Raw genomic sequence first — 72,089 nt, forward strand, 5'->3', positions numbered from 1 at the left:
CATAAGTATTTGAAATGAACATGATTTTTAAATGTCTGTTGACATATCGGGGTCATTTTATGATTCGTTTTATTATTGCTCTTACATACAGCTCCTTTAACTTAAACTGTGAGGCTGAAAATGACTTTACAGACATTCTGATCAAATCTGTCTGAACATCCTCGTGGAAAATGTCACTAATGAAATGTCTGAAACCACGACCAGCGGAACTGAAACCACGACTAGCAGAACTGAAACCAGGACCAGCGGAACTGAAACCACGACTAGCAGAACTGAAACCACGACTAGCAGAACTGAAACCAGGACCAGCGGAACTGAAACCAGGAATAGTGGAACTGGCGTGTCCCCCTCCTCAACCACCACAGTCTGACCTCCATCAGGAGCGTCTGCCCTTATAATCCAGGTCCTGGTCCAGGTTTCTTCCCTCCTAAAGGGGAGTTTTTCTTGCCACTTAAGGTTAAGGTTAAGGTTAAGGTTTTTTCTCCCACTAAGGGAGTTTCTACCGGCCATTGTTTATGTTATGTTTATGTAATAATTGCTCGGAGTTCATGTTCTGGGTCTCTGGAAAGATCCTAGAGACAACTTGTGTTGTAATAGATGCTATATAAATAAAATTGAATTGAAATTGAAAATTGAACTGACACCAGGGCTAGTGGAACTGAAACTAGGACTAGCAGAACTAAAACCAGGACTAGAAGAACTGAATCCAGGCCCTGCAGAACTCCTCTGGGACTTTAGAGTGCTTGTTTCAGCCCATCTGTTGTTAGACATGCCATGGTCAGGTACTCTCGTATGGGTTATTGTAGTGTGACTGATCGCAGGTCCCAGACTCCCACTGGATGGATCCTGAAAACATTTGCAACAAGACATCAACTCTTCCTTCAGTGATAAAATCTGACACAACTGCTGCATTTAGCCAGTGTTCAGTTAGCACAAGCTGTCTACTCTTAGCTACGCTTCGTCTTCAGATCCTTCCAGACCAATCTACAACCAGTCACTGTGGTCTGTTAGTACAATTAAGACACAATAAACGTGTTGTTTAAAATTTTAATGATTATGTTCTGTAACGTCTTTCTTCACAGCTCACAATTCAAAACAGCGCTAAGATGCTAACGTGATGACAGCTAAACATTAGCTGTACCAATCACCAATCAATCACAACACCCCTAATTAAATGATCATTTGTTGCTTTATATGATTTTATGTGATGAGGTTCATAAAATTCTACCTGTACAGTTGTCAGGGATTTAAATGTAGTAGTCAGTATAAGAACTGAAACTTTTCCTACTTTCTGTAATCTTGGACGTTGGAATCTTGGCGCTGGGTGTAAACCATTTTGCCACATGTGTTGATTGCATGCGATCAATCTAGCGTGGATATGAGTCACATTCATGCATGCGTGGGCTGCAGAGAATCCAAATGAAGCGTTGCATATTTGTAGTAATATACTGCCAAAGCTCCAGAAAACCATAAAATGGTACTGGGGAGACTTGTTTTATTGAATTGCAGGTTTTGTACCATAACATGTACGGTGACCCAGATGGGGCGTCACGCGTACTGTTCTCCATGGCAGAGTTGATGCTGGTGTTGGAGGATAAGTTGGCAGACAAGCTCACCAACGTTACGCCTAGTTGGTTGTTTAAAGGGAGGGAGGTTGTATTTGTCTCTGTTTAACGGGAAGGGGGAGGGGTGCCGCTGATACCATTCCTGGAAAAAGAAAAAAAAACCCTGACGACCAAATCTAGGAAAGACTGAAAAGCTACATTCTGAGATCTACATCATGTTTTTATTGCTTTTTTGTGACAATTTTTAAGAAAGTGGTTCAATTTAAATTTCACCTTTCACCTTTTCAGCATAATTATCATCTGCAGGTCTGCAGCTCTTCCAATGTACCAAAGCAAAGCTGTCTTGTGCAACATACAGCAACACGAGTGAATGGACAAAAATGTTGTGGAGTGTTGCAGAAACACATCAGAGTTCAAATGCGGAGGATGTTGGGAGCGATGGGAAGCCATTTCCTGAATCCGTCACAAAGTAAACCTCCTTGTTGTATGACTAAAGTCAGAGGATGTCGGTGTTACTAACCTCAGGAACAGATCCATCAGTGCAGAAAACCATCCGAAAAATCAAAAATGAGGCTTCACGTCACAATACACAAACATTTGCCCATAAAATGTTATTTTTCTGTTAATAACTTGATCTGAAATCACGCCACCTCCTCCCGTCGCTCCAGAGAGGCCGGTTGCTTCCGGGTCTCTGGACCACTGGGGGGCTCTCCTCGGGCCTTAAGAAGCTGTTCTCGTCCCCAGGGAGGGCAGAGGGAACAGAGGCAGGAGGCAGGGTGGTGCAGGATGCTGGCGGGGGAATACAGGGGAACTGCTGCTGAAGCCAGCTCCCCCGCCCTGCTGTGGTACTGGGAGAGCTGGAGGGGGTCCAGAGACCTCACTGGTCCAGTGTAGGGACTCTGGGCTGAGGATGCTGGAGAGGATAGGGCCAGGGGAGAGTAGTGGTGGAGAGGAAGGTGTGGGGGGATAAAGGGGTACATCAAGGGGGAGGATGGAGAAGGACGGCTCATAAGAAGCACCCCCAGTGGGTCGATGAGTGGATGAGGCCACGGCAGTGAGTGTCTTTGACGTTTATCCTTCATTCTCCGGTTCTGAAACCACACCTGGGAAAGGTAAGGGAGGAGGAAAAAGGAGTGACACATGGAAGGAAAGGAAACATGAAGGTGGAGAGAAGAAAACATGAGAGATGGGTAAGAGAATGACGAATTGGTTGAAAAACGACGCAAAAACTTTATCACACAAACACATCTTGACCTTATTATTCTCAGCAGCGAAAACAGTTTCTGTGGGAGTTCACGGTTTAACAACAAAACTCTGCAAGAACAAGTTTAGAAGTGAACTGGACAAAAACTCCTGTGACATCTCCACAGGTTCCTGAGGCGTGTTGGGGGAATCTGTCCTTATACCGCACCATGATGACAGAACCTGACTCCGCCCAACCCTGCTTAATCCAAAAATGGACGAATGAGCAGAACAGGTCTTGAAGTTGACTGGAACACACCCACTTATGGCGCTTTTACACTAGTACCTACTCAGCCGACTCAACTCGCCTCGTCCCGGTTTTGCGCTTCTCCACTAGGGGTCTAACGTGCCGAGTAGATACTTTTTCTGTATCTATTCGGCCTAGGTTCTAAGCGGTTGAGTCGGCTGTATCTGACGTCATCACACTACAGGCCACCGATTGGTCGGGGGGTTGGAGTCAGACTTCTGAGTCAGGAGGAGGAAATCAGAGAAAGAGAGACTTGCGGCTTCTTGTTCATTTTATTCAACCAGCAATGGCAGCGCAAAAGTCTGTTTCATGATCCAACTCTGAGGTGCAGATGTTCATAAACCTGGTGGCTTAGGAGAAAATCAAAAAGGGATCTAGACGGGCGATAAGGAACGACCAGATCTACCAGGAGCTCTGCTTCTTCATAGCTGCTCGCGGTTACCAGCTTTTCAGACTTTTCAGCAGCCCCGAGACAAACAAAATTTTAAAAAAAGCGACGCTGCTTGAAGCTTCTCTCGCAGCACGGTGGCTTAGTGGTTAGCACTGTTGCCTCACAGCAAGCAGGACCTTTCTGTGTGGAGTTTGCATGTTCTCCCCGTGCTTGCGTGGGTTTCCTCCGGGTACTCCGGTTTCCTCCCATAGTCCAAAAACATGCATGCTAGGTTAATTGATGATTCTAAATTGCCCGTGGGTGTGAGTGTGAGTGTGTCTGGTTGTTTGTGGGGACTGTGGGTGGAAACTAGCAATTCTGCTAAAACCTGGTGTATTTACACTGCTTAATGTAGTGTTCATGAATATGCATTGTCCCGTCTAAATAAACTTTGAAACTTTGAAACTCTTAGGCCCCGTTTACACGGAGCAAAAACGGAGGCGTTTTCATGCGTTTTGGCCGTTCGTTTACACGAGAACGCAGCTCAAAGCCCCCAAAAACGATCATTTCTGAAAACTCCGGCCAAAGTGGAGATTTTCAAAAACTCTGTTTTCACGTTTCAAAAACAGAGGAAAACGGAGGAAAACGGAGGTAAACGGAGGAAAACAGAGAAAACGGAGATTTAAGCTTCAGAACGTCACATATGCACCAGAAACTCCCCAGCGTCATGTGTGCGACCTGTGTTTGCAATTAGTTTGGCTAAAACTAACTCCACTTCTCTGTCACTCCAAACGAAAGACTGTCGTTCGGTCTTGGAAGTAAAGCCTGAATTATGGTGCCGCGTTAAATCGACGCAGAGCCTACGGCGTAGGGTACGCAGCGATGCGTGCCGTACGGTGTGCGTCGCCGCGTACCCTACGCCGTAGGCTCTGCGTTGGTGTAACGCGGAACCATAAATCAGCCTTAACTGGAAGTTACACGTGTCATTTGTTGATGTATTTTCCAGGATTCTGATTGGCTGGCATGACGTTAACAGCGTTTTCATGCGGGTCCGTGTAAACGAGGATATTTTTGAAAACGTAGAGGGGAAAATATCAGTTTTTGTAAATACCCGGCTACGTGTGAACGTGGCCTCACTCTCATTTTTTAACTTGATATCAAACACAAGCCACAGATCCAGCAGCACATCTATCATCTCCTCCAGGTTCTACATCTTTAATGTTGTTGTCTTCTTCGTTTAGATCACACAATCAAATATGTCACAGCAGCTTTGCTCCACCCCGCCTAGTTCCCACCTGGGTGTCTAAAAACAAACGAGGACAAGACGAGTTGAGGCAAGTCGAAGCGTGGTGAGTCAAGTCGCGCTGAGTAGGCACTAGTATAAAAGCGCCATTAAGGTCCGATACCACAAACTAGCTGTTTTAAACTCTGCTAACTAATTCTAACTAATCTTAGTTTATATTTGTTTTACTGAAATCCGTCCAAACATCTTGCAAGTGGTGGACGAGGAGACATTACTGGCGTTACTGTGGAGACTGACGCACTTCCAAGGGACTACATCCAATTTGCTAAACTGACCTGATAATCCAAGAAAACTCCAGTTCCTTGACTGACCACTAGGTTTGTTTGTTTTTTTGTCTCAAAAAAGTTAATAAAGGATATCATACATTAAATAAAATGGTAAAAAAGGTAGAATAAAATCAATAAAATAAAGCTTAACTAAAGAAACACCTTTTTAAAAAGTCTAACCTGGATAATCTCTGATCCTCAGATGACACTGCATCAAGAATGATCATCCGTCAACAGCTGATGGAACCAGATAGACAAGGAAAACCTTTGTCAACGTTACAATACAGATACATGCACTAATGATTTAAAAACTTCACTGTGGAAATTAAAAGTCTTATGTTAAACCTTGTCCGGGTGAGATATCTCTGTACTTGGAGGCATCTGGTGTAAAACATCACCATGGAAACATGGATTGTTCTGACTGAGGAGTACCACAAGGCTCTGTATGAAAACCTCTGCTTTTTAAATACTATGTGATAATGTTCACCAACATCTGGCCATTAAGAATGCTCATGCCAATTTAAATTCAGATGTATGCACTAAATCAGTGTTCAAGAAATATTTTGGAAGAAATGGATGCCAAAAAGGATTATCCAGAAAGCGGTCAGTAGAGGGAATTCAACTTGTTTAAGCATTGGTTGTAGTCTGGAAGTTAGATGGCTGCCTCTTGGTGACATATAGCAGGTCCATCTGCGTTAAAAGTGGGCTAATGGGAACCATGGCTATTAAGACATGTAGGTCTTAAAAGATAAATGTTGGTATCAATTATAACAATGTGATATAAAAAACCTTTTTGATGTCTTCGTTTTTATAAAATTTGAAAATATAATTTAACTCGTAGGTCGCCATTGTTGTTTACACCGCAATGCATTCTGGGTAGTGACGTCAGACGGTGGCACCTGCTGGCCCCCGAACAGTTTTGACACCCAGAAACAGATGAAAACACAGCTAAACAGGTGACGGCGCAACAGAAACACAGATGAAAATGCAGCTAAAAACATTAAGGTGACGGCGCACCTACAAAAAAGTAAAAAAAAAAAAAAAAGTAAAGCACCATAAAGCATGAACTATAAAAACACCATAAAACTCAGATAGACTAACCGACCACACGTTTCAACTAGCAGATAGCCGATGCTACAATAATATATATACATATATATATATATATATATATATATATATATATATATATATATATATATATATATATATATATATATATATATATATATATATATATATATATTACCGCTTAGAAACTAGTAAATTCCAGGAAATTAGGATTAGTCTGGATAAAGATCTTCAGAGTATTTGGGGATTAGCAGCAGACATGTTTCCGTATATATTCAGACTGTGCAGCTGAACCAATGGGGGTCGAAGCTACAAGGCCAGGCTCAATATTTACTATTCAGGGAGACAATCTACTTTCTGTCATTTGTCGCTATGGAGGAGAAATGTCTGGTTTTCAAGGCTAAAGCCACTCTGGCAGCAGCTCTGCAGTCCATCAAATGCCTGCAAGATACTGGCTCCAGAAGTGAATTTAGTTTCAACGGGGTGCAACAAGCTTGCTTCACTTATACAGTGATGGAACCTGCTACTGACCACTAGGGTCTGGACCCAGACCTGCAGTTCCTCTACTGACTGCTACAGTTTGGATACAACAATTACTTAATCCCCACTGACCTCTCATTTAAAATGTCAAACCTTGCCACAAATATTAACATATTTACAGCCTGGTACAAAAACAGTTTTGTCTGCATAGTTAAGAGTTCACATCCATGACAACTGTACGGGGGGATTTTTAAAAACGCGTCAGAAGAGCCACATTCCAGGTTGGCCTGCACCCCTTCGGACTGACCAACCTCACTCAGACCTCCAGCAGGACCCAGCTCTGATCCAGTTCGTGGAACCCCAGAAGGAAGCCAGTTATGGCCCTTTTCCACTAGTACCTACTCAGCGCGCTTCTACCCGTCACGCCCCCGTCTTGCGCTTTTCCACTACGGGCCGAGGCGGGTGGAGCCGTGCCAAGCAGATACCTTTTCTGTAACCATTCTGTCGAGGTTCTAAGTGGCTGACTCGGCCCTGGATCTGACGTCATCAACCTCCACGACACTGATTGGTCGGGGGGCGGGGCCGTCAAACGTTTGAATCAGGAAGCGGAAGTCAGTGCGAGAGCGACTTGCGGCTCGCAGCGATTTTATTATACAGTGAAAACATCTGTTTGGTGATCCAACTCTGAGGTGCAGATGTTCATAAACCTGAGTGGCTGAGGAGAGAATTAAAAAAGGATGTAGACGGGCGATAAGGAACGATCAGATCCACCAGGAACTCTGTTTTACTCTCAGCCGCTCGCGGCTCCAGCTGATTTTCTCATCTGCGCCGACACAAACAAAGGGGTTGCGCAATCGAGTACGTCACAGCAGCTTCACCCCAACCCGCCAACTTCTCACCTGGCTGTGGAAAAAACAAACGAGGACAAAGCGGGTGGAGCCGGGACGAGGCGTGACGAGCCGAGTCGGGCTGAGTAGGTACTAGTGGAAAAGCGCCATTAGTGGAGCATGGACCCGTCGAGGGTCCCGCTGGAGTCAACTGGGACTCTGCCGGTCCTCACATCGGCTATGACTATCCTAGATTCAGATGTTATTTTGGAACCGAATGCAGAAACAAGAAATGGGTCAGTATTGGTTATCTGACCAAACATGAGACAGCTTTACTTTAAAGCAGCACAATGTAACTTTCAGCATTTGTTGAGTTTGGCGGCTCCTTTGGACAAAAGTGGTAGTGCTTTACCAGTAGTGTGGATGGGTTCCTACCATGCTCCTCAAAGTTACATAGTGCCAGTGAAGGCGATACAGACCCCTCAGACCATGACAGAGGTTCATTAAACCTGTTGGAAGTTGATGTTCCATCACAATGATGATGATGAAATATTAGATTAAGGTGGAAAAGTTACATTGTGCTGCTTTAACTAAGCACGAGCTAACACATGCTAGAATGGCTAACTTGCGTTGAAGTGGGCATGACCCGAGGTCTCCCGGCATGTTTGCTCTGCCCACTCACCAATCTTTGGATTAACCGAGGTTTGACATTTTTTAAATCCTAAATAAAAGCTTTTTACTCTGTGATTTTTTAATCCACCGTTCCTGACATTTTGTTCCTGAATCCTGAGAAACTGGGTTAACTTTTCCAATATAATATCCAACTTTTGATAATGAGGTACTGTGCTGATTGGCTGCCTGAATGACGCGCTACACCGCTACGAAAAAATGGCGGAAGCTCCGGCCGGCGGAGTTAGTTGTGTGTGGGGTTTCACGCATCGGAGGCCAACCTATGTAAATTGCGCCTGTCGTTACGTAACGACGGGAGCAGAATCTGAACGGCTCGTAGAAGTCACGTCAGACTGGACGGCTCAGCCGGGCGGTTGTACAAGAAAAAAGAAAGAAAAAACATGTTTTTCATAATAGGTCCCCTCGTATAAAAAAAAAAGTAAAAGTCGTTAAAATAAAGCTTTAAATGAACGAATGCACCAGCATGTGCGCATGTCCACCTGGACATGTAGGTCTTAAAAGATAAATGTTGGTATCAATTATAACAATGTGATATAAAAAACCTTTTTGATGTCTTCGTTTTTATAAAATTTGAAAATATAATTTAACTCGTAGGTCGCCATTGTTGTTTACACCGCAATGCATTCTGGGTAGTGACGTCAGACGGTGGCACCTGCTGGCCCCCGAACAGTTTTGACACCCAGAAACAGATGAAAACACAGCTAAACAGGTGACGGCGCAACAGAAACACAGATGAAAATGCAGCTAAAAACATTAAGGTGACGGCGCACCTACAAAAAAGTAAAAAAAAAAAAAAAAGTAAAGCACCATAAAGCATGAACTATAAAAACACCATAAAACTCAGATAGACTAACCGACCACACGTTTCAACTAGCAGATAGCCGATGCTACAATAATATATATACATATATATATATATATATATATATATATATATATATATATATATATATATATATATATATATATATATGTATATATATATATATATATATATATATATATATATATATATATATATATATATATATATATATATATATTACCGCTTAGAAACTAGTAAATTCCAGGAAATTAGGATTAGTCTGGATAAAGATCTTCAGAGTATTTGGGGATTAGCAGCAGACATGTTTCCGTATATATTCAGACTGTGCAGCTGAACCAATGGGGGTCGAAGCTACAAGGCCAGGCTCAATATTTACTATTCAGGGAGACAATCTACTTTCTGTCATTTGTCGCTATGGAGGAGAAATGTCTGGTTTTCAAGGCTAAAGCCACTCTGGCAGCAGCTCTGCAGTCCATCAAATGCCTGCAAGATACTGGCTCCAGAAGTGAATTTAGTTTCAACGGGGTGCAACAAGCTTGCTTCACTTATACAGTGATGGAACCTGCTACTGACCACTAGGGTCTGGACCCAGACCTGCAGTTCCTCTACTGACTGCTACAGTTTGGATACAACAATTACTTAATCCCCACTGACCTCTCATTTAAAATGTCAAACCTTGCCACAAATATTAACATATTTACAGCCTGGTACAAAAACAGTTTTGTCTGCATAGTTAAGAGTTCACATCCATGACAACTGTACGGGGGGATTTTTAAAAACGCGTCAGAAGAGCCACATTCCAGGTTGGCCTGCACCCCTTCGGACTGACCAACCTCACTCAGACCTCCAGCAGGACCCAGCTCTGATCCAGTTCGTGGAACCCCAGAAGGAAGCCAGTTATGGCCCTTTTCCACTAGTACCTACTCAGCGCGCTTCTACCCGTCACGCCCCCGTCTTGCGCTTTTCCACTACGGGCCGAGGCGGGTGGAGCCGTGCCAAGCAGATACCTTTTCTGTAACCATTCTGTCGAGGTTCTAAGTGGCTGACTCGGCCCTGGATCTGACGTCATCAACCTCCACGACACTGATTGGTCGGGGGGCGGGGCCGTCAGACGTTTGAATCAGGAAGCGGAAGTCAGTGCGAGAGCGACTTGCGGCTCGCAGCGATTTTATTATACAGTGAAAACATCTGTTTGGTGATCCAACTCTGAGGTGCAGATGTTCATAAACCTGAGTGGCTGAGGAGAGAATTAAAAAAGGATGTAGACGGGCGATAAGGAACGATCAGATCCACCAGGAACTCTGTTTTACTCTCAGCCGCTCGCGGCTCCAGCTGATTTTCTCATCTGCGCCGACACAAACAAAGGGGTTGCGCAATCGAGTACGTCACAGCAGCTTCACCCCAACCCGCCAACTTCTCACCTGGCTGTGGAAAAAACAAACGAGGACAAAGCGGGTGGAGCCGGGACGAGGCGTGACGGGCCGAGTCGGGCTGAGTAGGTACTAGTGGAAAAGCGCCATTAGTGGAGCATGGACCCGTCGAGGGTCCCGCTGGAGTCAACTGGGACTCTGCCGGTCCTCACATCGGCTATGACTATCCTAGATTCAGATGTTATTTTGGAACCGAATGCAGAAACAAGAAATGGGTCAGTATTGGTTATCTGACCAAACATGAGACAGCTTTACTTTAAAGCAGCACAATGTAACTTTCAGCATTTGTTGAGTTTGGCGGCTCCTTTGGACAAAAGTGGTAGTGCTTTACCAGTAGTGTGGATGGGTTCCTACCATGCTCCTCAAAGTTACATAGTGCCAGTGAAGGCGATACAGACCCCTCAGACCATGACAGAGGTTCATTAAACCTGTTGGAAGTTGATGTTCCATCACAATGATGATGATGAAATATTAGATTAAGGTGGAAAAGTTACATTGTGCTGCTTTAACTAAGCACGAGCTAACACATGCTAGAATGGCTAACTTGCGTTGAAGTGGGCATGACCCGAGGTCTCCCGGCATGTTTGCTCTGCCCACTCACCAATCTTTGGATTAACCGAGGTTTGACATTTTTTAAATCCTAAATAAAAGCTTTTTACTCTGTGATTTTTTAATCCACCGTTCCTGACATTTTGTTCCTGAATCCTGAGAAACTGGGTTAACTTTTCCAATATAATATCCAACTTTTGATAATGAGGTACTGTGCTGATTGGCTGCCTGAATGACGCGCTACACCGCTACGAAAAAATGGCGGAAGCTCCGGCCGGCGGAGTTAGTTGTGTGTGGGGTTTCACGCATCGGAGGCCAACCTATGTAAATTGCGCCTGTCGTTACGTAACGACGGGAGCAGAATCTGAACGGCTCGTAGAAGTCACGTCAGACTGGACGGCTCAGCCGGGCGGTTGTACAAGAAAAAAGAAAGAAAAAACATGTTTTTCATAATAGGTCCCCTCGTATAAAAAAAAAAGTAAAAGTCGTTAAAATAAAGCTTTAAATGAACGAATGCACCAGCATGTGCGCATGTCCACCTGGCGTCAGATTGGGTGTGTGCGCATGCTCGTACCTTGATCGTGGTTTCCGGTAGGCTGAGTGCGGCCGCGAGCTCGCAGCGGCGCGCCCGCGACACGTAGCTCTCCCTGCCGTACTCGTGCTCCAGCCGGGACAGCTGCTCACGCGTGAACGCGGTCCGGTGCCGCCTGCTCGGGTCCAGGAGCGTGCTGCGAGGGCACGAGCCCGGCTGCTCACCCCCGGGTTCGTGCACCACGGCGGCGGCGCGTGTAGGTGTCTGCCTGCCTTCATCCACTGAAATGACAGAATCAGAACCGCAGACTGAGTCAAACCTGAACCTGGAGGCCCGAGTTGAAGAGCCGGGCTGTGTCCGAAATTGCATACTTCCACCCTAATGAGTATGCAAAAACAGTATGTGAGATTTTTTAGTGCGTCATTACATAAACATTAGCACGTACTCAATAGTATGTACTATCCATACTCATTCTGGAGAAATGTATTAGTGTGGATTGATGGACACTAGCGGTGCGTCCGAAATGCCATACTAAACAGTATATAATAAAAAGTAAAGGCTACTTAAGTTCGGCACACTTTTGAGTAAAATCAGTAGTATGCATTAATTTGCACGTACTACTCAGAGCCACATGGCACTTCCTGCCGTTGGGAGGGGGAGTTGTTACCATGGTAACCACTCCTGTCACAGCAGCAGTAGCAGCACCGCTCCGCTCTTTCCTGTTTATCCTGGCCAAAACAAGATGACATTATATAATATTATTATATACGAATATTATAATATGAATATTATATGATAAAATTATTACACTTAATATTATACTTATGACATATACGTATCTGCGCAGCACTTAGCAACCAAACACTGCTGCATTGCATTGTGAGAAGTTTCTGCGTAGCTAGTGTCCATGAATGAGTATGGATAGTACATACTATTGAGTACGTACTAATGTTTCGGACGCATTAAAAAATCTCACATACTGTTTTTCCTACTCATTAGGGTGGAAGGATGGGATTTCGGACGCAGCTTAGCTAAGCAGAAACTTCCCACAATGCAATGCAGCAGTGTTTGGTTGCTAAGTGCTGCGCTGATACGTATATGTCATAAGTATAATATTAAGTATAATAATATTATTACTGTATATAATATCAATATTATAATATTCATATATAATAATATTATATAATGTCATCTTGTTTGGGCCAGGATAAACAGGAAAGAGCGGAGCGGTGCTGCTACTGCTGCTGTGACAAGAGTGGTTACCATGGTAACAACTCCCCCTCCCAATGGCAGGAAGTGACATGTAGCTCTGAATAGTAGATCCGAATTAATGCATACTACTGATATTTACTCAAAAGTGTGCCGAACTTAAGTATACTTTTTGAGTATATACTGTTTAGTATGGCATTTCGGACGCACCGCTGACAGACATCATGTTAGACCCAGCCCCTCCCGGGTATTGCTGTAGTAGATTCTCAAAAGTCAGAAGAGACCTAAACCTAAACTGAGTTTTAATAATTACATTTGTATTCCTTAACTGGGATTTCCAAGTTTTCAGTGGGAAGGTTCAACAGGAAGGCTCACTGAAGCTGGATTCCAGCTCAGTCATAGAAATCTCACCAACCCTGACTTTACCAAACTATCATCAAAGTAAATACAACTAATTGTACTTGTGTCTCATTCATTCACATTCAAGCAGATAAAGATTTATGGATTTATAGTCATTTTTATGTACCGTATATAATTGGAGGTAAATATATGAACCAATGTATACATAGCATATCTACTCTTATATAGTTATTCAAGTATATTGTTATACCATTGCTGTATATTGTTCTCTATTATATTGTGGTATTATAGTAAAGTAATGATAATGTAATAGTATGCATTATAATTACTTCTACTAGTACATACATACATAATATCACAACTAACTGCTGGGCGTTTGTTTTGTTTTCTTTTGTTTGACTTGATTTGTTTGATTTTGACTATATTTATATATACATATAATTGAGTATTATATCACTGTATAGAACAGTTATTAAAGTAGGTATGGGTGTTTTATAAGTAAGCTTATTGAAACTCGTCTCATTATATGTAAGAATGTATTTAATATTCAGGAGTAGGACTTGATAAGTGGCTACTTCATTCCTACTCCGTTTCAAGCATGTTGGTGGATCCGTGAGGTCTGCCCAAGTGCTTTTTTTAATTCTGTTTTTTACTTTTTTGTACCCTTTTTTTATCATGCATGTTCAAAATAAAATCTTCAAAAAATTAAAAACACCTGTTTCAATTTCATTGGTGTAACTACGATGTTTGTAAGAGTTAAATACCACGTTCATCTGCATAACGTTTATAAAACGTTGGGTAGCAGTAGCTGCTGTTAGTCTGAGGTTGCAAAGGATCATTTTTGGATCAAGGTCAACTCGGGTTTTAAACAGTTCCCAGGTTCAACTAATGAGGTAAACGGAACGTCATTAGAACCATGTTCAGTGTCGTTACGAGAAAACAGATAGTCCCAGGTTTGGGATGGCTGGTGCCCGAACATACGATGAAACAACTCTTTTATTGTATCTGCAGGATTCCTCGATTTTATGTTGATGGGAAAAAAGGTTTATTTTCTTCCTTCAGTAGATTCTAGCAACTCCAGACTCGGGTCAAACTGCGTGGAGGTGATTCCTCTCCGTGGTCACCTGGAGCCGCAGGATGGAGGGCTGAACCGGCCTCAGGATTTGGTGTCACCTGCTGGTTGCCCAAGGATCGTTTTAATCATTAGCATTTTATTAACTTTGAATCTGGACTTCATTAGACTGAACTGGGTATTAATGTCTTTAATAGGCTCCTTTGTTTATCTGGGACTTTCAAGGATTTTTATTTTTGTGGATTTTCATCTTTTTTCCCCTCACTAACACCCATATCATGTAACCCAGTGACCCTAAACTGAAGATGAAAAGAATTGGCACATGTTTTGATTTGAAGAGCCTATAAATAAAAAAAGAAGCCCTAAAGTGCATTAAAATATGATTGTGTATTGATTGCTCATAGAATCAGAATTTGATGTAGCCTACTAGGTCAGATAGTGGGGTCTGCATTAAAAAAATCTAGGCTTTTCCATAAAATATCAATATAAAATAGATATAAACTTCATTTCAAAATATATAATTTCTTAATGTATCTCTTTTGGCACTTTTAGCACAGCAATTCGGCTTAGGTTTGGCGTCACTGAGTCACGTGGTGTGGAAGCTATGGAAAAAAAATAGCGCAAACAGTTGATACCTGCACAGGCTGAAGCTCTGACCCCGCTGACGTCTAAACGCTGATTTATGGTTCCGCGTTACACCAACGCAGAGCGTACGGTGCCCGTCTCCGCGTACCCTACGCCGTCGATTTAACGCAGAACCATAATTCAGACTTAAATGTCTGCAACTAAAACTGGTAAAGTGAGTACAGAAAGAAGTAGGCCTACGCCTGAGAAAAAAGCTTCCACCGACAATCACTGAAGTCTGGGGACGTTTCAGAAATCCTCTCAAAAGTTTTAACGCGCAAGCATCTCCTCCATGAAGCCTATAGGCTACTTACGCATCGGGACGTCCCTGGAGTCTGGAGGGGTTCGAATAAAATCAAAAAAAGTAAATCCGATTCTTTTTTATTTTATTGGAGTCCTGCTGCAGACGAGCTGCTGCTGAAGATGCGTCCTGCAGAACAAGTAAACCTGCAGGCTCTTTTAACCCCCCAGGTGTCCCCCCCCCCCCCCCCCCAGACCTCCGCCTCCCTCCCGGCTGCAGACGCAGCGCACTGGGCGCCGCGGCAGGCGCGCGGAGGTGTTAACGGCGTTAGATGTGCGGGTCTGGTCTGCGTCTGCGCCTTTGTACTTTTGTTATGGAGAATTAAGGAGGGCGGCCGCGGAGTCTCATTGTTCTCAGCTGTTTGATGTCTGCAACTCTGGAAGCAAATCATCACCTACCTGATGACCACAAACAGGAGCAGGAGCGCATGCACGGGGGGAGATCACACCGGCTCTCTGCGATCACGTGACTCTAGGGAGTTCAGGACCTGAATATTAGGGTTGATTTAATGTTTCCTCCTTGCTAAATTGGGGACGTTTGTCCTCTTTTATCAGACTTTGCAGAAATAAGCGGTTCTGCTGCAGATAAAACCAGGCCAGGCAGAGCAGGACCATATCCAGCTCACGCTGACCCTTGAAGCTGTGTTTTCCGAGTTGATGATGGCTATAATCTGCTCTGATTGTTAATCCGGGAGGACAGACAGACGCCAGGTAGGGTGGGGTCACTTTACCTGGAGGAAATTTATCTCTATGAATGAAACCATCCGCACAAGAGTTCAACTCCGACACAAATGTGAACATCTGGGAATTCACATACACTGAGACAATAGTGACAGAAAACTAGCAGTTGTGATTAAAATGGAAATATACATACATATATATCTGACTGTCTCAGAAAATTAGAATATTGTGATAAAGTTCTTTATTTTCTGTAATGCAATTAAAAAAACAAAAATGTCATACATCCTGGATTCATTACAAATCAACTGAAATATTGCAAGCCTTTTAGCCGATTATTTTAATATTTAATATTGCTGATTATGGTTTACAGTTTAAGATTAAGATTCCCAGAATATTCTAATTTTTTGAGATAGGATATTTGAGTTTTCTTAAGCTGTAAGCCATGATCAGCAATATTAAAATAATGAAAGGCTTGCAATATTTCAGTTGATTTGTAATTGCATTACAGAAAATCACAATATTCTAATTTTCTATATATTTATATATATATATATATATATATATATATATATATATATATATATATATATATATATATATATATATATATATACAAAAAGCACGGTTCTAAAACCTTTAGGAAAACAACTGTACATTCTACTTTTTATTTTACTTTTTCTTTTATTAAATAGAAGGGCAATTGCTGAGAATTAATAGGATTATTTTATGATATTAGAAATCTACCCCATTTTTTTGCATTTTGTGTGTGACTGGTTTTGAGATGTGAGTCATTTCTACATTTTCTTTAACTTTGTGCATGAACATGTTCGTGTAACTTTGTGCTGCTTGTCTCAAACTCTTTGTTTTGATCCAAGTCCTTCCATCTGTCATCAATGTTGAAGGGTAAACAGGACCCAAAAGCCACGTTTAAAACGTGTGTAGACCGATATGTTCATCAATCCTGTGTTCACTACTTATGCAAACGTTTTACTTGCACTGTCAATGAATGGAAATCACCTTACTGCAGAGTTTCTGCTGCTGTTCCCTGTCCTTTGTTATTTACGAGGACAGAGTTTTCCAAAAACAATTTTGAAAAAAGAAAATCAGTGTTAGTTCCGAATTTTTCAATATAGAAACTTATATGTAATATGAAAAGTCTTCAAACAGAAAATAAAGACCATATTTCTGTGTGACTCCTCCAGTTGGGCATACATTTGAAATGTATTGGCCCCATGCTGTTTTGAATAGAAGTCTTGCATGAGGAGCGATAATAATAATAATAACTTATACTTATATAGCGCCTTTCAAGGTACCCAAGGTCGCTTTACAAAAGGGGGGGCAAACAAACAAAACAAAACCAGGGAGGGGACCTTAGCAATGGAGAGTTACGGAAATACGGAGAGGGAATGAGGAGAGTAACGCTCATAAAAAGAAAAACACCATTCATTGGAAACACAGCAGTGTCATGGATACACGACTAGTGTTGACGCTGCTGAAGGATGAAGGAGGTGCTGGATTGGGGGGTTCTTGGTAATGACCAAGTAAAGCTTTTCTATTTTGCTTTATTCAGTTTTTTAGGAGAAAACTGTTGTAGCGCTGTGAATCTGAGGTAATATGTACCCGAGACTCTCTACAATTAAATTTGAAGGATTTTTCCACTTATTATTCTTATTCTGTTGATCTTATTCAACTTTTACTTGAGCACAGAACAGCTGGGTTCATGAGGTCTCTAAATGTTTCATCATCTCCTTTCCTGAAGTCCTCACAGAAGTCAGATAGCAGCAGCTTGTTCCTCTTTTATCTTACAGCCACGATAATGAACCTCAGATAAAGGTATAGGTGTAATTTCCTCTAGAGACAGTCCCCCCCACTTTTCTAAATCCCTATCTTCGCGATTGAAACCATAAGTCAGAATGACCTACAGGACGGAAACAGACTACCCATGTAAACTGTATTCTGCTCAATCTTGCAGTGAATACTGACCTTGGTTAGTCAGGTTTTATCTTGGTTATTCAACAGATTATTCACTACTTGTCCACCACTGTATCATTTAGGGACCTTTTTAAAAATAATTTTTATGAGGTTAAATCTCATTTTTCTTTTTAACAACCTCCAAACCATCAGACCAATCTCTCTAAACCCAAACCGAATTACTGCAATAAAGGAGTCAAATAAAACACATTGAAAAAAAAGTGTTTATTATTGATTTTCCTTCTTTTCCACTTTAAAAGAAGAAGATCTTGACTTTGAAAAAGATAGACAAAAACCTCTTTAGTCTTCAAAAAAATGATTGTTTTTATTGCTGCTACGCGGTTGATAAAGTATCCAACAGAAGAAGAAGAAGGCAGCAGATGATCATTCAAATGATTATTCAGACGCAGAGCCCTGATGTAAGGCAGTAATACATAGTGATTAAGTAGTCCAGCACAACTACTATATATTAATGACCCTAAAACAGCTTGAAACTAGTTTGTGATGACTTTAAATTTGACTGGCAACACCACATCCAGCTTTTTTCCTTGTCAAATTAGAGGCATTTCTATTACAGGTTCTCCAGAGTTAGGGGGTCTTAAATATCCACCAAGATCAGTTCAAGTGTGACAAATCATCCTGCCACACTCCCAGTCATTTCCCTGTCAGGAATGACTGGAGATCCGCAGACAGAGTGGCAGCAACTGTCACAAAACTTCTCAAACTCTGCTTTTATAAAGATACACTGACGATCCATCCATCAAGACCTGGGGCCAGATTCACCAATATGTTCTTAAGAACGATCTTAAGAAATGTCTTAAGATCTAAAATTAAGAAGTTCATAAGAAAGTTCTTAAGTGCAATTCCATTTTCTTAAGAACCATCTTAAGAACTGTCATTTCTTACGAATTTCTTATTTTTCCTACTTAAGAACTTCTTAAATATGTAATTGCATTGCACGCGCCAACAAACAACATTTATACAGATAGTTTGGTCTTAACCGTCAGTCACTCACTAAACATGGAGAAGGAGAAAAAGATGCAGGGACTTTTCAAGGTTATGGTGGATGAGATTAATGTGCGAAAAAAATACTATTGGGGAAAATTAATAATAATTAACTACCATGCTAACTAACATGCTAACAAACAGTTAACAGGCTCTTTGTGTAATTAATTACAAAGTATATCCTCAAACTATGACCTACTAGTCTAAACTTGTCTAAAATGTGTTGAAAAAGGTGATATTCACAGAAGACATTTTAAGACAGGTCAAGGTTGTCTTAAAGTTAAGAAAAAAGTCAAGAACAAATTTGAGAACTTTTATTTCAAGAATACCATTTATTATTAAGTTTTTTCTTAAGAAGAAACTAAGAAAATACTTAAGAACTTTTTTGGAGAATATGACTTCCTCTCTTTTTTCTTCTTAAGACTGAACTTAAGAAAAAAATGACGCTTAAGAAGATTTTTTTTCTTAAGAATGTTTTGTGAATCCGGCCCCTAGTGATTAGCAGCATTTGGCTGAAATGTACCCCCTTAAATCCTAGGATAAGGGGGTACTCTGGATTGCTCACATGATTCTTCAACCCTGGCGTTGATTGGTTTCGGTTGTTGGCAGGTGTTTGAAACGCTCTGATCCAGTTTGAGGTCACGAGAATAAACGTTAGAAAGCCGTCACTTCCAGAGATCTTCTTCAGATCTTCTTCATCTTATCCACATTTGAGCAACATGCACTTAGCGCATTCATGATTCTCAACACGTGGTAAACATATTCCATGTAAGTATGCGGCACATGCTGCTAAAATGTTTTGCAGAAAAGCTGCGTGTTGTCCCTGAGTCCACTCTCCAACTGAATGTGCTAAGAATTTGTGAAACACATGCTCAGCTATTTTTATAGTGGTGGCCTGAACCTTAAACGGGATTGTCTGAGTGGAGTGAAAGGAATGAGAGGCATCCTTTAAAAACCCTTTTACCATCTTTAAAGAAAATGGGTTACAGTCCCACAATGCTTTGCAAAAGTATTCACCCTTTGGCATTTCTCCTACTCTGTTACCTTATAGCTAAGGGTCGTCTTCATTCTGGACGTGACATCCATCAAAAAAAGCTTTTTGTCAGGAATTTTCATCTGTTCCTTCAGTTCTGTTTTCCAGGTTCTGCCAGGACCAATTACCTCCAAAACAAGATGCTTCCGCCACCTTGCTTCAATATGGGGGGTTGTTGTTTGACCAGTAATGGATTTATGCCACAAATCAATGCACGTCAGTTTATTGGTAGAAGCCCAGCTAACAGGAGCTCACCTCAAGACCCCCTTTACTGTCTCTCGCAGGAAAAAGAAACAGTTACAAAAACGGAATGAGAATAGACCCTGGTGCATCATGGGATGTCTCCCAGAAATCTGCCTATAGGTGTAACTTAAGGGATGGTTCAGTAAGAAGCCTAATCTAGGGTTAGGGTTAGTCTGCAGTGGGAGGAAGATTCCTTGTCTGAAAGAACAAAAGGATGATCAGATAAATCTGACTCAAACCAGTTTAAGGTGGTTCCTTTAATCTCAATAACACATTCTCAGTCAAACAATACTTTCATATAACCATTTCTGGGAAAAAAAGAAAAAAAAAGTTGGTAAAGAATCTTAAAGGGGGAGACTGGAAATGATGTTCCAGTTTGGACACCTAGACTAGACATGAAAACAACCAGTTATTGGTGTGTGGCGTATGTGAGGTATAGGTCGGGGTATGTAGGAGAAGGTAGGGGTTTATGCTGGTATGTGGGGATAGGAGGGGGTATGTGGGGATGGGGATCACTGACATTTAACCAACTAGTCAGTAAGCCCCTCCCCTTGGTTACTGTTGCTATCTCAGACAATCTATTAGTATTGTTTGCAGTTTTACAGTGGAGACTGCGTGAAAACCTCATTCTGGGATGTTTTAAACTAATTTTGAACACAAAACGACCATCTTTCATGGATAAACTTTCAAATGGACTAAAATGTGACATGAGATGTGGACGTTCAGGAAAAAAAACATATAAATCATAAAGTTAAATTGGACGTGAGGGTTTACATAAGCTTCATCTTACTGTTGTCATAGTTACAAATGACCACATTTCAATTCAGTTTTTTTATATTGCATCTATTTCAATACAATTTGTCTCAAAGCACATGGCCTCTGAACAATTATTACATCACAATGACAGGTAAAAACTCCTAGGGGAAGAAAAACCTTTAGCCAAACAGTGATAAGAAAAACTCCACTTTAAGAGAGAAGAAACAGTAAACGTCAGTCTGCCCCAGGGTAGCTGTGGCTACAAAACGTAACTACCCCCACCAGTGAGGATATGTATGAATGAATAGTGATATCTGTGAAGCGCTCTGGGTGCCTTGAAGGGCGCTATATAAATCCAAGTCATTATTATTATTATTATTAAACAGGAACTGGATCATAAGGGGGGACCCTCCTGCTGCAGACCAGTTGAGTAGAGCTGGAAAATGGAGATAGGGAAGAGATGATGAAGAACAGGAAAAGGAAGTGCACAGATATATCATCAAATGTACAAAAGACAAGTTATATCAATATTAATTATCTGTTAACTGGAGAACTAAGAGTTCTATGAATGTATGACTGATAGATGTTTAGGTGGTGAACCACAGAGACCACTATAGAAACAGGTGTAGGGGGGGGAGTGAATGAGTGTCCTTGTCGGTGAGAATGTGGTATGAAAGGGTCCTGCGATGGAGGACGCACACATTTTGGGCTTCCATCGGCAGGACAAAACTTTTTTTTTTTAAATAATTTATTATTATTATTATTATTATTATTATTATAACAAGGGTGGTTATTAATATTATTATTATTATTATTATTATTATTATTATTATTATTATTATTATTATTATTATTATTATTATTATTATTATTATTATTATTATTGTTATTATTATTATTGTTAGTATACTAATTATTATCATTATTATAGAATATGAATGGGATGCCTGGGTTTGGGGCCCTCCGTTGTCGACTCCGCACGGGTGTCGCCCTGTTGGGGGGGTTCCCTCTCTCCGGGCCCATCTCCGGTCCCCCCCTTTCCCTGTTGGGGGGTTCTCTCTCTCCGGGCCCGTCTCCGGTCCCCCCCGCTGCCTCCGCGGCGGGGCACCCCTCTGGTCCTGGAGGGCCGCTTTCGTGGGGGCGGTTGCACCTGCCCGCGTCGGCGGAAGGGGCGGCTCTGTCTCTCGGAGCGTGTAGAAACGTATAGGTCTGAGAGCCTCCTGACTAATGGAATGGGGCCTATTTTGTGTCTTTTTTTGCATAGTTCACTAACGCTTTTAGCTAGGAGTCTGAATTTTGTATATGTTGTTTGGGGCCATCCCTTAAACAGACAGACGTTGGTTTGGTGCAGATCGGACCTGTACTTTTTGATGGGCGGGGCTTTGAAACTTCACCTTTTCCAACATCGAACGGACGCCGTTGCCACAACATTTGACCAAACCAAGTAAAACTTGACCTATGGCCTCCATATGGGGCCTATATTGGGCTTACCAAGTCTCAACTCTGTGAACCCTCTGCAACGCCAACTACCTCTGTGGAAGTCGTACAGCCACGGGACTAAAAGATCCTAGCAAAGGGCCTTCTGCATTGCAACATAGTCAAAAATCAGCCTCCCAGCTCAAAGCGTTAGTGAATTATTCAAAAAACACACAAAAAAGGCCCGAAAAAGGCACCACACACGGTGACCTTTGGCACTTCCGAAGGTCGCACGGGTCTGGACCTCGGCACAGTGGATGAGAGTCACCTCCTGATACAGAGTCTAGAATTTCAGCCTCCTAGCTCAAAGCGTTAGTGAACTATGCAAAAAAAGACACGAAATAGGCTTTGCAGGGCCGAAACGCAACACACGCAGTGACCTTTGACACTTCCGAAGGTCACACAGATCTGAAACTCGTCATAGTGGATGAGAGTCACCTCCTGATACAGAGTCTAGAATTACAGCTTCCTAGCTCAAAGCGTTAGTGAACTGTGCAAAAAAAGACACGAAATAGGCTTCGCAGGGCCGAAACGCAACACACGCGGTGACCTTTGACACTTCCGAAGGTCACACAGATCTGATACTCGGCTCAGTGGATGAGAGTCACCTCCTGATACAGAGTCTAGAATTTCAGCCTCCTAGCTTAAAGCGTTAGTGAACTGTGCAAAAATAGACACGAAATAGGCCTCATAGGCAAACCTATAACAATACATAACAAACCTCCTGTGCCTACTGAGCATTAATAACATGTCATAATCGAAGGAGAACTAATTAAAACAGATGTCCTTAACATGAACCTATTGTATTATTGAATTATCAAGGACACTTTCGTGTTTTTGTGTTTAGAAATGTTAAAGATATTAAAAGAAAACCATAACAGAATGAGGAAAATACTGTGGCGAACAAGTCGTGCCCAGAGTGTGTCTCGAACCCCAGTTTCCCAGACCACAGTCAACTGCACTAACCAGTCGGCCAAATGCTGATGTGTTGTCCAGGCGGGCAAGGCCTTATCTTATCTGTGGCCGTTACACTATGTTCCAAAAAGTATCGTTTTTAATGGACAAGATCCGGCATTTTACGTTGAATTCTATTGTTCAGGTTTTAAAATTCTAGCTAAATAAATAAAAAAGGGAGGTGAGGTGTGAGCTTCATAACAAAACTTCTGTGCCTACTGAGCATTAATAACATGGGGTTAGCCATAGAAAGGGGCGATAATGAGGTGTGAGCTCCATAGCAAGCATTAATAACACGGGGTTAGCCATAGAAAGGGGCGATAACAGCCTCCTGCGCCTACTAGTAGGTAGAGTAGGGCCCTACTGGCCCATATCTATGGGATGATTGTTATCGTTTTGTCCTTCATTCAATGGTATGACAGCAGTCAAATCAGGTGGGAGAACAATGATGGTGATGAAATACTTCTAATTAATAACTGAGGGTTGATCTGATGAAAAGGAAAGAGAAGAAGAAGAGAGAAAAAGGGTGATGGGCACCGCTCACTCAGTGTGGTTGCATGCACATCTACATCAAGCTATTGGCAACAATCCAGCTAAGGATGAAACTGGAGGTTCAGAGAAATCCAAGTAAACATGCATGAGAAGACAATCGATTATTGAGTGAGATGCATTCAACCCCACGACGCTATGAGTTATTTTTTATCTTTTATGAATGACTAACAATAAGCTGCTCTAACTTTACGAATGGCTTTTTCACGTACTAATATAGTATATTTCCATTTACAATCATCAGCAAGGTACTGCCTTAAAATGAAATCTACTATAAGTGTACCAAATTTAAGATTTTTATCTTAAACAATTTGAGAGATATTGATATATATGGCCTGCAGCGCCCCCTATGATCAAAATTTCACAAAGGTCGGTGTATTTCTGAAGAATCATCCCCTCTGTCATTGATCTGGAGACACACTGAAGCAACTGTGCACACCGTGCTGACATTTTCCATGTGGGATTGGTGGAAGGATGTTATGAATTAGTGCTCCCTCATAGTTCTGGCTTTCAGAAGCCTCAATCTTGAGAAGGCTATTTATTAAATACATTTATGTTCTCAAGCCGTGAAATGGCCCAGTCGTCTGTGTAGTTCTGTAAAACCCAGAGAAAACAATTGTTTCTGACTTGTGTTGAACACATGACTCACCCTGGTTTGGAACTGAAGTCCTTTCTCAAAGTTCATCAGAGCGGCTACCAACAGACTTTTCAGCAGCATTGAGACAAGATAAAAACTAAAAATGTAAGCCTTGCCGGTGAAGCTTCTCTCACTCTCATGTTTTAGCTTGATATTGAACACAAGCCACAGACCCAGCAGCACATATATCATCTCCTCAGATTCTACATCTTTGGTGTTGTTTTGTTCTTCTTTGTTTGTGTCACACAATCAAATACGTCACAGCAGCTTCACTCAACTCTGCTTACTTCTGTTCCGGGTGCTGAATTGTTTTGGAAAAGAAACCAGGCCGAGTCAAGTCGAGCCAAGTTGAGATGACTTGAGCCGAATTGAGATAAGTCGAGCCGAATACTAGTGGAAAAGAGCCATAAGTGACTTTGTAGCTATATTTAACAACTTTTCAGACCTAGTGACTAGTGACCTTTGCAGGTCTCATTGGAGACTTTTGGCGGCTCACGTATTGCTTTTTTACTCGTGTCTCACATACCCCTTTTACACCAAGCTGGTTCCAGGGCTGGTGCTAGTGCTGGTGCTAGAGCCGGTTCGCGGTTGGTTCTAAGTAAGAACCGTTTGCTTTTACACAAGCTGGTGCTGGCCAGCAGCTGGCCAGAGAGCCACGTCATCACGTTACTGTATACGTCACCACCACTACCCCTCATTTTCATCCCTACCCTGATCAGGAAGCTGAGAGCAAAAAGCTGTTTTAATTTCAGCTGTAGCGCTGTTAATATGGCACTTTATTAAGTTTTAATATTTTTTCAGGTAAAGTAACCTTTAAGATCCCCTACCTGGGCTCAGTTTATCCAAATAACGCCTGTTAAGAAATTTGCTCTGAAAATTTCGGAATTTCTGGCTGACTGCCGGCTCCGGAGCTGATTTATGGTTCCGCGTTAAATCGATGCAGAGCCTACGGCGTAGGGTACGGCGTAGGGTACGGCGTAGGGTACGGCGTAGGGGGTACGGCGTAGGGTACGGCGTAGGGTACGGCGTAGGGTACGGCGTAGGGTACGGCGTAGGGTACGGCGTAGGGTACGGCGTACGGTGCCCGTCGCCGCATAACCTATGCCGTAGGCTCTGCGTCGATCGTCACACCATATGAGGAAGCCGACAGTTAAAAGCTGTTTTAATTCCTGCTGTAGCGCTGTTAATATTGGCCTTTATTAAGTTTTTACATTTTTTTAAGAAGTAAAAGTAACCTTTAAGATCCCCAACCTGGGCTCAGTTTATCCAAATAACGCCTGTTAAGAAATTTGACTCGAGAGCCGGCAGCCCCGGGGCACAGCAGCTCCTCACACAGCCGGCTCAACCTGCGCCGTCAGAAACCTGCAGCTCTGTTGAGAATTACGCTGGAGGAAAAAAATCATTTAGGAAGATAAATGTTGGTTTAATAGATGAAATCTATCAGTTGTAGCTACGCCTGTTAAGAAATGACGTGTCGCTGCGTACATCAACGCAGAGCCTAGGGCGAGGGGGAGTATTGGGACGCACCCCAAGTGTTGCTGCTGGCTTCTCAAGCCTTTCTTGGACAGCAAAAGTTTGCGATCCAGCAAGTTGACCATTGCTGCTTCTGCTTTACATCCATTTTAACGTTAGATTTTAACAGTCTGTTAAGTTAACGGCCGTCTTCAACGCTCCGTTGTTTAAAAATGCCGCTCTTCAGTGTTTACTCCTGCTTTGGTTGTTCAGTAACCCCGCCCCCAGCCCTACGTAAGCACGTAGCCCCCAACGTAAGGCGGTTCTTACGCCTCGCCCAGCAAAGAGTTGGGGCTGGTGTAGCACCAGTTTTGAGAGCCAGGAGCCGGTGCTTAGGCTGTGTAAAACCAAAGAACTGGTGCTAAGTCTGGCTCTAGCCCAGAACCAGCCCTGGAACCAGCTTGGTGTAAAAGGGGTAACAGAGACCCTGGAGTGTCTGCAGACACCTCTCAAATACCAACACAGTAAAGGCCGCCCAGCACTCCCACCGCCCCCCAGCAGCCCTTCCCTGCATCCTGCTAATGGATGGTGCATGTGCGAAGCCACCACTGGCAGACCCTGCTGAATAATAATAATACTGAATAACGATTTATTCATTTATTCATTTATACACACAGATTAGTCTCATAGACACACATGGTCTTATTATACCTGTTTTTATAAAAATATGCAAAGTTGTTTATTATCAATATTTTGAATAAAAGCATATATTAATTTAGAAAAGGAGATTATTAATGTATTATTCTATTTCATGTAATTATTTTAATAATTATTCGCTGACACTGACTGGACAAGAGGATAAAGGAAGAAGGTTAAGAAGGTGACATTAAAAAAAAGAATTGTGTAGTTCTAGACGTGCTGCTTTTTTAACTTCTGTTTTTACCTCATCCACCACTCTTACAACATCCATAAACCAAATTAGGCGATTTAGCGACTTCAAAGACAGCCAGTAGCTGCTCTCCTTGCTGAAGAGTTGGAAACACTGGCTGGGGCCTCATGTTCAAAAGTTGTGTGGATTTTATCATAAATTCACTAGCAAGGACCACGCCATCAACGAGATACGTTTAATAGATTTATTGATGAAGATGATGACGATGACGATGACGATGACAATGACGATGGCGATGACGGTGGCGATGATGAAGGCGATGGCGATGACGATGACGATGACAATGATGATGACGATGACGATTATGATCTATGGTTCGGTCGATGCGTTGTGGGGAAGCTGGTAGGGAATCCGCCGCAGCGCTGGGCAACGACGGACCCCAAAAACCGTGGATTATTTAAGAAGATGAGACTGAGCGGATCTGAGGTCGCTAAGATCTGAGCGAATGTAGCGATGATAAGTTTGGGAGGACCCACGGCCCATGAGCTGTATGAGGTGCGGGAAGCTGAAGTGGCGGCTCCGATCCTAAGGAGTGACCGGAGTAGTGCGTGGGAGAGATGCCAGATAAGGAGAGTATATGACGGAAGTGATGGTGAAACCAGAATCTGGTGACGACATGTCCTGACTCGGACACAAAAGAGGATCTGTCGAAGATGTGCTCTGTGTTTTCCGGAATGACAAGTAGTTGGCCGGGGTCTCGAAAGTATTCAGTGGTGATTGGTCTTCGGGGATGAGAAACGAGAAAGAGAGTCATCGATGGTGTTGAAGTGACCAGGGACGTGTGCTGCACGGAGGATATATTGATGTATGACTGGGTGCCAGACTAGGCGGCGCATGAACGGCATGATGGATGTGGAGTTGGAGCGTCCTTTATTGATTATGTCGATACTTATCGATATGAAGATGATGGCGATGACGGTGTCGATGACGATAGCGATGATGATGGCGATGACGATGACGATGACGATGGGGATGATGATGGAGATGACGATGGCGATGACGATGGGGATGATGATGGCGATGATGATGGCGATGACGATGAAGATGACGATGGCGATGACGATGGCGATGATGATGGCGGTGATGATGACGATGGCGATGGCGATGACGATGGCAATGACGATGGCGATGATGATGGCGATGATGATGATGATGATGATGATGGCGATGATGATGGCGATGGCGATGGCGATGACGATGGCGATGACGATGGCGATGATGATGACGATGATGATGACGATGGCGATGACGATGGCGATGACGATGGCGATGATGATGGCGATGATGATGACGATGGCGATGATGATGATGATGATGGCGATGATGATGACGATGGCGATGATGATGACGATGGCGATGATGATGGCGATGACGAAGGCGATGATGATGGCGATGATGATGACGATGGCGATGGTGATGATGATGGCGATGACGGAGGCAATGACGATGGCGATGATGATGGTGATGACGATGGCGATGATGATGGCGATGACGATGGGGATGACGATGATGACGATGATGATGGTGATGACGATGCCGATGGCGATGACGATGGCGATGATGATGGCGATGACGATGACAATAGCGATGATGATGACGATGACGATGGCGATGACAATGCCGATGATGATCTATGGTTCGGTCGATGCGTTGTGGTATTCGTTTGCACGCTCTGAGGGCCACCCTGCTGCGAACCATCTGCCATTGTAAAAGCCCCCAAAACCGATTGAAGGAGCAGCATCGGTGTATAGATTGATGTCGTGGGGGTAAGCCAGTTGGTCATCATACGAGAAAGTGATCCCGTTTGGTGCGGCCTGGGGCTAAGAGGAAATTGGAAATGAGAAGACTGATTCGGTTGGGCTTTTCGGTTGGAAGAGAAGCCTGAAACAGATCCGTATCGAGAGTGATACCGAGGAATTCGAGGGAAGTGGAGGGGCCCTCCGTTTTCTCAGCGGACAATGGAACCCCGAGTTCGGAGAAAACGGAAGTCAGAGTGACCAGGCCGGAAGCAGGTGGCGATGAGAGAGGGGTAACGATGAGGAAATCATTCAAGAGATGGACGAGGAAGGAATGCCGTGGTTGTTGGAGAGGATCCAGCAGAGGGCCTCTGATAAGGTGTCGAAAAGTTAGGGGCTGCTGTTGCAGCCGATGGTGAGCCTGACTGCAAGTAGTATGCACCTCGCCAGCGGACGCCGAAGTATTGCCAGAAGTCTGGGTGAATGGGGAGAACCTTGAAAGCGCTGGTGATATCCGCTTGAGAGCCACCTCCAGCAAGTAGTCAATTAATGTCTGTTCAGCCACAGTTATGGGATTTTTTATGGGATCTGGATTTGATCTCATCCGGCCGGCATGGCACTGCTTAATGTTCGACCTGTCAGCAGCTCCCCCTGAAAAGTTCATGTTGGTTGGTACCATGGCGTGGCTGGGTCTAGTTCAGCAGAGATCCAGAAGGATCCTCTTAGTAACCTAAATCAGCTGGTGATACAGTTGACATCCTGGACCAGCAGGTCAGCATGGTCCCTTAAGATGCACCCCTGTTTATGTTAATGACTCATTAACATAAACAGGTGTATAAAAGGTGTATAAAAGCGAGTTTCACTACTTTATAGTTGGGTACCGTCGACCAAAAGAATTGCGTGGTGTTGTGCACATTTTCAGGCCAGGTCAGAGATGTGCATAGCAGTACGCACAAATCAAGTTTTTTGCCTCACTTTTTCTCGACGAGGCCCCTACGGCTTCCCCCGCCCCTGGTTCCTCTGGATATGGAAGCCTGAACGACTTCTCCAACCTCTGAGGAAAGTCCAGCCATCCTGCAGAGGAAACTCATTTCGGTCCCTTGTTTCCTTCATCTGATTCTTTCAGTCTCTAACCACAGTTCCACAGGCCTGACTTGCAAGATTAGTGCATGTGAATATTGCACAGGTATGCGCAAGTAAAGTGTGGTACATACAGTAGGAGGACTGGAATAGATCAGAAAGTCTGGGGTGTTAGAATACTCCAAGTGGTCCAGAACGTGCACGAGGACGTCTATGAGACAGCTGGACAGCAGTGAGGTTTTCACTGGCAGGGGGACTGAATCAAGGATCACTCTGAGCTCCTTCTGTTTGGCATGGTGATGGACAGGTTGACAGATGAGGTATGCAGGAGTCTCCATGGACTATGATGTTTGTGGTTGTGATGATATTCAGCAGTGACAGTCGTGGGCAAGTTGGAAAAATGCTTGGAGACATGGAGGTGCGAGCTCGAAAGAAGAGGAGGAAGAGATGGAGATATGTGCTGGAAAGAAAAGGAAGGAAGCTCAGTCTTGAGTTGAAAACATTCAAGACTTCTCCCAGTCATGGATGGAGCTCTGGGGTCATCTTCCCTGGAGTCCCAGCAGGTTAATCCCCATCGAACCCCAGAGCTCCATCTCAGAGCCTGCAGACCTCCCGTGAAAGTCCATGATGGCACAGTCAGAAGATGACTGAACGAGTACAACACCTTTGGGAATTGTTGGTGAAAAGCTGCTGGTTTGGGGTTTTCTTGGACTTTGATCTCCCAGATCGGATTACCACCAGCTGTTACTGCTGTTTTAGTTTCAGCATCTGCTTACTAACACAAAACCCCGGGATAAGCAGAGCTGGTCTGTAACGGAGCTACAGTGGCAGAGCTTGCTCTGAGTGATGGGACTGTATCAGAAACACATGTCATGTGGAGTTGGGAATAACTTCAAATACATTACTGAGCATTTATTTTTCTAATTTATTTATTTGTGCTTGTGCATGTCTATGAGATCCTTTTACCGCCTTTGATTTCAGCCTCAACGTCGAGGTTTTTCAGAAGTGTAATGCTCTTCATTGTTTGTTTGCACACTCTGCCAACGCCTTTATCCCCAAGGATTGATATTTTGATCAAATGATCAGAGAACACAATTGAATCTGTCAAACACATGGTCATTGAATCACGATCCTGTTGGATTTTCTTTTTTATAATTGTGCTGACTGCACTCCTTTCTCAGTTTTACTGATACTGTGAAATAATTTTTATTGACTTAGTTGGTTGCTTTTCTTAAATAAATGATCAACTTGATTGAACAACAACATGTTTACATAGTTCCTTCCTAGTCAAAGGGTCCCTCAAGATGCTTCTACAACGCAAGCACCCTTCTCTCACTGCTACACACATTAATTACATAGATTTATTTACTGGACCAATTTATTCCTATAATGACCCCCATGAATCAAATTATCTGAAGCATAGGTGAGATTAAGTATTACCAACTAGCCTAAACAACATGTTTTCAGGCTGGGAGGACCCAGATACAACCCACACAGGCAAACTCCACACACAAAGACCCAGCTACACCAAGATCCATCTGAACCCTCCTGTTGTGTATTGTCACAGCTAACCACTACAATACCACTAACCCCCAGCACCGCCATTGACGGATGGGGGATTCTTGAAAATGTTGGACTGCAATTAAACTGACCAAGTTACAACATCCAAATTGCTGCCAAATCCGTCCGTCCGTCCGTCCGTCCGTCCGTCCGTCCGTCCGTCCGTCCATCTATCCATCCATCCATCTATCTATCTATCTATCTATCTATCTATCTATCTATCTATCTATCTATCTATCTATCTATCTATCTATCTATCTATCTATCTATCTATCTATCTATCTATCTATCTATCTATCTATCTATCTATCTATCTATCTATCTATCTATCTATCTATCTATTTATCTATCCATCTATCTATCTATCTATCTATCTATCTATCTATCTATCTATCTATCTATCTATCTATCTATCTATCTATCTATCTATCTATCTATCTATCTATCTATCTATCTATCTATTGGTGGATTTGAAGGAACACCTTCAAGCACAATGGCCTCCTTGCAGGGACAATAAAAGTAAAATCAGGAAAAGAACGATGGACATCCTTAGGTCAAACTTCCAGATGTCTGAAGGTCCAGTGTGCAGATGTTAAACAGACAGTCACCATAGTGCTGAAACCAGGAGGAGAAGATCTTCATCTTCGGTAAAATCTTCTGACATAAGCTGAAAGACTTCACAGAGAGGGAAGACACTGTCCAAAACCGGCAGGACAAATCCAGAGTACGGGTTACAGCTGCACCTGGACACTCAACTATTCTTCGTTTCAGAGCTGTCTCATGTATTCTGATGGTCCCAAAAGCTACAGACTGAGCTCCAAATTCACAGTCATCAAAGCTGCACAAAAGAAAAAATCCCAAATACAAGGCTGCCTGCCCTTGATGAGATATCTTCACCTTACATTGCCTCAAAAAAGTGAGGAAGATCCTGGAGGACTCCTTTCATCCAGCACGCCATCTGCCTGAACGTCGACAGCCCTCAGGCAGATGTTCCCCAAATATCAGAACCAGGACCACCAGACTCTCAAGCAGCTTCTATACAACAGTCATAAGTTTTGAGAGTTTTGAACTCTCAGTAGAACTATCCTACATATGTGTGTGTAATATGGACCAGAACATTCCTCACACACATGTCACAGTTCATCTACAATATCACCAGGTCATGTCATCCATCAATCAAGGTCAGGGGTGATTGAATGTTGTGATTACATACACTGGGATTGATGATATGTATGAGTGTGTGTGTGTGTGTGTGTATGTGGGAGTGTCTATAGAACAGTACTATCTTGTTATAGTTTTTCTTTTTCTCATTTATGCTCATTTTATTTAATATTTCTGTTCTATCTAATATTTAAAAGTGGAAATGCCAGCTGCCGGGTGCTAATCTAATTTTGTTATTCTCACTTACAATGACAAATAAAGACAATATTCAATTCAATTCAATTCAATTCAATTTTATTTATATAGCGTCTTATACAACAAAAGTTGTCTTTAGGTGCTTTCCAGAGACCCAGCTCCGGCCTGGAAACATACACAAAAGAGAAAAAAGGGGGTGCCAACACAAGAAACTACAGGAACGATGGACAAAAATGATGGCTATGAGATACTTATAATAAATAAAAAATGGAAAAGGAGAAGAGAAGAAGGGTAGAGGAGAAGAGAAGAAGGGTGACAGGCACCGCCCAGTGGATCAGCATAGGCCTATAGCAGCATATCTACCATGAAGCTATGTTTGAGACTAACTATTATAGTCTTGTCCTGTAGCCAGTGCTTTAAGTGGGCCGGTACGGAGCGGTACGCAGTACCGGCACTTCTAAATTGTACCCATCAGCCTACCGGAAATTATTTACTGTGTGCGGCGCGTACCGGTACTGTTCTTCCCAGATTCCCCATCAGTCAGTAACTCCTCCCGATCTCCCCAAAGTCTACAGGTTGGATTTGTTGATTAAAGTGTTTTGATGCTCAAAGCTTGCCGTACGGACGTAAAGGCGCGCTTGGCCAACCCGCGGCTCGCGAGCCGCATGCGGCTCTTTGGCCGGTGTCATGCGGCTCTTGCAACTTTACTTGATAGATGCAGTGAAAGACAGACTCGTAGGAAGTGGGTGCAAAATATGCCGCGACTGGAATCGCGGCATATTTGTCATGCGGCTCTTGCAACTTTATTTGATAGGTGCAGTGAAAGACAGACTCGTAGGAAGTGGGTGCAAAATATGCCGCGACTGGAATCGAACCCCCGTTCGCTGTACGCAAGTCGCCTGCTCATCCCGTTGAGCAAAACGGCTGCACTCGTGGTTGTTACGGAAATAACTTGGAGGGACAAAATGCACGGCCAAACGGAAATATGAAGGTAAACACAGGAGGTTTTTAACAGAGTGGGAGAGTTTAATTAATATATATATATATATATATATATATATATATATATATATATATATATATATATATATATATATACAAATTTACATAGTCCCATATTTGTATGGTACTTAAAGCACTGCCTGTAGCTGCAGCTATGACTACTGACTAACACACTAGAGTTTACACTAACTACAGGTTTACTGACACCAACAATATCAATTCTCGGGGCAGTTACTAGCTCGGTTCAGCGTGGGTTGGTATACATGCTGGAATAACTCGAATTAGGACGGATTATTTGGCGCTAAAAGCTCGATCTCAAAAGATTCAGTTCGGTTCTACTACAGCCTGGCTAAGGTGTATACATGGCTTTTAAAAATTCATTATCGGTATCCATTAAGGCAACAATTCGACTTTCTGTTAGCATGTAAATGTATTGACTGCTGCTGCATCTGGCTAATTGAGAATTCTCATCCTCCTGGATGTCCCAGACTTCAACACCATCTCCCACTCTATCCCTCCTTAGCTTCCTCAACTTCATCTTCTTCAGTGGATCAGGATCTTCAGTGGACCCTCCTGGTTGTGCTGTATCTAGCCCACTGTGAACAGCTGATCACTGTGGATGGCACCCCTGCCCAGGCAAAACCACAGTGTGAGGACCTCTCATTCATAAAAAGAGGAGTGGATAAGTCTTCTCAGTTGCAGTGCCTCAGAGATAGGCGATCTGAAGCCTTTCCTCGAACATCTGGTCAGCACTAGAGTTAGGAACCGACACCACCCAGTCCTGTGGAATAAAAAAATGTGCAGGTCAGTGGAACGAGAAGATCTGGAAACCAGAACACGGCCACCTTAGCTCAGTTTCCACATGTTAGTGACTTTAGCTTCTTAGCTCATGCTAACCTATGATGCTGGTAATATTGTGTGCTAAATATCCTAATGTCAGATGTCCCTACTCAAACAAGAATTTAAAATTAAAACGAGGGAATAACTCTGAATAGAGTTAACCCTTTAAACCCAGCCTAATCCTAGGATTTTCTTCTTATATGACATTTTCTCCCTGTACCGGGGACTCCAGGGCTTAAAGAGATTTAAACAATGCTAAACTGTTTTTCAGTCCCCTGGACTTCATCACAACTGGGTTCTGGGTCCCCTCCAGGTTAGCCTGCACACTTATGGCGCTTTTCCACTAGTACCTACTCAGTCCGGCTCGAGTTGCTTGGCCTCGATTTGATTCTTTTCCACTAGGGGTCTAACGTATTGAGTAGATACTTTTTCTGTAACTCTGCCGAGTTTCTAAGCGGCTGAGTCGGCTGTATCTGACATCATCACCCTCCAGGCCACCGATTGGTCGGGGGGTTGGAGTCAGACGTCTGAGTCAGGAGGAGGAAATCAGAGAAAGAGCGACTCTGACGGCAAAAGTCTGTTTCATGATCCAACTCTGAGGTGCAGATGTTCATAAACCTGGTGCTTAGGAGAGAATTAAAAAGGGATCTAGACGGCGATAAGGAACAACCAGATCTACCAGGAGCTCTGTCACTTCATATCTGCTCGCGGCTCCAGCTGACTTTTCAGCAGCGCTGAGACGAACTAAAAAAAATTAAAAAGCATCACCGCTTGAAGCTTCTCTCACTCTCATTTTTTAACTTGATATCAAACACAAGCCACAGACCCAGCAGCACATCTATCATCTCCTCCAGGTTCTACATCTTTAGTGTTGTTGTCTTCTTCGTTTAGATACACAATCAAATACGTCACAGCAGCTTCTCCAACCTCCTACTTCTGCTCCAGGTGCTGAATTATAGTAGAAAGGAAACCAGGCCAAGTTGAGTCGAGCCGAGCTGAGATGAGTAGAGCCGAGTAGGTGCAAATGGTGCCATTAGTTCACTTGACCTGAACCTAAAGAACCAGCTGTAATGAAGCTAAGGATAACGCGGCTGTGGCCACTTAGATGACGCCCAGTTGACCCAGGCTGCTTGCTGCTTAGCTGAAGTTCATCCTCCGACCAGGCCAATCCATAGCCAGCCACCTCAATCTGTCAGATTGAACTCAACAGAGATTCTTCTCTGTTAGGTTTAGCATTCTCAGCACTACCACTGCTCACCGCTAAGTAACTAAAGTGACAGCCACAAGCCAGTAACCACAGCCAGCGGTCTATATAAAAGAAAAACAACAACAACACACTCCTAAACATACACAAAGTATTGTTTTCCCTCGTGTATAAGTCACAGATATGAAATCTAACTGTGGAGACCAAAACTGTTTTTGTATCAAACTGTAAATATGTTTACTTCTGCTGTAAAGTTGCACATTGGAACATGGAGGTCAATGGAGATGAACTCACTGTTGGATCCAGACCCTGGTGGTCAGCAGGTGTGGATCCAGACCCTGGTGCTTGTTTTTTGGTCTGCCTTGATTCATTGGTTTCTTCTTTGGGATGCTCCAGATATTTAGCTTCTTCAATACCTGCCAGCCATCATTGGTGGCTCTGTGGCTCTTTGATAAGTATTTAAATAGTTTATCCCTCAGGCTCAACTGCCAGGTTCACAATCTCAGTGTAATCTTGAAGTCCAACTTCTCTTTTCAGTCCCACATCAAATTTATCACCAAAAATCTGCTCCTGCCACCTCAAATTCGTCTCCCGACTGAGCTGCAGAGGCCCCTCATCAACATCCATCTGGACTCCTGCCATCAAGTCTTGTTCAGGATTTCCTTCAAAGTCCTGGAGAAGTTCCAGTGCAGTCAGAACTCAGGTGCCAGGTTTCTTAACTGTATAAAACCCTAGCAGCACATCACCTCCATGCTCATCCACCTCATCCTTTGTATCATTTTTTAACAAAATGATCTTTCTGTTCATATCTGCTCTTCATTTGTCACATCAATCCACAGCTTTGGGGGCGAAGCCTTTAGTGTGAACGCCTCTACAGTCTGGAGCTGATTCTAAAAGCATATTGTGCAGTTTTGATCTCTGATCAGATTGATCAGAACCACAATAGAGTCCATTTACTTACATCACGACCTTGTTGGTCCTCTGCCCTGCTCCTGCTCACTTTGCTGTTATTGTTCACCTTCCTAAACCAATCAGACATCTGACTGCCAGTCACATCTCCATGGGGACAGAGACTTATTTGAACTGAATCCGGCCCTGCTGGCAACAGATGCATGGGTTGATCTGTGATTGGACATTAGTTGATGTAATTTGAGCTCCTATTGAGCATTTTCCAAACGTTTTGATACTGCTTAGTCAATTGTGCATCTCCAGACAGCCTGAAAACTGGGTATCTGACAGTATTAGACCTTTTTAAGCCTTTGAAAGTCAGGAGAACCAGAATTTATTTGATCTTTTCGTGGCTGTTAGGCTTTATTTTTATTATGCCCTTTATTTTCTTGACATTAAAAAAAGCACAGCAGGACACTAGTCTTAAACTCTACCAGAAACAGAAAATGTCAATGCCAGTGTAGCCACATCTGTAAATATCCAGCTGTTTCTGGAAACCATTCAGCATAAATATTTGTTGTATAATTTTTGTAAATGAATGTTGGTATTATCATATTGTGTAAATTTTCTCAGCCTAGTCGATGTCAGTCGGGTTATTACATGAAAGATCTTTGAGCGTGTTGCGTTTGGAGGTCTGCAGGAGTACCTGAGTCTCCAGCAGAAAGACAAGCCTCCCTCCTGTTGGCCACAGAGGGAACACAGAGCTGCCAGCACACACATCCTGTTTACTAATGAAATGCTCCCCGCCGCTCCAGAGATCCCATTTTCATTCCAGAGTTCTTACTGAGTCGTTGCTGGTGGAGCAGATGATTTAACTCTGTCCAGACTTGCAGACCAGCTCACAGGATCTCCCTTATTCTCTGACAATATTTTTTAGTTTTTTATTTGGATCCCCATTAGCTACAGCAAAACTGGAGCTATTCTTCCTGGGGTCGGACACATAATACACAGTACATTACAACAAAAAATTAAAAGCAAACCTAAAGAGGTAGGATATAAAAAAGGAGAGGAAAAACAGAAAATAAAGAAAAAAGAAAATGTAATTCCGTTTAACATTTAGATATAAATAAAACAATACATATTCATACATTTTATAACATCAACAAATTCAAACAATGACTAGTTATAATCGTTTGCACAATTTTTAATAAATATTCATGTATTTATTTTATATATATATATATATATATATATATATATATATATATATATATATATATATATATATACATACCCATACATTATTTATTTATTTTATATGTTTTATATGTATCTATTCAAGAGATGTTTCTTTACTAACAAGACAGACACATCACAGCAGCTACCAAGCATCCAAGGATCAACCCTTTCTATGGTTGTTCCCTCTTATGCCTAACCCTAATCTTAACCCTCCTGGGTGTTTGGTCAAGTTTTCACGTCTGTGAGCAGGATGTTATACCTTAGGCCTCCAGTTGGAGGCAGAATACAGAAAATACAACCTCATGCACCACAGTAACACTGTTGGCAGAGAAAGTTGGTAATACAAAAGTATTCTGCTTTTGTTGCAGACAGAGAAAACAACACCGGGGAAGTCAGAGATGGTGAGTTACACCAGTAAACCGTGGATCTGGGATCCACTTGAGAGCCAGTGTAATAAATTGACAAAAGTGCAAAGCAGCACCTGAGGCAACTAAGGGAAATGCGGGGTCTCTTCCGTGGTCATGCAGACTTTCTAAGTAGGTGGTGTAGAGAGCATCCTAACACTGATGATAATGACCTGGTTGGGTAACAGCTTTGTGCAGGGAAACAAAGCCCATCACAGGGGGTCTTGTGCAGCAGAACACTGCTGCAGATCAACAGCTCCATCTCTGCAGGACATATACCAGGGGAGGCAGGTCCAGGGACAGAAGACTCATTCTAGACGCAACCCACCCAAGAAACAGCCTCTTTCAACCACAGACATGTGGTTCTAGTGTAGTAGCATCACACGTTGGCCTTGTAAATAACAGGGGAACACACACACACACACAAACACGCTCACAGCTGGGCTCATTTTGTTTAACAAGGTCAAGTTCAAGGACACAAGACACAATGAATGCTGGGTAACGCTCTGTGTTAGCGTTTACGTGAATAATTAACATATTTAACATCGAGCTTACAAACTGTTTAGGACTGAAAACAGGATAAAAGTTCTCTTTCTGTCATGATGCTGTATAGGATGTTTTACTTCGATAGATGGAGGTCTTCTGATGTTTCTGCTGTCACAACCAGGCTTATACACAGGACGCAGATGCAGGGTATCAGAGTCTTTAATAGTAATTCCGGTTTAATTCCAAGGCAGAGAAAAAAAGCACGCTATGAAATATTATCTATAACGTGCCTCTTCACGAAGAAGCAGGGTTAATCAATACCAAAAATAAAAATCACTCTACACGGAGGAAACAAAAGGCTATGCAAACATTAACTACAAAATTCAACTAAGATAAAAAAACTTACAACAAAAAATCTCTCACTTGGAGGAAACCGACAAGAACTGTGGCAATGACTGTGATCTGAAACTGTGAAGACGGCTGGGGTGAAGCACATGAACCAAGACGAACACACAAGACCAGGGGAGACGCAGACTATTTGAACACATGAGGGTGATGAGGAGCAGGTGAACACAATCGTGAATCAGGGAAGACAATCAGACCGGTGACACATGAGGAAGGGCAAGAGACCTGAAATGAGAGGAGAGTTACTTCTTTCAAAATAAAACAGGAAATGACAAGACAAAAAAGTGTCAGACTCCGCCCCTCTCCTTTAGGGGCTGTGCATCTTTTGAAGTAGTTGCAGGTTTGTGCTCTCAACTTCCTAGGTACAGAAAATGCATCATAACTGGGTGGACTTAAAGATAGTGAAGCTGGGTAATTCTGATCTGATCTGGATCTGTGATGTCACAGAATCCTAAAAAATGTGAACACATCACAGAATGACAGATCTACAGAAAAAATAGCAGAGTGACTATTTGCACCGGGGTACAAATAGCAAGCCCCGACCAGCTGAGCTATTCACACCCTGTTGACATATTAAAACAAATGCGTTGCCCATGTGCATGTGCACCAACGTGTCTGCAACAGAAGGCGCCTTTTCACTTGCCCATGCACCACTCTAAAATTGGAACCATGTCAAACAATAGAGCCAGGCAAACTGCTGCTCTCACACTTTTGTATCAACAATTTTTACTCTTGTGTCATTGTAAGATATTTTGAAGAGATTAAATGTGGTTTGTCAAAAGTGGCGTGAATACCTGTCAATCACTGTTGAGCTGATGGATTTTCTTTTATAAATAATTTTTTTTACATTTTTTTTTCTAATAATACATGGGTGCAAATAGCATACATTGATATTGGTACCAGGGTGTAAATAGCCCACGCATCAGTACTTGCACCCGGGTGTAAATAGCCTAAGCCAAAAGTAGACAAGCCAATACATTTCATAACTTGTTGTTTATTCTAGTCTACTATGTTATTTCTGCTGATGTAAAATCAAGTTCAGTCAAGTAAACCACAGACGGTAGCATGAAGTCTGAAGACTGAAAGTCCCGTCCAGGGGTGTGCGGTGACCTGGTGGGCAGTGAGACCGGTTGGTGGGCAGTACCTGTCCAGATGTGACCCTGTCTTCGCCCAAAGACAGCAGGGATAGACTCCAGATGTGACTGTGACTGAGAAGAAGCAAGTGTAGATGATGGAGGGATCTGTCAACCTTCACCACTTCTCATGGTTCTGTCATAAACTTTACCTCGGATATCTTGGAGCTGTATTAAATAACAATTCATCTTTTCCACCTCAACTCATTAATTACAATGAACACTGAAGCTCAAATTATGGTTTTATTACAGAATTCAATCTTTTTTTTTATTCAAGGACAAGACAAAGCTGCGGCTGCCACTTTGGGTGGCAGCCGCACTGGTGCCTAACCCTAACCCTAACCCTAACCCTAAACCTAACCCTAACCCAACCCTAACCCTAACCCTAACCCAACCCTAACCCTAAGTGATTTTTTTTTATATTTAAGGTACTGCTGTCTTTTGGCAAAAACTTTCAAGGGAAAGATCCCTGATCTCAATGAAATTTACCGGGTTGAATAAAGATTTAATTAAGAAGAAAAAAAAAGGTTTTCTCCATGAAGGTGACTTTTAAACAAACAAACCAGCTGTTCGGCTGCAGCGCTGTGGCCTGGAGCCAAACAGATGTCACCAGAGTGTGTGTGTGTGTGTGTGTGTGTGTGTGTGTGTGTGTGTGTGTGTGTGTGTGTGTGTGTGTGTGTGTGTGTGTGTGTGTGTGTGTGTGTGTGTGTGTGTGTGTGTGTGTGTGTGTGTGTGTGTGTGTGTGGCTGTGTGTGTGTGCAGATTAATATTCTTCTCTAAACAATGACGTATCACTCTTTAACCGATGTGAAAACAAATAAACAGTTCTCTACTTTCACTCACATTATTATCTTCCTGAAACATTTGTTTTTTTTCTGTTTTCAGTGGTGTGTTAATGACTTTCATTAGCAACTCAGATCCTCGTTTCTGTGACTATACGGAGACACTGAGGTGAAATCCATGTTAAACCGCTGTGGAAGAGACATCCAGCTGTGGAGGAGACATGCAGCTGTGGAGGAGACATGCAGCTGTGGAGGAGACATGCAGCTGTGGAGGTGACATGCAGCTGTGGAGGAGACATGCAGCTGTGGAGGAGACATCCAGCTGTGGAGGAGACATGCAGCTGTGGAGGAGACATGCAGCTGTGGAGGAGACATGCAGCTGTGGAGGAAACATGCAGCTGTGGAGGAGACATGCAGCTGTGGAGGAGACATCCAGCTGTGGAGTAGACATGCAGCTGTGGAGGAGACATGCAGCTGTGGAGGAGACATCCAGCTGTGGAGTAGACATGCAGCTGTGGAGGAGACATGCAGCTGTGGAGGAGACATGCAGCTGTGGAGAGACATCCATGATCTGAACATAAATTTTATTTATATATATATATATATATATATATATATATATATATATATATATATATATATATATATATATATATATATATATATATATATATATTTGAGGACAAATACATGTTGGGAGCTGCAGGCTAAATTCCAGGGTTTGGTTTTTTTTGTTGGTTTTTATCTCAGACTTTAATATATTATCCAAAGTTAACTATCCTCACATGTGTCTTCTGTCCAGGTTTGTCTCCGAGTGACAGTTGGGGAGGTTTTGGTGAACAAGACAAATTCAAATGAGTTCAATAGAAAGAAGAAAAGGAGCAGATTTTGATCTTGTTTGAAATTTAAATCTATTAGTTGTCAACGCTTAAAAAAAATCAATAAATAGCTGTCCCTTTCCTCCCTTATTTCTTTTTAAAACTACTTTTGATTTGAAATTATTTTCTGGAAAAGTGGACCCATGAAGGAAAAGCAGCAATGTGTCAACCCGGATCTTTTCATTTAACCGTTTTTATGTTTGAAAAGAGAAAACAAAACCTGACTTTGAGCTTTCACACATGAAAACATTGTGAAACGTTCCGCTTTTATTATATTTAATTTTTTAAAACACTTAAATTTCATATTTTTAAACACCAGATCCCCTGTATTTTGTTTTTTGTTGTTTCTTTTAGGAACATTTGAGAAAATAAAGAAAAACATACTTGCCTTTTCCTGCAGCGGCGTTTCTGAACATTTGTTTTTTTGCACGAGCCTTCTCCCTGCAGGAGAGAGTTAAGTTTGAGTTCCTTCTGCAGTGATTTAAGACTTTTCATCGCCTTCGCTGTCTGAAAACAAAGACTCAGACTGTCCCACCTCCAGGCGCGTCGGCCTGCGCCCTCGTCCCGGTGTCGTGCCAAAAAGTGATTGCCTGCCAGAATCTGATTTCTCCCCTGAAAATGGGTCTTTTTACCTGCCAAAAATTGATTGAAAGCCAAATACAGTTAATGAAAAGTTGTTTCTGCCTAAATATGACTTGATCTCATTCTTGAGCTTCATAATCTGAAAATCTGACGTTTCAGCGCTATCGCTCGACGGGCTGCTGTGCGCGCTCCTGCGGCCAGAAATCAGATTCTGGCAGGCAATCACGTTTTGGCACGACAGGAACCATCGCGCCTCCTGCTCGCCGGTGTTTCTGCCTCACTGATCTCACGTTAACGGCCCTCAGGAATCTGTCCACGCACGTCTCCACCCCTGCACACCCGCGGGTTATGCGTGGACAGTTTCCACGTAGGTCAAATCAGATCGTAACCAATAAAAGACAAGGCAAGGCAGGCTCGGTTGTGGAGTCTGATGGCAGCGGGGAGGAAGTGGACATGGCATGCTTTTTCAAGGTTTTAGGCCTATCTGTAGTAACAGTGAATATCGTCTCATCTTAGGTCTGGGATATTCTCAAAAAAATGAACACTCCATATGCAAAATTCACTGCGGCAGTTAAGCAGCTTTATAGGGTGAAGTGTTGAACCGTCATCATAAGAAAAAAAACAACAACAATTGCTTACTCTTCCAACAATGTCAGTATTTTTTATTAAAGTTTGTGTTACAAGTCTGGCTCTGCTTTCCACCCCCAAGCCAAGTCTGCCGGTATCTTACTTCTCAGGTAGAACTGAAGGGAGAAATTTCAAAATGCAGCTGATTGTGTCAAGAAATGGATGTGTCAAACTGCAGATATATCTCAGGCCTTAGATGTCGTCAGACACTCAAAAGAAGGGGGGGAAAAATGGATGCAAAATAAAACATAAGTCTTTATATGGACTTCAGCTTGACTGTCATAGGATGATTCTTATGATTCTGAGAAGAGCACGTTTAACTGGTCCAGCCGATGGAAAACAACAACATGGCACAGTGTTATGCTATATATGCACACCTTATTCATTTTGAAAGTAAAACTTCTGACACAGCATCTTGGAGGCCCTGACCAGTGCTGGATACAAACGGTTTGGTTTTGGCAAGGCTAGTTTATCTGTATATCACAGTTCATTAACAAGGAGATTCAAAGTGCTTTACAGACATTAAAACATAAATAAAAGCATGATTTAAATTGTAAACCAAAAAGGGAGGAACAATAAATACAAATCCTAAAATCAGTATAAAACATGATTGAAGTTTTGGGACTGCAGGTTCCAGAGCTTTACTCAAATGCAGCTGAGAACAGGTGTCTTCCACCTGGACTTAAACAAACAGAGTTTTCTGGGAGTTTGTTCCAGAAATGTGGAGCATAGAAGCTGACCGCAGCTTCTCCATGTCTGGTTCTGACTCTGGGAACTGATAAAAACCCAGATCCAGATGACCTGAGATGTCCTGTCCTCTGATGGACAGGCAGCCGGGGTAAAGACCTCAGAGCTGGACTGATGCGTCCATTCAGTCAACGCTAAGGTATGGCAAGTTTACGAGTCACAGAACTTAACTATCAACCAACATGCCCAGAAAATCACAGAATTCTGCTATGTAGCTTATCTGTGTGGTCAAGAAAATTTGAACTTTTTCAATTGCAGTCTCCCTCACATCCTGCTAACTATGAACACTACACTTTAACAACGTGTTGATCAATTCAGTCAATGCGCCTTTACTCAAATACGCATCCGTTTTCTGCACCATGGACAGCAAGCGGCAGAGGTAGAGAGCAGAAAAAGCTTATCTGACAAACGCAATTTAACTCATTCTGTTCACTTCATCCACTATGTCAGTGCAACAATATCACGTGGACATCCCAGTTTAACCTAAAACAGTTAAAGTCCAAATACAAAAAGGAGAGGGAGAAGCAGAAGAGAGAAAGAGAGAGAGAGAGTAAGAAAAGGTTGAATATTTCCCTTAAACAGGTTTATAAGAGGGTAGGATGATTTGATATCTTACCTTAAAATGAACTTGCATAATTAATCCATCAGTGGCTAACAGCCTCGTTAATAGCCTGACTCCCTCCGCTGTTGGGGCAACATTGGACCCATCACTTGCAGTCTTTTTTTGAAGAAATTGCAGGGTTTCCTGCTTCCTTTTCATTTTTGTAAATTAGTAACACTGCAGAGCGCGAGATAAAAATGAGGTTGATAGTGACCACTGTTGTCAGGGACCCTGGGACCTCACATTTCAACATATAAAGGGGGGTACAAGTGTTGGGAAAGATAATACCTAGTGAAATCCATCATGTTGTTCTGATATGCATTTGTAGTTATTTTATATGTATTAAATAATAGAATAATCAATACAAATAGACACAGAGTAATTCCATGAATGTATTTAAAAAAAAACATTTACATTTTCCCCTGAAGCCGAGGTGTGGCGGCTGCCGTACCTTGCCATACCCAATTGAAGCCCCTGTGATGTGGTCCACTTGGTTGGTCTTAGTGAGATCTGGACTGATGTGGACTGATGTGGACTGATGTGGACTGATGTGGTCCACTTGGTTGGTCTTAGTGAGAACTGGACTGATGTGGACTGATGTGGTCCACTTTGTTGGTCTTAGTGGGGACTCGAGCTGCAGGGATCTGGATGAGCTGCAGTTGTCTAACTGACTTTTAAGGTGGACTGTAAAGATGCTGTTACAATGATCCCGCTCCTATAGATGGATGCTAGTGTCTCCAGGTCCTGCTGAGACATCAGATCTTTTAACTTTGATATAATCTTAAAATGATAGTAGGTTGACTTTGTTATTGCCTCAATGTGTTTTTCTAAATGTAGGTCTGAGTCCATCACCACACCCAGATTTTTGGCCTAATTGGTGGTTTTTAGGTGTTTAGATTGAAGTTCTGTGGTGACCTGTAATCGTTTCTCTTTGGCTCCAAAGACAATTACCTCAATTAAAATTAATCTGTGGTTAGTTTGAATTGAAAGTGAAGTAATGTTCAGAGTCCAATGATCTATTTATAGATGAAAGTGGCTAAAGATGCGAGTCTGCAGTGGACACGTGATCACTGGACCTACGGAAACTGAAATTGTCATGGAATTTAAATGATTCTGTCCGATAATAATTTCTAATGATTCCACTTTTTTTTTTAAACCCAGCAAACAATCCAACAAACCAGCGGAAGATCATCCACCTGCCGTGTGACTTTGTAGATGAAAATGAGAAGTTGGTATTTCTGGATTGATCCATGTTCTTAAAATAACCAATTTCCTCGATTATCGGCTTTAATTAATGGTGGAAAGAAAGATGAAAACTAAATGGGTTTTTAATATTTACTATTGAAATAACACATCCACGCTGCTCGGTTATTTGGAGAAACGGTGGGATGACAGACGTATCCATCCCTCCATCATCAGCGCACTTCAATCCGGCAGGGTCTCGGGGTTTGCTGGACTCACGTGATCACGTCGGTGTCCAGGTGAAAGGAAAAGTAGTGTGATGTGTAAATTACATGCATTTAAACAAAAATGTAATTAAGGTGTTGGTAGCAATTGTGACATTTATCCACATTTAAACGGACGCGTCACCTCCACCCGTCTCCCCACCAGGAGCGGAGCCTTCAGCCTTTTCAGCCTCTGAGCTCAGAAATATCAACCCGCTCTTCAACTCTTCATCTTCTTAATAATAGGGTTTTATTTAAACTTTATTGGTTTCATACTTTCATTGTTTTCTTTTTCACCTGATGGACGTCTTATTGGGTTCAATGAATGAATTCAAATATCTATCTATCTATCTATCTATCTATCTATCTATCTATCTATCTATCTATCTATCTATCTATCTATCTATCTATCTATCTATCTATCTATCTATCTATCTATCTATCTATCTATCTATCTATCTATCTATCTATCTATCTATCTATCTATCTATCTATCTATCTATCTATCTATCTATCTATCTATCTATCTATCTATCTTTGAGATAAATAATGTAATGTTTTCAAGAGAAAATGGCTACATGAGAATAAACTTCCCCGTGAAGTGTTTGAGGACAGATTTGGTGAACTTGTAGAAGTTTTCTCCTTTTTGTCAGGAATATTCATTCAGGAAAATGAAAGATAAACTAATTTATTTTGTCGTGAGGGTGAAGGAAGCGCTGAGCGCTCGGACGGGATTTGCTGCAGCAGCAGCTCGTTAAAGACGCGGATCCTGTTGTTTTTCTGTCCAGACCTATGCGTTTCTCAGTGAGAGTCACCCCCGCGGGCCTGGAACCCGGTTCTGTTGCTGGAACCCGGTTCTGTTGCTGGAACCCGGTTCTGTTGCTGGAACCCGGTTCTGCTGCTGGAACCCGGTTCTGTTGCTCGGGCCCTACTGGACCGGCCAGGCCCGCGTGCTTGCAGGTGTTCCGCGGCCTTGAACTTGATCCCTCCCGTCTGTCCGTCTGCGCGTCTGTCTGGCCCTCCCCGTCTGTCTCCTGCATTAACCCTGACCTTGACCCCCGGGGCGGTCGGACCACACCAGCGCGACGCCCTGTCTGTCTGGGTGGTTTCTCGGGCTGGACCACGTGCATGCGCGCGCCCGAGACTCCTTTATTTTCCTGAGGGACGGAGTGTGTTTTTCCACGACTCCATTCATCCCTGCAGTTCAATGCCCCTGCAACATTCCTGGTGCAGAGCTTTGTGAAAGCTAAATTAGCAGTGGTCTTGCCCTTAATGTTTAAATTAGTTAAAACGTGTTACGGGAACAAAACACATGGTTACAAATGAATATTCACTTTACATTTATTTATTGCCATTATTTTGGTGGAAGAGTGTGTTTCAGATAATTTCCTTCTCATCGCAATGAGCCTCTTATGAGTTTATTAGGCTGAATTAAATGAAAAAGTAAAAATAGATGACAATATTTAATTGATAAATATAATTCATAAAACACGATAAATAAAATAACTATATACGATAAATAAAAATACAATAGTCTTTATAAAATAAAATAAATATAATTTTAAAAAAGGCAATAAAAACTGGACAGAACCGTCAGAATTGTGTTTCATTTTCGGTCAAAAATTCTCACAAACGGTTTATAAAGTAAAAGTAACAACCAAAAATTTTAATATGGTTCAAATATGTTTTATTAGCTGCAGGAAGATGAATTCAGGCTCATGTATGACTATTCAAGCACAGAGAAAGGGGATTCACCCGAAGACACCTGCTGTCTGGTACAACACTAACGTGCACAACCTGGTCAGGACCTTAAGAACTAAAGTAGTTATTTTAAGCAAAAATAAAACGGTAATAATAATAATAATAATAATAATAATAATAATAATAATAATAATAATAATAATAATAATAATAATCAGCTCCGTTTACATGCAAACCGGCAAAACACAGTTTACAAATCGAAACACTTCCGTCATCACAGTCGGGTCTCCAACAGCTCATCCAGTGAAGTCTGGGAAGAAATTCATCCAAAATGTCTCTCACGGAGGCGGTTGGAGAGCCCGCAGAAATGAAAACAAATCATTCTTCAAATGCAGCAGAACCAGGAAATATTTCCGAAATTTTAAGATTTCCACCACCCCAAACCGGGTTCTATCTGGAGACAAGGAGCGAGAAATACCTAATCTGAAACACGCCGAGACCTTCATCACCTCCACCAAACATGTTTTTATTTTTTACTAAACATGTTATTATAGTAGGAAACATGTTACCATTCTCCATGTTTGGTTGTCTTTGCCCGGGTGATGCATCTCTTCGTTTTTAATGCACCTTCATTTTCTGTTGACTTTATTTGTAAGCCGCATGTTCACAACAAAAGACATCTCCAGGCACCACAGAAAACAGATCAACTAAAACCGTGGAAGTAAGTGTCCTCTAGCTTTTAGTTTAAATACAAATCATTTAGCTGAGCCCAGACTGAAGCAGACACATTTCACGTTCAGGTAACCGATGGCATAAAGCGTGTATTATCCCCTTCAATCCTAAAATGAAAACCCTTTCCTTTAATATAATAAAACTGTATTCATACAGTTGAGGTATGATCAGCGCTTTAATGTTTGCTGAGTTCAGTGTCAGGGGTTTGTTTGCATCCCAGACTCCGTCATCTGGACTCCTTCATCTGGAGTTTTAGACTCCTTCATCTGGAGTTTTAGACTCCAATTCCTCTGGAGTTTTAGACTCCTTCATCTGGAGTTTCTGATCTGCAAAGTTGGAGAAACGTCTCAGTTCACGCCACATGGTGCTCGTGGGTTGTGGGCTAAAGCAGCGTGTCCTTCAGAGTGGAAAGTCATCAGAAGTTCCTACAGAGAAGAGCCTACACATTTGCGCAGCGCCGTGCGTAAAGGCGCATCACCGTCTTTACGCACGGCTGTCCTGTTTGTGGATTGTGTGTTTATCCGTGTTTGTACTTGTGTGTTTGCTCTCTGAGGTCTCATCAATATTACCCTTCAGACAGAACGCGGCCTCACGCGCACGGAACCCCCACGCGCCTCTCGTGCCACGGCTCGAGCCTTGTTAAAATATTTCCTCTGACTGGCAGTTTGGATCAGGTCCGTTCTTCTCTGGTTCCACTGATCACGCCACGTGACCGCCGGTTCTCGTCCAATCACAGCCGGCTCTGGTTCCGGGGTCTCTGAGTTGGGGGGGGCTGGTTGCGTCAGGGCCGAGCCCGGGATGTAGCAGAGGTCCGGACGGGTACCGGTGGACTCTTTGCGCTGTCACTTAAGAGTCGCAAAGCGGTGCACGCGGGTCACAGCCGTGCGCGTGACTGTGGCGCATCTGTAGAGGGTCTGCTGTCAGAAACGGCTCAGTGGGCAGATGTAGGAGCGCGGAGCCACAACCCAGCAGATCGTGAGCGGAACCGGAGACGAACGGACACAGAGCGGAACCGCGCGTACATGAGCCCGTCCCTGGTCCTCAAGCCACGCTGGCCCACGGAGAGCGTCATGTTCGTGTACGACAACAGCCTGGAGGACGTGAGCAGGAGCGTGGAGGGGCTGGTGGGCGGCGGGAACTTCGCGGCGGGGCAGTGCCGCAGCATCATGGCGCACTCCGCGGCCGCGCTGGGCGGGCACGCGTCCGGCCTGGTGCACCCGTCGGCCGGCTTCTCCACCGTGGACGTCCCCGTTTCCAGCTCCGGTGACTCGGCCGCGTCCTCGGGGAAGCAGTGCACGGCGGGGGCGTGCACCATCCCGCAGCAGAGCCCGTCCGCGGCCGCGCTGCCCTACACCTACTTCAGCAACGGCTACTACCCCTGCAGGATGGCGCGCGCCTCGCTCAAGTCGTGCACGCAGGCGGCCGGGGCCGCGCTCAGCCAGCAGTACATGGACACGAGCGGGAGCCCGGACGAGTACCCGACCCCGTCCCGGGCCAAGGAGCTGGCCTTCTACCACGGCTACCCGGGGCCCTACCAGTCCATGGCCAGCTACCTGGACGTGTCCGTGGTGCAGACGCTGGGCGGCGCGGAGCCGCGCCACGACACGCTCCTCCCCGTGGACGGGTACCAGCCCTGGGCGCTCACCAACGGCTGGGGGGGCCAGATGTACTGCTCCAAGGAGCAGGCCCAGGCCGGACACCTCTGGAAGTCAGCGCTGGCAGGTAACCAAGCCTATGATCATCTGGATTATGGTTATTGATCAAAACCGGCGGCGGTAACTCTCACTCCGGTATTGATTTCTGATTTGAGGCCTTTAAGCAAAAGTGCAGATCTCGGCAACAACCACATTTATGCACCGACTCTGTTTAACAATTTCTTATAAATGTCTGTGGTTGTAGTTTCAGGCAGAAAAGTCAGTCGAAGCCTTAAAAGGAAAAGTTAGAATACAGGAACAAATCTCCTAAATCATCTTTGGACTGAAGTGAATGAACTCCATGAACTTCTTTACGCTGGAAATATTTACAGTTCTTTGAAATGACTTATGTTATGAATCTTCTTTAAACAGAATGATTTAACGGAAGTAAATCAGAGTTAATGACAGGTCCTCTGCAGCAGATTGTTACATCTTTTGTTTTTGTTTTGTTTTGTTTTGTTTGCCGCACTTTCAAGAGCTGTTAAGGAGAGATCGCAAAGAAAGTGACTAAAGATCGACTGTTGCTCTCGTGGAGACCCAACAGCTCACACGGAACAAAGAACTTCTTAAAAGTTAATACTGAGTCACTGGCGCGGGTGTAAACACATAAAAATATAAAATAAATTAAAATAAATACATTAAATGAAAATACAATTAAATGAATAAGAATATAATTTAAACAAAATACGAAACTAATTGTTTAATATGTAAATATAAAACACATATTTTCAATACACCGAAAAAATAAAACAGGCAAGTAAAATAAAATAAAATAATGTATTAATTTAAATACTACATTTCAACAAAGAGGGGGTTCAAATTTAAAAAAAAGGATATAAAATGTTGAGAACAAAATGTCAAATTGAATAATAATAGTGTAAAGATATGGATTAAAATATCTGGAAAAAGTAACATTCACTAGATAAACACATGGAATTATACAATAAGAAACTTTACCAACTTTAACATTATCGATTACAAATCATATGTGTTGAATGATCAAACTTTGGATCGGTGGTCTATTGTTGTCAATGAATCACAATTTATGTTAGATATAAATTATTTATAGACTTTCACATTTGGAAAGTGGTGCAGACGTGTTAAATTAAATAGTGACCATGGAGATAATAATAATAATACTAATACTACTACTACTACTACTACTACTACTACTACTACTAATAATAATAATAATAATAATAATAATAATAATAATAATAATAATAATAATAATATGCATGAAAGAACAAACAATAAAAAATCCAGAAGTGATAAACAGCTGGAAGGTGTCGGCAGCTCCAGTCAGAGTTGGAGACAGTATTATACACAGATGAACAACACGCATATGGATATTAACTGATATTAACACGAAGGTAGAACATGAAGAAGATATATCTGCACATTCTTTCGGCCAAGTGACAATTATGACTTTTACTTTTAGCAGAGAAAACGGATTCAGTCATCAGACTTTGTTCTGAGCAACTTAACAATAAAATACATAATAACATTTGCGTCAAAGGTTTGATGTCATCGGGGGTCAATATTGAATTATTGATTTTATTTCATAGAGGAGGATTTAATAAATCCGTCGGTTCTTCAGAATGTTTTTATCGATTTAATTTATTCGAAATGTAAGTCTGAACTCTGCTGGATGAATTAAACCTCGGTGTAATTGCGTTGAAGACGATTGTCTTTGATTATATTGAGACTTCGTTTAAATTCCCTGGAGATTTTTTTAGTTAATTTAAGGGTTTAAGAGGTTTATTTACAAACACAATTCTTTTAAAATCCTACCCTTACCCTTTAATTACTTAAACGTCTCAATAAAAGTCTCGGAAAGTGAGGGAGATAAAAACAGCTGTTTGAAGGGACGAATTTAATAGAAAGAGAGATCTTTCTATTTAGGGAACAGGCTATACGGAGTTGTAAAATAAAACAAAATAAAATAAAATAAAGCGGACATTTTTGCCGATTCATATTTGTTTTCACATTTATATGTTATCCACCGGAAGTGAACGGACTTTAATAACAGTGACGTGCACGCGCAACCTGTCCACATTTGTGGCTTTCCGAAAAAGTGCGCGACGGTTGATGCGCTGAAAAGGTAGGCGAAAAAAGACGGAGCTGCGATTTGGGGTCAATAATGAGGAAAGGAGCTCAGATGAGGATGGAGCAAGCAGTTCTCTGGGAATCACGTGATCCAGATTTACGCGACTGACGGGAAACCGCAAATAATTAAAACACAAATAATCACGGGCTTATTTTTCTTGTTTCACCTTATTATTGTTTGTTTGTAACTGTTCCGTTGATATTCTCTCACGCCCCCCCCCCTCCTTCCTCCATCCTCTTCCTTCCTCCACTTCTTCTCTCCTATTTCTTCCTCCTCCTTCCTCCTTCCTCCCCCTCTTTCATCCATCTTCCTCCTCATTTTTTCCTCTCCTCGTCTGCTCTTCTCTCACGTCGTTCTACCTGCTCTTCCTGCCTCCTCCCTCTCTCCTTTTATCTCTCCTCTTCCTCCCTGCCCCTGTCCGTATCTTCCTCCCTCCACTTCTTCTTCATTTTTCTCCCTCCTCTTCCTCTCTCCTGTTCCTCCGCCTTCGTCTTCTCCTCTCCCTCCTCTTCCTCTCTCCTTCTCCTCTCTCCTTTTATCTCTCCTCTTCCTTCCTCTTCCTGTTCGTATATCTTCCTCCCTCCACTTCCTCTTCCTCCTTATCCCTCCTTTCCTCTCTCCTTTCCCTCCACCTTCGTCCTCTCCTCTCCCTCCTCTTCCTCTCTCCTTTTGTCTCTCCTGTTCCTCCCTCCCCCTGTTTGTACCTCCTCTCTCATATTCCTCCCTTCACTTCCTCTTCCTCCTTATCCCTCCTCTTCCTCTCTCCTGTTCCTCCGCCTTCGTCCTCTCCTCTCCCTCCTCTTCCTCCCTCCTTCTCCTCTCTCCTTTTGTCTCTCCTGTTCCTCCCTCCCCCTGTTCGTACCTCCTCTCTCATATTCCTCCCTCCTCTCCTCTCTCCTTTAACCCCCCCTCCCCCTCCTCCTCCTCCTCCTCCTCCAGACGCCGTGGCCCACCAGCACGACGGCTCCCCGTTCCGCCGCGGGCGGAAGAAGCGGATCCCGTACACCAAGCTGCAGCTGAAGGAGCTGGAGAAGGAGTACGGGGCCAACAAGTTCATCACCAAGGACAAGCGGAGGAAGATCTCGGCCGTGACCAGCCTGTCGGAGCGCCAGATCACCATCTGGTTCCAGAACCGGCGCGTCAAGGAGAAGAAGTTCGTGACCAAAGTGAAGACTAGCGCGCCCTGACGCGCGGGCCCGCGCTCCCTGGACGAGCCTACGCACGAACTCCGCGTGTCACAGCTGCAATAAATCAAGATGGAAGAGCAAAATATGGAGAACTGTGCTGTGCGTCTGTCTGCGCAGTCGAGGAGGAGAAGAGAACAGACTGAGGAAGTGAACCAAAGTGGTGGGGAGCCCCGTGTAAATACCCCCCCATCCCCGTCCCCGTCCTGCCTGCCTCGTATGTGTGTTAGTCCTGTTAGTTCGCACTTATATCTCCTGGTGTTTCTGTCTCAGACCTAGATAATCAATATTGAGGAACATTTAAGCGCGTAACCGCGAAGACTCCCGCGGCCCCGCGGCCGAACTCCTGCTTGTACATATACAGGACTGTCTCAAAAAATTAGAATATTGTGATAAAGTTCTTTATTTTCTGTAATGCAAACAAATACATTCTGGATTCATTACAAATCAACTGAAATATTGCAAGCCTTTTATTATTTTAATATTGCTGATCATGGTTTACAGCTTAAGAAAACTCAAATATCCTATCTCAAAGAAATTAAAATATTCTGGGAATCTTAATCTTAAACTGTAAACCATAATCAGCAATACTAAAATAATAAAAGGCTTGCAATATTTCAGTTGATTTGTAATGAATCCAGAATGTATGACTTTTTTTTTATTGCATTACAGAAAATAAAGAACTTTATCACAATATTCTAATGTTCTGAGACAGTCCTGTATAGTTGTTTCTGTAAGTCGCAGCCGTCATGAGAGACAGAGCAGCAACATCAGCAGCTGCAGACTCTGACCTGCTCCCACGCATCTCCCACCTCCACCGAGACCTGCAGAACCCCCCAGAACCTGGACCTGGTCCCGACAGACGGACTGAATCAGCTGCAGCCAGAAAACTGGACTCCGGTGTTCATTCATGTATTATTCTTGTGGAAATAAACCTCATTTGGTCCAAAATACAAATATTTATGGAACTTCTTTAATTTTTTCTGGTCATTTCTTTCAGGCAGAAAAAAGGAAAACAAAGAAAATCCCACATGTCAATAAATGATCATTAATGCCAAAGTCACAATAACAGAACTGAAGTAGAGTTGTAGGGTTTTTATTTAATGCAGAGACAGACATGATGACATCACCTGCTCGACCATGTGAGCCACCTTGTTCTCCGTTGGTCCCTAGACCTCCTCCTGCAGGAACCTCCTGGTAACCAGTCCAGGTCTGCTGAGCAGATTTAGCAGCCGCTGGCTCCCGGTGGGCCACGCAGAGGTCCTGCCTCACAGTGATGGTCTGCTGGTAACCATGGGAACTGATACGATTTTTACGATTCCGATTCCATTTTCGATTCCGCTTAGTTCGGTTCTTTATCGATTCCCTTATCGGTTCTCATTTGGGGGAAAAAAGGACAACAATGAGGCAGATGGCAGTAATATGAAAGGCCGTGTTCGTTAGTTAATTAGTTCCCTGCAGTTGTATTAGCCCAGGACATGCTGACGCTGCTGCTGATGCTGCTGGGTTGAAAATTACTTGGTCCGGAGCGGATGGAAAAAATGCGACATCCATTGATCGTTATTGCATGTTGGTGGTATTTCCTCCATTTGACCAAATATTTCCTTAGTCCTTATTGGAAAGTATTGAAAGTTGCCCTGTTGTTGTCTTTTTTACTGAAATGTAGCTGGACTTTCAAGCGTCTGTATCGCTTGGGCGCCATGTTTACTGCTGGTTACGCATGATGCTAAGCCGTCCCCATGGTAACCAGGAAGTCTTTATAGCATCATGTAACAGATTAGGCCTCTGCTCTCTCCCACATGCAAATGTTAGATACTTTCAGACTTTTACTCGTTATTTTCTAAAAGGTGACATTAACTTTTATGGAGGTTATTTTCTGGTAACATGTTTGTGAATTGTATTTATATTATAAAGACTATTATTATAAAACAGAAGACAGGTTCTACGTTCTGATGAAGCTTCTTTCAACATCGTTAATAAACAAGAATGAAAATGTTTCTCTGCTCCACAAAAGAGCTCCGATCCGGTCCCTTTCGTGAGTGCTGCAGGGGTGGGGGGGGCAAGGCTCGTGGGGTTGTGGAGCTCGGAGGATCTACAGTACGTTCAGGTTCTGTTGAGCTGCTGGTTGCTCGTGTCCAGGATGTTCTTGAGTTTGTGGTTGCTCTGGTTCTGGTTCTCCTTCAGGATTCTGGTTCCAGCTGCAGTTCAGCGTCTCGGAGGCTTCGCCCTGAAGCTGCTGAATGTGTGTTCCATGCTGGTCCAGGATCTGAATGAGTTTGAACCTGAGAGGTCAAACCCACATCTTTCATCTGCAGCTCTCTGACCACGACCTTTCCCTCCAGGTGTAGATCCACTCTGGACCGGGTCCTTGGAGAACCGGAGGGACCGGCTTGGTCTGAAACTTATGAGCTCTTGTTAGAACCTTCTGGGTCCTTGATTCAGCGGTGGTGGAAAATGTCTCAAGGTTAGGGTTAGGGTTGGACTCTGGTGGTGTTCTGGTCTGGTCCAGACCGGTGCTGCACTGGTGCAGCCCGGTGCAGATGTCTCACTCTTAGTATCTTCATGACCTTTTTAAACTGAACTTTTTTTCCATTTAAACACAGTTTTTTTTTTTAATGTTTCATGCTCTTTTGGAAACTGTTCTATCTTTGGTTCTGATGTGTATCCATGACAACAGAAAGTTGTTTACATGTGGAAGCAGGAGAGGAACTTTCCAAAGACCAGGGGCTTGTTTCACCAAAAACTCAGAGACAAAAAACCAAAACTCTAAATCAAGACACTGAGTTTTGGGTTTTGGGAAGGGTGTTCAAAGTTGGTTCAGTCAGCATCATCACTGGAGCTCATACCCCGTGAGTCACCATGGCAACGCACAGTAAGCGGAAGTGATCTTCCTATTTTAAATAACTAGGACTGAATAAATGAGTGCAATAATCTAATGACCACCAGCACATATTCTGACCAGAATGCAACAAGGCTGCTGCAGTGAAGAGAAGAGAGTTGAGGTGGGAAAGAACTGTAGAGCGACGGAAGGTGTGGACCAAATTAAATATTTAAGGACTGTTTCTTATGAATGATAAATTACATATTGTTCTCAGTGTCGTGTTTTTGGCAATAATAATAATAATAATAATAATAATAATAATAATAATAATAATAATAATAATAATAATAATAATAATAATAATAATAATAATGATAATAATAATAATAATAATAATAATAATAATAATAATATGTTCACTATCCACGTCGTTATTAATAAAATTGACATTTGCAAGTAAATAACAGCTTATATCATTAATAACTCAAGGTATTTTATATTAAGCACGAACATGCGTGATATTTGTGATGCACGGGAGGATATGCTCATATATGCTGACTGCGACAAAAAAAAGAAAGGAAGAATAAGACCCAAAGCTCTTTAAACCCCACCAGGGTGCCACGAGTATAGTTTGATTCGACCTAATTTACTGTGATCATTAATATACAAATGCATCATCGTTCAGAGGTCTCCAAAAATATAGAATCGATTGTCTGATTAAACTCATCACCCAGGTTTCCTTCACAGCCGAGTGGGATATTATTTTCTTTGCTTTCTGAAACTGGCTCAACTAAAACATCCCGTAGGGGTTAAATACGTTTGTGTGAAACGGAAAAGCCCAAGTTTCCCCGAGCTCAGGTGCGACACACGCAGAGTTCAAGAGAAACAGAGCCGGCGCGTGACATCGTGGCTGCAGCAGCACGGTCTGGATCAGGTGATCATCGATTCATTGATCAGGCAGCTCCGTTCACCCTGAAGGCTGCGACGACGTGGAAACACCTGGGTAGACAGGGACGCGCCCGTGATGCACTGGGACCGGGACGCACCGAGACGTGCCGGGACTCAGAGATATTTGAGAGGGGAGGAGAGGAGGAGGAAAGCGGAGTGTGTGTGTGTGTGTGTGTGTGTGTGTGTGTGTGTGTGTGTGTGTGTGTGTGTGTGTGTGTGTGTGTGTGAGAGGGAGAGAGAGAGAGCTGTAAACATCTGCTGAACTTGGTTCTTGATTCCAGATTGACTGACTTTCATGTCTTGATGAAACCGGTTGAACTTCTGCTGCTTTAACTTTATATTTAACAGAACTGCTGCTATTTAGCTAGTTATTTACATACCACTTGAATACTGATCCACCAATAATTCATTACAACTGATATGTAATTATAGCTTATAAAGATCATGATGATGATCCTGATAACCGAGGGACTAAATAGAACAAAATATCCAAATCGAGACAGACAGACTAAGTAAATAAAGTAAAATATCTCAATGGTCTTTGCTCTTTATTTCAAATAAAGGATTTAAAACATATACATACATTTTTTATTCGTACATTTTTTTCATTGAACCTTGAGAGACAAAGTCTGCTGCATAAAGTGACTCGTTTGTTTTCACCAACATGGCGAATAAAGTTGATTCTGTTCATATTTTCAACCAACCTTTTCAACATTGTGTAAAATAATAATACAAACTTGTTTTATCGCTAGAACATTACATATGACTTCGACAATCTTTCAGGATAAATTCTTTTTGGACACTAACTGAACTTAATTATTTAAGTTCAGATATTGTAAAGAACCCACAACAGATTTATAAAAGCAGTTTTCAGGAGTTCAAGAGGAAAAATTGATTCACTTACGAAAAACATGTTAAATCTAAACCATAAAAATAATCATAATATTGTTTCTGATAAAAAAATAAAAAAAGGATCAAACTTGTCGAGCTTCTGCAGCTTTTAGTGTGTGGATTAATGTTAATATTTTATGTCATTTTAATTTGCTGTATTTTCTTAATTAAAAAAAGTAATTTAAGCAGCTTAAAGGTGTGGTGATTTGGAAGATGACACTTCCAACACTAAAAACTGGAAACATGAGAGCAAAAACACAAACTGTGACAAAGAGAAGAGACGAGTTCAGGTCCCTTAAATCTGGTCCAGAATGACGTTCCTGTCCTCATATACCTGAATGGATTAAAATAAACCTGTCCAGATGTGATAAAAGACCCTTCACTCCAGAGGTTTCACTAAATGATCACATTCACTTCAGGAGTTGCAGCCAGCGGCTCGTCATTTAAACAAACTCCATTTTCAGCAGATAAAACGTGACTGAGGCACGTTAATAGTCCAGGTGAGATCCAGGTGAGGTCCAGCTGGTATTCAGGGGAGGTCCAGATGAGATCCAGATGAGATCCAGATGAGATACAGGTGAGATACAGGTGAGGTCCAGGTGGTGTTCAGCTGAGGTCCAGGTGAGGTATATGTGGGTTCCAGGTGGTGTTGAGGTGAGGTCCAGATGAGATCCAGATGAGATCCAGGTGAGATCCAGATGGTGTTCAGGTGAGGTCCAGGTGGTGTCCAGGTGGTGTCCAGGTGGTGTCCAGGTGGTGTTCAGGTGGTGTCCAGGTGGTGTTCAGGTGGTGTTCAGGTGAGGTATATGTGGGGTCTAGGTGGTGTCCAGGTGGTGTTCAGGTGGGGTCCAGGTGGTGTTCAGGTGAGGTCAAGGTGGTGTTCAGGTGAGGTCCAGGTGGTGTTCAGGTGAGGTCCAGGTGGTGTTCAGGTGAGGTCCAGGTGGTGTTCAGGTGAGGTCCAGGTGGTGTTCAGGTGGGGTCCAGGTGGTGTTCAGGTGATGTTCAGGGGTTGTCCTCCCCTTCAGTAGATTGTAAGTCGGAAGGATGCAGTTCTGAACCGACCGGTGAACAGAACTGAAGAACCTCAGCAGAACCAGAGTCAACGACCACAAGTTTCATCCACGTCTGCGCTGGTGGAGGACAACGAGGCCGGCCACCGTACCACACTTCGCCTGACAACGCAGCACCGTGGTTACCTCCCCCGACATGTGGTTACTTCCCCTGACACCGTGGTTACTTCCCCTGACACCGTGGTTACTTCGCTGAAAACACAGCACCGTGGTTACACCGTGGTTACTTCCTCTGACAACGTGGTAACTTCCCCTGACAACGTGGTTACTTCACTGACAACGTGGTTACTTCACTGACAACGTGGTTACTTCCCCTGACAACACAGCACCGTGGTTACACCGTGGTTACTTTCTCTGACAACGTGGTAACTTCCCCTGACAACGTGGTTACTTCCCCTGACAACACAGCACCGTGGTTACTTCCCCTGAAAACGCAGCACCGTGGTTACACCATGGTTACTTCCCCCGGCAACGCAGCACCGTGGTTACTTCCCCCGGCAACGCAGCACCGTGGTTACTTCCCCCGACAACGCAGCACCGTGGTTACTTCCCCTGACAACGCAGCACCGTGGTTACTTCCCCTGACAACGCAGCACCGTGGTTACACTGTGGTTACTTCCTCTGACAACGTGGTTACTTCCCCTGACAACGTGGTTACTTCCCCCGGCAACACAGCACAATGGTTACACCGTGGTTACTTCCTCTGACAACGCAGCACTGTGGTTACACCATGCTTACTTCCCCTGACAACGTAGGACCGTGGTTACACCATGGTTACTTCCCATGACAACGCAGCACCGTGGTTACACCATGCTTACTTCCCCTGACAACGTAGGACCGTGGTTACACCATGGTTACTTCCCCTGACAACACAGCACAGTGGTTACTTCCCCTGAAAACGCAGCACCGTGGTTACACCGTGGTTACTTCCCCCGGCAACGCAGCACAATGGTTACACCGTGGTTACTTCCTCTGACAACGCAGCACAATGGTTACACCGTGGTTACTTCCCCTGACAACGTAGGACCGTGGTTACACCGTGGTTACTTCCCCTGACAACGCAGCACCGTGGTTACTTCCCCTGACAATGCGGCACTGTGGTTAGCATCAGAGCATCGACCGTCTGACCTCTGGGGAGCAGGACTGAGCGGGACCCGTGTTCCGGGTCCAGAAACACTCTTCTGGCCCTCACTTAAACACAAACTCTTCTATTCGTTCAGGCTCTATGTTATGGTCCCCCACTAACACGCACGCACGTACGTGCACGCCTCCCCAGAGTGTACTTTTTTACTTTTAAGAGCAGGAATGCAGGACTGAAGCTCGTTTTCTGTCTCAAGTTCATGTCCAGCCAACCTCTGTCCCTCTCTCTCACACACACACACACACACACACACACACACACACACACACCCCCGCCGGTTTTACCACCTCCCCACCCCCAGCTCCTCCTCTGTCTGCAGCGGGGAGCGTCTTTTTGTTTCCCAGGTTGGACTTTGCAATTGAACTTGAGACGGACAGACAGTCAGACAGCTTGTAAACGACGAGTGGTCTGGCCCCCGTCTGCTGTGGAATGGCCCCGGGGGGGTCCAGAAGGGCTGAGAACAGACGCCGGCCCGCGGGGTCAGCTTTTAACACAAACACATTCCCGTGAATGTCTGCAGGTCTGAGTCTTCAAAACACGGTCAACAAAAGAGGAAAAAACACGTCTGGGATAAAGACACGGCTCGAAGGTCAAGGGGGCTGACGCTGGGCCCGTTTCGGCCCGGAACGCGCGGTAAAACCCCGTCTGTAAATAGAAGATTCTCTGCCACACCGACCAGTGAAGTCAGAACCCTCTTTGCCGCAGCTGCTTCGAGGTTTTGGGAAGTAAAGTGGCTTCGAACGAAGATGTGGTGGGAAACACTAGCAGCCTCGGGTCAGCGCGTCGTGTTCATGGGTTTCACTACAGGAATCAGATCAGATACGAGCTCTTTCTATTTGTCATGTTTCTGCTTTGTTCGGTTTTCGTTCTCCCTGTTAATGTTTTTACTAGATTTTCAGGGGTGATCTCAAATAATAACCTGATTAGAAATAATAATAATAATAATAATAATAATAATAATAATAATAATAATAATAATAATAATAATAATAATAATAATAATAATAATACAAAAACAGCTGTAGGAAACAGCTACGTGTGTGTGTGTGTGTGTGTGTGTGTGTGTGTGTGTGTGTGTGTGTGTGTGTGTGTGTGTGTGTGTGTGTGTGTGTGTGTGTGTGTGTGTGTGTGTGTGTGTGTGTGTGTGTGTGTGTGTGTGTGTGTGTGTGCATTCTAACACCTTGGGAAGGAAATGAGCTTAAGCACACCAAACAACTCTAACAAAGCTGAACGTGTGAACTGGTAAAAGATGATCCTTTAATCCGAACCTTTAACAACTACCGCAGCTGCAGCTCACCGGCCAATTAGGAACAGAGAAAAACTCCTCAGCACGTTTACAGCACTAACAGTCAAATTGTTGCCTTAATCCGACCAATATCTAATTTTTAACAGCCATGTATACAGTAATCCCTCAGTAGAACGCGGTTCACCTTCCACGGTCTCGCTGCTTCACTGATTTGCATTGTGCATCGTGTTCTGCATTCTTTTTTTTGTGATCAACTGTTTTTTTATTATTTTGTTGATGTATACAATTAATCGAACAATTATGAACGCAATTTTATAGCAAAAACCTTTAGGTCACCCTAAAGAAAGCCCAAAAAAAATTAGGTAAATGTTCAGTTAATATTCAGTTCTTTCAGTTTTTCAATGGCATGTGTCCATATTTTTAATGTCCTTGGTCCCGCACCATGAATTCTTGCCACTGAAAGTTCCATATGTAAGATGTCCATAAACAGATTAAACCAGTGACATGCTGGTAGATCGTGTGGTGGTTGCCATCGAAGAGCAAGCATTTTTTTAGCGGCTGTTAATCCTGCCTGATACACAACTTATTCTTTGTATTGTAAATTTAACTGTAAATAGAACATGGCATTGCCTTTCCAGTGACATTGGATATACATTGGGTATATATATGTATATATATATATATATATATATATATATATATATATATATATATATATATATATATATATATATATATATATATATATATATATATATATATATATATATATATATATATATATATACTGACTTTTTCCAGAATGATAATACATGCGGGCATTGCCAAAACATGTGGGGTATTACTTAAACAAAAACTGCAAAGAGGAGAATTGATTTTGTTCATTGCATGTTTTTTTTTCTGTGATAATGTTCTGTGCAGAAAGTTAAAATGAATAAACTGGTGATTAGGATTTTTCGAGGTAAGTTTTAAGTTGGTGAAAATATGTTTACAGGGTAATTCATCACAGATTAGATCAGCCTGCCAACGTGACTCAAAAGTAAGGTTTTTACTTGAGAAGTCATTCATACAGTGGTGAAGCTAATCCTCTGGATTTATTGGCCTTGACAACAACCAAGTGGAAATGTAGTGAATTCTGCAATCCTGTGTGTCAATAACATTACGGTTTAATATGTACTGTACATGTACATGTACGTAAAACAGTTTTATCCAAAACCCATGATTTCGACAAAACTTTCTGCACCGATTCTCCCGGTCAAATCCAATTACTCGGGTCACGGTGGGGCGGTGCTGATCGCCGCAATTTGAAGCCTTGTATAATAGTTGTAAAAAAAATAAAGGTTACTACTTCACGGATTTCCCCTCTAACGGGTTCTTTTTGGAACGAAACCCCCACGAAAAAACAGGGATTACTGTATTCAATTTCTAATCCAACCTAATCCGAGTTATTCCAGCATGTATTCCAACCCACGCTTAGCCGAGCTTGCGATTGCTCCGCCTCCGGGATCCCCCCTTCTGGAGGTTGAGGACACTGCGAAACCCCAGAATATCAACACCACAGGAGAAGAAGAAGAAGACAAACAACATAGAAGGAACCGGAAGAACGCCAACGCAAAAGTGCGTGTGGCACCACCTAGCATTGCTGAGTCGAATGCATCTCATTCAATAATGGATTGTCTTCTCGTGCATGTATACTTGGATTTCTCTGAACCTCCAGTTTAATCCTTAGCTGGATTGTTGCCAATGCTTTAATGTAAATGTGGATGTAACCACACTGAGTGTTGTTGTCGACAAACTCCAGAAGAGAGCGGTGGTTAGGGTTAGGGTTAGGGTTAGGGTTAGGGTTAGGGTTGGGGTTTGGGTTGGGGTTGGGGTTAGGGTTAGGGTTAGGGTTAGGGTTAGGGTTAGGGTTAGGGTTAGGGTTAGGTGAATGATGTAGCAATGTCAAGAGGAGGAGCCTGAGGAACTGGAGAAGTACCAGGGGCTGAAAGAGTGAGATCTGGAAGGTGAAGACAGCAGTGGTACTGATAATAGTCGGAGCACTCGGAGCTGAGGGTGGAACCACAAGATCCTGGGAACGTGTCAGAGATCTCCAGAAGAGAACCTTCCCAGGAACAGTAAACCCTCATATTCCCACGTCTCTGACCTGAGCTTGGAGGAGAACCCCCCTCAGAGGACTGGGCCCTGAAATACCTGAAACCTGACAAAAGCAGGCCTAATAGATAATCATTATCTGATTTGTATCACTATTAGAATTTTCCATGAAATCAGTTTCAACACCTGAGATGTTGTTTATATACTTTTGGGGATTAAATGAGGGTTTGTAAGATTTTACGCAGCGTCCCAACTTTATTTAAGTGCGGTTGTAGAAACCACAGCGAGCAGGTGATGATGTCACTGCCCACTTTTATATCAGTTATGTAACGTCCACGCAAAAGCACACACACACACACACACACACACACACACACACACACACACACACACACACACACACACACACACACACACACACACACACACACACACACACACACACATACACACACACACACACACACACACACGTGACACACAGTGGTGATAGGAAGCAGATGTTGGGGGGTCAGCTGACCTGTGACTCACTTCCTGTCAATGTTCTTGTAAAACTGCTGAAGGGGGAGGAGACTCCACCTGGGTGGTTCGGCATCACCTGAACACACACATGTGTGTCGCTGCGTCACATGAGAGCATCTGTTGGGCGTGAACATCTGACGGTTTGGGATGTTTCAGGATAACCACAGGAAATCTTTGTGGGTCAGAATTTCTGTTTCTGTTTCTGTTTTTTTCTTTCTGACTCAGAAAGAAAAAAACGTTAGATTTGGAAGACAAGCAGTGAATGAACCTCATGAAGATCAGGGATGATTTACAGTTTGATCAAGGCAGGATTTGGAAAGTTTACATGAATTTACGAACAACTTTCACCTTGATTTCACTTGATCTTGGAAATATCGCCCTGAGTCGCCATGCCCGGTGAAGCAACAGAAACGGTCCCGGTCACCGAGCAGGAGGTGCAGCAGCCTCAAGTGGAGACTGGATCTGGCACCGAGTCAGACAGTGACGACTCGGTCCCTGAGCTAGAGGAACAGGACTCTGCACAGACTCAGACACAACAAGCCCAGCTTGCAGCAGCTGCCGAAATAGATGAGGAACCTGTCAGCAAAGCCAAACAGAGCTGCAATGAAAAGAAGGCACGAAAGGCGATGTCGAAGCTTGGTCTCAGGCAAGTAACTGGAGTCACCAGACTCACCATTCGCAAGTCAAAGAACATCTTGTTTGTCACCACCAAACCGGATGTCTACGAGAGCCCTGCATCAGACACGTATATCGTCTTCGGTGAAGCTAAGATTGAAGATCTTTCTCAGCAAGCCCAACTGGCAGCCGCAGAAAAGTTCAAGGTACAGGGAGAAGCGGTATCAAACCTCCAGGAAAACCCACAGACACCCACAGTACAGGAGGAGAGTGAAGAAGAGGAGGTTGATGAGACCAGCGTTGAGGTGAAGGACATTGAATTCGTCATGTCACAAGCCAACGTGTCACGAGCAAAGGCTGTACGGGCCCTGAAAAACAGCAACGACATTGTCAATGCTATTATGGAATTGACGATGTAAAGGGACTGAAGAGTTGAAGAAAAGTTGCTGATATAATCTAAGCTCATTTATACAATTTATACCCAAGATGGAAATAAAGTTGTGGCTTGATAAAAAAAAAAAAAAGAACTTGCACGTAAATTCTGTTCTCAAAATAATAATTACAAACTAAAATAAGATAAGAAAACATCACTAGTAACTTAAACATTCAAACTGTTTTCTTCTAGTTGTGTTGAAGATGCCACATGGTTCTGTCAGCTGGATTAAAGGTCCAATTACACCACAAACCTGAGGCCCCGCTCTTCTGGAGGAACTGGAAGTCCTGCTCTTCTGGAGGAAGTCCTGCTCTTCTGGAGGAAGTCCTGCTCTTCTGAAAGAAGTCCTGCTCTTCTGGAGGAAGTCCTGTTCTTCTGGAGGAAGTCCCGCTCTTCTGGAGGAAGTCCTGCTCTTCTGGAGGAAGTCCTGCTCTTCTGAATGAAGTCCTGCTCTTCTGGAGGAGGCCCTGCTCTTCTGAAGGAAGTCCTGCTCTTCTGGAGGAAGTCTTGCTATTCTCTATCTCTGCCAGCTAGCACTGGATGCTAACACAGCGTGTGTATTTACTCTGAAATCCAAGACACAGATTAAGGTTTTTGAGGGAAAGAATTGGCCGAAAAACACCAGAGGGAGGAGATTCTCAATGCCGGAGGAATTCCTGCATGAATGACTAACGGATGTTTCACACCAGCACACGGGAACAAGCCAAACAAGCCTTGTGTACGGTTGTGAAAGTTGGATGTGAAATTAACTTCGGAGACCAAAACAGTTTTTATATCAGACTGTAAATATGTTTATTTCGATTGTAAAGTTGCACATTTTGGAGACATGAAGGTCACTGGGGACTAACTCTGTTGGATCAAGACCCTATTGGTCCCTAGAGGATTTGCAGGTCTGCGCTGGACTCAACCTGGAGGACCAGATGTTGACTCTTCCTTCTGAATCCAGTTGTTTCTGCCTAAGCAGGATTTTTTTCTAGTTTTCTTTCGCAAACTAAAAATAGTTTAACCTGTTGGAAGAAGTAAATTCTTTTGGTCTGTGTCAAAATCAGAAAGGGGGTCACTGGTTCTTTCCTGGACCAGCAGCTGATCACTTCTGTGGGAAAGATAAAAAACCCAGAGAGAAGGTGTTTCTCCAGGTTGATATCAAACAATGAAATCTACAAGATAACACAGAGTCATTTATGAGACAGAACCGGTTCTAAAACAAATCCTCACAGAAATGGAGGTAAAGGTTCCTCCAAACACAGCTGTGACTGAACAGGATCACCACACTGCAGCTAAAGGTGAAAATAGGGATGTGCCAAGGTGTCTCAGCAAATAAAGCACTGATGTGTTGTATGTCTCAGTCCACTGATGACAGCACATGTGGTCTGATTTAAGAAACATAAAAAGTTGCAGCATTAAAAACAAGCCGTCATTTTAAAAAGCTGGTGTCTGCAACGTTTAATTGTAATCAATCACCCGGGCGCTCAGTGCAGTAAGTGAATTAGACAGCAGATATGCTGCTCTGCCATAAATCTCATCAGCGCTGCTTCATGGCCAGCCCTCCTTCTCCACCTGGTGGTCGCTGTGTGAACTGCACGCAGGGCCCGCGCATTGACGGCTTCTGGAGCTTTATTTCTTTCGGTCTATCTATTTCTCCATCAAACACCCTGAAAACTACAAAACAGAAAAAAATTTAAGTTAAGACAATCCGCCTTTCAGCTGGTTTTAATATTCATGACACACTTTACAGGACTGTCTCAGAAAATTAGAATATTGTGATTTTCTGTAATGCAATTTTCAATTCTGGATTCTGGATTCATTACAAATCAACTGAAATATTGCAAGCCTTTTATTATTTTGATATTGCTGATCATGGCTTACAGCTTAAGAAAACTCAAAAATCCTATCTCTAAAAATTTGAATATTCTGGGAATCTTAATCTTAAACTGTAAGCCATAATCAGCAATATTAAAATAATAAAAAGCTTGCAATATTTCAGTTGATTTGTAATGAATCCAGAATGTATGACATTTTTGTTTTTTTAATTGCATTACAGAAAATAAAGAACTTTATCACAATATTCTAATTTTTGACAGTCCTGTACATCTAAAGGTTCGATCAAAGAATAGCATTACAATAAATAAATAAAAACAACAAACCAAAGCAAAAATATGAACATGATATACAGGACGATATTTGCAATCATGGAGATGTCACACACATATTCAACACTCTTAGGTTCAGAAATGTCAGGAAGAGTGATGGTGATTTCAGCTCTGTAGCGTCTACCCGACAGGTTTGAAACGTTTGTGTCCAGGGTGTGAGGCGTCTGCTGAGTTTCCTGACCCTGGAACGGTACAGGACCTGGATGGGGGGACGGGGGCCCCCGTTGTTTTCCCTGCAGACCTTACTGTCCGTTGCAGTCTGAACCTGTGCAGTTTGGTGGCCGGTCCAAACCAGACGGTGATGGAAGGCCAGGACAGGACAGACTGGATGATGGCAGAGTAGACGGTGGTCAGCAGCTCCACTCTTCCTGAGCAGTGGAAGCAGACCCTGATGAACTCAGTGTGGTGCCCCAGGGTGACTACACTTGAAGTGCCCCCCTCCTCCCACATTTTACGGGAATAAAGGGAAATTTACTATACGGTTATGAAGACCATAGATTGACATGAATGTATTGCTGAAGTACATGCTCAAAACTCATAATACAAATCAATGTAAGACAAGCAACCAACTAAGAGTAACACCACAGATAGACACGAGTCTACAAACGCCGTACTACACTGATGCTCCAATCAGAATGCAACTCACATGCCAATGTAACACCATGTTAATTATCATCATTTCCATCATATATGGCCTGTCTGAGGAATACATGCAAAACTATTACAGCATAATGACTAAACTACGAACAGGCCTACTGAATGAGCTGATGTGAAAGTAGGGAACAGCACATTATTAAAATAGCAATGTGTAGGCTGTTAGATTTATGGTTATTATTATTATTATTATTATTATTATTATTATTATTATTATTATTATTATTATTATTATTATTATTATTATTATTATTATTATTATTATTATTATTATTATATAATTGGTTAATGCTGTACATGTTTGTAATATATAAAGAAAATAACAACATATGACATATATTCAGAATCAGATTCAGATTCAGAATACTTTATTAGTCCCAAAAGAGCAATTCATTTCTACAGTCGGCCTGTCCATAGCAACAAAACACAATACAACAAACAGCAAATATCCACAGTCACATCAGCAACCACAACCACAACCAGTGACAGCACAGAAGAGCAGGATGCAAAATACTTCATGGTTCACAGTTTACAATAGTTCATGGCAAGATAACTTCAAGTATGGTCCAGTTAATCATTTGATTTGGTGCCCCCTCATTGGCTGGTGCCCCTGGGCGCTCGCCCGGCTCAGTATATAGATAATCCGGCCTAGTCTGGAAGTAAACCTCTGCTGTGCCCCTTGCAGAGAGCATTTATCTCTGTGGTTCACGACACACCCCTGGAACTTCTGGATTGCAGAAAGCTGAAGGTCTCCACATTGGACGCTGCGTTGTTGAGGAGAGAGAATCGTGGCAGTTTCCTCCTAAAGCCCACAGCCATCTCCACAGTCAGCATACAGCTGTGCACTGACATGGTTATATATAGAAAACATAATCCAAAACAGATGCACAACCAGATTGTTTCTGTCTGGATTGATGATAGAATTAGAGAACAGGCATATGAAAGGAGGAACACTTTGACCTGGAAGCAGCCCAAATGACTGAAAGTTATGGGTATCCCCAGTCAAGATCTGTGAGATTTTCTGATCTTGGTGAAAAAGAAGGTAGCATGAGGTTCCTGCAACAACAAACCATCAAGTCTATGCAGCGGAGAAAAGCAGCAACTGGCTGAGGGTTACAAACAAAGAAGAACAAGCGGGCCATGAGATGAAGGTGTGGAGGTGAGGGGGGGTGCTTGGTATGTCCAGTATCACTGCTGAGGCATCTGGAGATGCTGTGGGCTCATCAAGGATACATTTACGAAGGAGGCCGCCGCCCTGAAGACTCAGGTCTCATCTTCCACCATGGATCTTCATCGCCCACCACATCAGGAAACGGTGAAACGCCCTTCACTTGCCCTTCCCACCTATGACTCTAACCGCAGGTTACTGGACTGAACCAGAGCCTCCCTGGTTCTGGTTGGGATGGAGGCTCCTTCCTGTTGAGAGGGAGTTCTTCCTCTCCCCCGTCACCTTGTGCATGCTCAGCACTGAGGAGGGGAAGGAAGTGGAGATTCAAGGTTATCTGTTGGCTTCCAGAGCTAGACTGCTTTTTAATGAGCTGGCATTATACGAAAACAATTATAATGAACCGGAATGAACTTTAAATGATCCCAAGAAATGGCATTTAACTGGAATGTAATTAGAGTGTATGTAATTGGATTGAGTTAAACTTGTTCACCTCGTGTTTAAAGTGCCTGCAGATGACTTTTATAGTGAATTAGCACAAGACAAATAAAGTGGGTTGAACTGAAGGGGTACTGCAGTATGTCTTCAGCATCAGCCAGGAGGAGGTTCCAGTGTCGTGGAAGACATCCTACCCTGTACCTGGAAAGTCTCCTCGTTGTGCCATCAATGACCATAAACCACACTCTTGCGTAACATCGGGCCTTTCTACATGTGATCCGGTGATGGACTGGTGACCTGTCCAGGTGAAGTCTCCGACTCTCACCTGAGGACATTTGGGTTAGATTCCAGCAAACCCTGGATAGGACTAAGTGGCTTTAGATGAAAGATGGCGTACTTTTTTTTCTTATGGCTGTAGATGTGATTCCAGATCGGACATATCCCCAGAATACCAGGTGGTGGCATTAATCCAGAAAACTGAGTTTATCATGATCTGAAAAAACTACCAATAAGTCGTGCAAACACAAAGCCGTGCTTTATGTAATGTGTGATCTCACATCATTCCTGCGGGAAATGTAAGAAGGCAATTTTCTGCATTGATGCTGCTGAACGGCATGTCTTATCTGGGCCTCAGTAGAAACAACAAAGAAAAGGATCTCAGTCTCAAGGTCAAATGAAGGGGGGGTGCTGCGTGTCCCCTCTTTTATAGAGCTCAGAATAAAACGGTGATTACTCTGGCTTTTCTGTGTGCTTCTGCTGTGCCTCCCTGTGACGGCATGGACGCTCATTTTTCACAGAGAGACGCCTTTTATGGAGCTGCAGCCCGCTGGCGGGCAGCGAGCGTGTGTTCGGCAGACTTTAATGTCTGATGGTGCCAATAAAAGAGACGTCATATACTCGACCGTAAAAGAGCTGCAGGCCCGAACATGGTGCATCCTGGGAGACAGAAATGAAGTCAGTGCCATGGTAGAGCTGGACGTTGAAGAGATCAAACAAAGAGCCTCTCACTTCAACGCCTCAATCCACTTTTCATGGAAGACATCCATCAGGTTGTCAGGTAAAAGGTGATTCGACACACAGTCACGTTGAGAATTGTTTTAAATTCAACTTCACACTAAAGTAGTGAACACAAAAGTCTAGCACTTTGACTTCAAAAAACAAATGAACTTCAGTACACACGTGAACGTCTTATGGATTCATTTGTTTGAATCATTCCTGGACGTTCTCTCTCTGTTCCACGGTGCCACCTGCTGGCCACGTTGCTGCACTGCAGTGTTTCAGTTCACACTGGATCTCTCCTGCAACAACCCCTCAGCAGGCTCCCTGACGATCTGAATAGATTATCCCGGGATTTAAACAGTATATAATACATCATTTGCCACAAAAAAGTCTAACTTGTATGCTTTACTTAGTTGGATCTATGCAAGTATCTTTAATCAACCAAGCTTTCGGTCAGAAAACCTTCTTCAGGGTAATAGGTGAATAGATGATGGTCTTCTGACTGAAAGCTTGGTTAATTAAAGATACTTGCATTGATCCAAGTGTGCAGATCCTCTTTTTTTTACATAGTCTACACTTGGTTTTCTGGCACCTTGGCATATTTTGGTCGTGAGTGCGGTGACTGGCTCCTGTTTTTTTGATGCTTTACTTAGTTAAAGCTCATATTGTGAAAAATAGAAGTGTTCATTCTCTCAGATTGCTGGTCTGTAGGTGATGAGCCTTAGATCCTTCAGAGAAATCACTTCAGATCCTTCCGTTACTACGCTAACATTTGCGCCCTGGTTTATGTCATTGGGAGTAGGGGAAGCAGCAGTCATAGCTCCTTAGAGTGATTTACCTACATGACATGTTTCATTCCGGCTTTGGCAGATTTGTACATTTGAGAAGTCAAAAAAAATAAAGCAGAGTATGTGGAGGTAGTTGAAGCTTTTATTCAACCAATATATTAATACCAGCCTATAAGGCTCAAAGGTGTGCAGCCTAGAACTAATCCCCGCTGGACACGTGAGGAAATCTGCACTAAGATAAATCTCAGATCAGCAGGTTCATAATCAACAGGATACTTTGTCCAATCTCATACAGTCTGTGGGGTGCAAACACAGAACGTCCTCAATGTGAGGAAAACAGCGGTGGTGCAGCGCCCCTGAGCCCCGAGTTATCTGGGCCGGAGCTCCTCACAGTGTAAACATGTGTTGTGGTCAGGTGATTGAGTAGTCCAGGGGGTACCAGGACCAGGACCCTGAACATCAGAGGGAGTTGGAGAACGCTGAGGCCAGAGATGCACAAGCAGGACTTCCTCATCAATGCTATCATCATCAGAATGCCTTGAAGTATTGAGAGAAGGGATGGAAACATCACTAAGTGGTAAAGGCTCTACTGAACCAATGTGCTGGAATGTGTTGCAGGTCTGAAATTTAAAACTGAATGAATATTAACCCTTGTGCTGTCTTTGGGTCAAAATGACCCAATTCTTCTATCCTTCTTTCCTCCTGCCATGCTCTCTCCTTCCTTTCCTCTTTTCCTCATTTTTTACCCTCCTTTACTCCTTTTTCTTCCTACCTCCCTTCTGTCATTCGTTCCTTTATTACCTTCTTTGCTTTTCCTTCCTTCTTTCCTTATTTTATCCATTCCTTCCTTCTTCCCTCCCTTCTTTTTTCCTTTTCTCCATTCCTTCCTCCCCCCTTCTTTCCTTTTCTCCCTTCTTTCCTTTCTTTCTCCCTTCCTTCCATCTTTTCTCCCTTCCTTACTCCCTTTCCTACTTACTTCCTTCTTTCCTCCCTTCCACCCTCCCTTTCCTACTTCCTTCCTTCCTTCCT

At 43.0% G+C, this 72,089-nt stretch overlaps 3 protein-coding genes across 3 annotated transcripts; 2 read left to right on the top strand and 1 right to left on the bottom strand.

Moving 5' to 3' along the window:
* Nucleotides 1–2,206: 2,206 nt before the first annotated feature.
* Nucleotides 2,207–46,704, bottom strand: eve1 (even-skipped-like1). The gene is made up of 3 exons (XM_061711238.1): nucleotides 46,455–46,704; nucleotides 11,441–11,679; nucleotides 2,207–2,668 (listed from the first exon to the last, which is right to left on the bottom strand). Exons 1-3 carry the CDS (start codon nucleotides 46,702–46,704, stop codon nucleotides 2,207–2,209), a joined length of 951 nt encoding a protein of 316 aa, XP_061567222.1.
* A 2,243-nt stretch (nucleotides 46,705–48,947) lies between these two features.
* On the top strand, nucleotides 48,948–53,355 carry hoxb13a (homeobox B13a). The gene is made up of 2 exons (XM_061712138.1): nucleotides 48,948–49,819; nucleotides 52,841–53,355. The coding sequence occupies exons 1-2, from the start codon at nucleotides 49,120–49,122 to the stop codon at nucleotides 53,086–53,088; spliced, it is 948 nt and encodes a 315-aa protein (XP_061568122.1). The 5' UTR covers nucleotides 48,948–49,119; the 3' UTR covers nucleotides 53,089–53,355.
* A 10,831-nt stretch (nucleotides 53,356–64,186) lies between these two features.
* On the top strand, nucleotides 64,187–64,951 carry LOC133422214 (nascent polypeptide-associated complex subunit alpha-like). Its single transcript, XM_061712159.1, has one exon. It carries the CDS (start codon nucleotides 64,208–64,210, stop codon nucleotides 64,850–64,852), a length of 645 nt encoding a protein of 214 aa, XP_061568143.1. The 5' UTR covers nucleotides 64,187–64,207; the 3' UTR covers nucleotides 64,853–64,951.
* Nucleotides 64,952–72,089: the final 7,138 nt, after the last annotated feature.

This window comes from Cololabis saira, chromosome 21 (assembly GCF_033807715.1).
Source record: "Cololabis saira isolate AMF1-May2022 chromosome 21, fColSai1.1, whole genome shotgun sequence".
Lineage (NCBI taxonomy): Eukaryota > Metazoa > Chordata > Actinopteri > Beloniformes > Belonidae > Cololabis > Cololabis saira.

What these genes read in the sequence shown, in the direction of transcription:
- LOC133422214 (XM_061712159.1), top strand. Translation starts at nt 64,208, where the DNA reads ATGCCCGGTGAAGCAACAGAAACGGTCCCGGTCACCGAGCAGGAGGTG.
- eve1 (XM_061711238.1), bottom strand. Translation starts at nt 46,704, where the DNA reads ATGCAGGAGACAGACGGGGAGGGCCAGACAGACGCGCAGACGGACAGA. An exon ending in TCTCACTGAGAAACGCATAG is followed by an intron (nt 11,680 to 46,454) that starts GTCTGGACAGAA and finishes CTGTCATTTCAG; the next exon opens with TGGATGAAGGCAGGCAGACA. An exon ending in TACCGGAAACCACGATCAAG is followed by an intron (nt 2,669 to 11,440) that starts GTACGAGCATGC and finishes TACCTTTCCCAG; the next exon opens with GTGTGGTTTCAGAACCGGAG.
- hoxb13a (XM_061712138.1), top strand. Translation starts at nt 49,120, where the DNA reads ATGAGCCCGTCCCTGGTCCTCAAGCCACGCTGGCCCACGGAGAGCGTC. An exon ending in CTGGAAGTCAGCGCTGGCAG is followed by an intron (nt 49,820 to 52,840) that starts GTAACCAAGCCT and finishes CTCCTCCTCCAG; the next exon opens with ACGCCGTGGCCCACCAGCAC.